This window comes from Mauremys reevesii, linkage group 12, assembly GCF_016161935.1.
Source record: "Mauremys reevesii isolate NIE-2019 linkage group 12, ASM1616193v1, whole genome shotgun sequence".
NCBI lineage: Eukaryota > Metazoa > Chordata > Testudines > Geoemydidae > Mauremys > Mauremys reevesii.
The window spans coordinates 26,707,400-26,776,988 of record NC_052634.1 but is presented as its reverse complement, the minus strand read 5'-3'; the positions used below and the strand labels follow the sequence as shown (position 1 = coordinate 26,776,988).

Genomic DNA, 69,589 nt, shown 5'->3' with positions numbered 1-69,589 from the left:
GAGACTGACAGGCCCCTGGGCAATGGGGAGAGGCCAAAGCTCCAAGTTAGCCACACTGACAGGCCAGGCAGTGTAATGAGGGAGTCACCAGGCCAGGGGGTCCCATCCTCCGTGGGAGCTGGAACTGCCTGGGCCAGAGTGGGGCGGAGCTAAGGAGAGAGCAGGAGCCCGAGAAGAGCCGGGGAGCAGAGCTGTGCAGGTGTAGTGCCAGAAACTGCTCCTTGTAGGATTTTGCTACCTGCAGTAGTTACTGAGACCTGAGGTTGTTCTTATTTGCTGACTTGTCCTAATTGGCTCAAACTTGACAGTGGTTTCTCTAGCAAAGGCCAGTCCCTGCCCCCTTGGTCCAGACGTCCTCATTCACACCAGGCTGGGGTGACCAGATGTCAAAGATGAAATATCGGGACGCGGAGGGCGGAGCCAAAAAAAAAAGCCGGCGGCTCCCCCCCACCAGGCGGCAGTGGCACAGCCCCATTTCCACCCAACTCTTGGCTCCAACCCCCGATACACCCCCAGCTCCCCCATCCCCTCGCTCCTGGGCCCAGCCTGGGCTCTGAGCTCTGCAGCCGAGCCGCGCTCCAGGTCCCTCCTGCAGCTCCCGGGCAAGGGGCGAACCAGGCAGCCGGGCCCGGGCCCTCCCGGCAGGAGCGTGTCTGCCCCACGTGTGTCTCCACCCCCCGCCCACATGGGTCCTGCCCGCTCCGCACATGGGCGGCAGGTTATATCTGTGTGCGGTGCCCGGGCTCCAGGAATATTCAGGGCTGGGTGCACTGCTCCAGCAACAGTTGGAGCTGGGTCTCTCCCCCGGCCCTGCCTGGATCGGGCCCCGGCCCCCCCACGTCTCCCCCCGCTGCCGCGACCCTGCCTGGAGCAGGTCCCAGCCCCCACTTGCCACCCCCTCGCACGTATCCCCCCCGCCGCTCCGCGTCATGTCCCTGCCTGATATAAAGCAGCGCGCCCCTCTCCCCTGCCTGCTCTGTGCTGCCAGAGAACGGCTGTCTGCTGCCCCAGGGTCCTAGTGCCTGCCTTCACTAATGGCGAGGCAGGCTGCCCTTACCCTGAGCCTCTCCAACACCCCAAACCCTCAGCCCCAGCCAGAGCCCTCATCCCTCCTGCACCATAATCCTCACCCCAGCCAGAGCCCTCATCCCCCTGCACCCTAATCCTCTGCCCCAGCCAGAGCCCTCATCGCCCCTGCACCCTAATCCTCTGCCCCAGCCAGAGCCCTCATCCCCTCCGTACCCTCAGCCCCAGCCAGAGCCCTCATCCCCCCGCACCCTAATCCTCACCCCAGCCAGAGCCCTCATCCCCTCCACACCCTAATCCTCATCCCCAGCCAGAGCCCTCATCCCCTCCACACCCTAATCCTCTGCCCCAGCCAGAGCTCTCATCCCCCCTGCACCCTAATCCTCTGCCCCAGCCAGAGCCCTCATCCCGCCTGCACCCTAATCCTCTGCCCCAGCCAGAGCCCTCATCCCCTCCGTACCCTCAGCCCCAGCCAGAGCCCTCATCCCCCTGCACCCTAATCCTCACCCCAGCCAGAGCCCTCATCCCCTCCACACCCTAATCCTCATCCCCAGCCAGAGCCCTCATCCCCCCTGCACCCTAATCCTCTGCCCCAGCCAGAGCCCTCATCCCCCCGCACCCTAATCCTCAGCCCCAGCCAGAGCCCTCATCCCCCCACACCCTAATCCTCAGCCCCAGCCAGAGCCCTCATCCCCCCTGCACCCTAATCCTCACCCCAGCCAGAGCCCTCATCCCCACCGCACCCTAATCCTCTGCCCCAGCCCGAGCCCACATCCCCTGCACCTAATCCTCTGCCCCAGCCAGAGCCCTCATCCCCTCCGTACCCTCAGCCCCAGCCAGAGCCCTCATCCCCGCACCTAATCCTCACCCCAGCCAGAGCCCTCATCCCCTCCACACCTAATCCTCATCCCCAGCCAGAGCCCTCATCCCCCCTGCACCCTAATCCTCTGCCCCAGCCAGAGCCCTCATCCCCCCTGCACCCTAATTCTCACCCCAGCCAGAGCCCTCATCCCCTCCACACCCTAATCCTCTGCCCCAGCCAGAGCCATCATCCCCCCTGCACCCTAATCCTCTGCCCCAGCCAGAGCCCTCATCCCCGCACCCTAATCCTCAGCCCCAGCCAGAGCCCTCATCCCCACACCCTAATCCTCAGCCCCAGCCAGAGCCCTCATCCCCCGGCACCCTAATCCTCAGCACCAGCCAGAGCCCTCATCCCCCCACACCCTAATCCTCTGCCCCAGCCAGAGCCCTCATCCCCTGCACCCTAATCCTCTGCCCCAGCCAGAGCCCTCATCCTCCATACCCTCAGCCCCAGCCAGAGCCCTCATCCCCTGCACCATAATCCTCACCCCAGCCAGAGCCCTCATCCCCTCCACACCCTAATCCTCAGCCCGCCAGAGCCCTCATCCCGCCTGCACCCTAATCCTCTGCCCCAGCCAGAGCCCTCATCCCCTCCGTACCCTCAGCCCCAGCCAGAGCCCTCATCCCCCTGCACCCTAATCCTCACCCCAGCCAGAGCCCTCATCCTCCACACCCTAATCCTCATCCCCAGCCAGAGCCCTCATCCCCTGCACCTAATCCTCTGCCCCAGCCAGAGCCCTCATCCCCTGCACCCTAATCCTCTGCCCCAGCCAGAGCCCTCATCCCCACACCTCAGCCCCAGCCAGAGCCCTCATCCCCTGCACCTAATCCTCTGCCCCAGCCAGAGCCCTCATCCCCCCTGCACCCTAATCCTCAGACCCAGCCAGAGCCCTCATCCCCACACCTCAGCCCCAGCCAGAGCCCTCATCCCCTGCACCTAATCCTCTGCCCCAGCCAGAGCCCTCATCCTCCGTACCCTCAGCCCCAGCCAGAGCCCTCATCCCCTGCACCCTAATCCTCACCCCAGCCAGAGCCCTCATCCTCCACACCCTAATCCTCTGCCCCAGCCAGAGCCCTCATCCCCTGCACCTAATCCTCTGCCCCAGCCAGAGCTCTCATCCCCGCACCTAATCCTCAGCCCCAGCCAGAGCCGTCATCCCCACACCCTAATCCTCTGCCCCAGCCAGAGCCCTCATCCCCCCTGCACCCCAATCCCCAGCCCCAGCCAGAGCCCTCACACCCTCCATACCCACAGCCCCAGCCAGAGCCCTCATCCCCCCGCACCCTAATCCTCACCCCAGCCAGAGCCCTCATCCCCTCCACACCCTAATCCTCATCCCCAGACAGAGCCCTCATCCCCTGCACCCTAATCCTCTGCCCCAGCCAGAGCCCTCATCCCCCCTGCACCCTAATCCTCATCCCCAGCCAGAGCCCTCATCCCCCCACACCCTAATCCTCAGCCCCAGCCGGAGCCCTCATCCCCCCACAACCTAATCCTCAGCCCCAGCCAGAGCCCTCATCCCCCTGCACCCTGATCCTCTGCCCCCGCCCTGAGCCCCCCCACAGCATGAACCCCTCATCCTCAGCCCCACAGCTCTCACCCCTGCATTCCCTCCTATCCCCAAACTCCCTCCCAGAGCATGCACCACCTCCCCCTTCCTACGCCCCCACCCCCAGACCAGAGCCTGCACCCAAACTCCGTCCCAAGGCCTGCACCCCTCCCCCCCTCCTGCACACCCACCCCCTGCCCCAGCCCGGAGCCTGCACCCAGCACCCAAAATCCCACCCAGAGCCTGCACCCCTCCCCTCTTCCTATGCCCCTACCCCAGCCCAGGACCTGCACCTCATACTTCCCCCCGAAACCCCACCCAGAGCCTTAGGGTGGGGGCAGAGTTTGGGGGGGCATGGGTTCTGGGCACCACCAAAATTTCTACAAACTTGCCACCCATGCTGCCTGGCTGATGTCAGCATCTCTCTGTGAGGTCACCACCTCCTCACCACCTTCGACCAATAGTCTGAGGTCCTGCAAAAGTCTTTGTGATGTCACTGCCACACCCCTCCCTTGCTGTGCTAATGTCCTGCCCCTGGCCAGGCACTTTGGAGGTTTGAGCTACTCCCTATGGATCACGCCATTCAAGGAGCGTTCGTTCTAGGAAGCAAGCCGGCTAGACAGGAAAACATCAGACGCTGCTCCCAATGCTACACTCAGTTTTTCAGAAATTAGTCAACTTTAGGGCCAGAAGAGACCATTAGAGCATCTAATCTGACCCCCTGCATATCACAGGCCTCCTGTATGACACAAGAGCTACTTTTGGGGCAAACACATTCCAGAAAGTCATCTAGTCTTCATTGAATGACATCAGGAGATGGTGAATCCACCACTTTCCTTGGTAACTTGTTCCTGTGGTGAATCATCCTGGCTGTTGAATATTTGTGCCTTATTTGTAATATGAATTTGTCTCTTTTCACCTTCCAGCCATTGGGTCTTGTTATGCCTTTCTCTGCTTGATTAAAGAGCCCTTTCATATCCAATATTTTCTCTCCATTAAGGCCCTTCAACACTTCAATGAAGTCACCTTTCAATCTTCTTTTGATAAGCGAAACAGATTGAGCTCATTCAATAGCTCACTAGAAGGCATTTTTCTCCAGCCCTCAGAACATTTGGTGGCTCTTTGGTCATCAGATTCCTGAACTGCAGCTGGATGTGGCTCTTGTTCTTCTGCACAGCACAGCTCCTGGAGGAGAGGGATCTGCAAATGTACATTCATATGACAGCTTTGTTTAATTGATGAAAACATAAACTAGACACTTAGAGGATTGGAACTGATTTCAGCTGATGGACAGCTTTGCTAGGTTTTTATGCATTTGGACAGCAAAATGTTGAGTTTTACATTCATATCAAGCACCCCCGTATAGTGGAGCCCCTGAACAGAATGGAGAATGGAAATGAAAATGTTTTCCTTTTTTTTGAAAAAGGAAAGAAGGTTATAAACAACACAGGGGTTTGAACTAAGGACCACTTGACCAGCAGTCAGGCACTCTACCACTGAGCTATGCCCCCATGACAGCAAGAGTATCGAATTGTGATCTCCAGGACTTTTCAGGACGGACCCTGCTTCCTCGAGCTCCTTTGCCATTACCAGACCACAGGAGGTTTTAAAAATGGGGTTTGATTAAACTTCTTAAATGTGGTAAACACCACAGCTTGCACACCCACTGATATAGCTTCTCCCACTGACATAGCTGCCACCTCTTGGGAAGTGGATTAACTACACCCCCAGGAAAACTCTCTCCCACCAGCATAGAGCAGTGGTTCTCAAGCTGTGGGTCAGGACCCCAAAGTGGGTCATAACCCTGTTTTAATGGGGTCACCAGGGCTGGCATTAGACTTGTTGGGGCCTGGGGCTGAAGCCAAATGTCTGAGCCCCACCACCCAGGGCTGAATCCCTCAAGCTCTGGTTTTGCCCTCCCCTCACTGGGGCAGGGCTCAGGCTTTGTCTCCCCTGCCTCTGCCCAGTGTGGAGGGGCTTGGTCCCTCTTTCCAGGGCCATGTAGTAAGTTTTTTTTGGCAGAAGGAGGTTGCAGTGAAAGGAAGTTTGAGAAACCCTGGCATAGAGCCTCTGAATATGTCTAGACTTGGCTCCCTGTGGCAGATCAGACACTGAAAGTACAGCCATGGAGACACCACACACCAGCCTTGCCTAGCAGGCAAGAATCAAACCTCCACAGAAAGATGCCTGTTGTTTTCTAACCCATCTCCCTAAGCCCTCAGCCACCACCACTTAACAAAGGGGCTTTTCTACACTATGGTTCTGGTCTCACTGAAGGGTCATTTCCAATTGTTTGCTCAGACCAGCATTAGGGAAAATGGTGCCCTTGGCAAAGCTTGTACTTTGGCACTTCCCCATGGCCCCTGGACGATCCCCACTCCCCCTTTACCGCTAGCTCCTGCACTCCCAGCCCTTGCACCTCCTTCACCCCTAACTCCTGCCCCCTCCTGTGCCCCCTTTGCCCTTAACTCCCTGGGCCACCAGCCATTGCCCCTCTCCTGCAGCCCCTTCACATGGCTCCAGTGCTAGGGGCCCCGCGCTTGTTCTCCCTTTCCCTGGGCTTTGGCATCACTAGCCCCTGCTTAGCGAGTAGGGTTCAGTGGTCCCCAAAATGTGGGGCATGACTCCTAGGGGGACACAGAGGCACATTCATGGGGGCACCTCAGGGCCTGAGCCAGCCCCCATGGAGGGAGCAGCGCTCAGCCCCACTCTGCCCCAGCTTGTCCCCAACCCCACCCTCAGCCTGGGCCTCTGGCTCCCAGCTCGGCCTCGACCCCCTTACCCCTGTCTGCACCCCTCTCCCCAGCAAGCAACAGCCCCACTCCCAGCCCATGTTCTCAACTGTGACTTCCGAGGGGCCACAGCCATGGCTAAGAGGTCACAGAGTGAAATGTTTGGGGACCACTGGTTTAGGGTGATGTTCTCAATCACTTCTATGAAGTCCAATAAAAGCTATTTCTCACCCACCGACCCCTCCATCAGGACGGTCTAGGTATGTTCTGCTGCCCTTCACTCATGCAGGAAGGATAATAACATTTCATTCCATTCAATCCTAAATTGATTTGTAACCCACCACCAGCCGAAACTGGTCATTTTGGGAAAGCGGCCCCATCATGCTGCATAGCTAGGCAGAGTAGGTGTGTCTGTGCAAACACGGTCTGTTCCTGAAGTCTTTCCCCCAGCTCCTCACTAGATGTGAGGGGGGGAGCTCATTCAGCCCCTGCTTCCACTTAGTATTTAAAAAGGCCTTATTGTCCCTAGCTCTGCTGGCCTTAGATTTCTCCTTCTGTCCTTTTTTTACCAGCTCAGATGAGGTGGCCGAGTGGTTAAGGTGATGGACTGCTAATCCATTGTGCTCTGCATGCATGGGTTCGAATCCCATCCTCATCGGGTGCGTTTAGTTTTCACCCCTCCTTTGTAGACAACCATCTCCCCCTTTGGAACAATGACAGATCAAACAATGTTGCTTCTTGCAAACAAAAACCTTCTCAGAAACTCAGAACTCCCTTGCTTTAAATAAAATGTCTAAATCCCAGATTTCTTTAAAAAAGAAATTCTCTGGTGCTGTATTTCTTAGTTTTTATCTCAAGAGGTAACATCCTCATCTTCTCCCCCAAACACCCTGGGACCTGGCCAAATTATTAAAATACCCTCAACCCGAGCAAGGCCAGAGCAGTGAACCAGAGCTAGTGTCTAGGCCAAGCTGTTCTGAAGGAGGCAACTCAAACATTTTCTCCCTGCTTCCCTTGGCAAGTTCTGACTGAGAAAACAAAATTCCCCAAACTGAAAATTTTCTGCTGAAAAATTAATACTAGTCTGTTTGGGGACTTTGGTTTGCAAGTATTATTGTTATTATTCTCTTCTGATTTCTGAATCAGTTCAGTCTTTGTCCTCCAGGTGTGTTTCCACCTGCTGAGTTGTGGGGGAGAGAGGCCAAGTCATGATGTCTCTTCCCCTCTTTCATAGTTTCTTCCAACTTGCTAGGAAGCTCCTTTGTTACCATGTGAGTCAAGCAGTGTCCATTGTCTCTGTGCTATCTTGGGCCTGGTCTACACTTGGACTTTAATTCGAATTTAGCAGCGTTAATTCGAATCAACCGTGCACCCGTCCACACCAGGAAGCCATTTAATTCGACCTAGAGGGCTCTTTAGTTCGAATTCGGTACTCCACCCCGACGAGGGGAGTAGCGCTAAATTCGACATGGCTATGTCGAATTAGGCTAGGTGTGGATGCAAATCGAACTTACTAGCTCCGGGAGCTATCCCACACTGCACCACTCTGTTGACGCTCTGGACAGCAGTCCGAGCTCGGATGCTCTGACCAGCCACACAGGAAAAGTCCCAGAAAATTTGAATTCCTTTTCCTGTCTGGACAGTTAGAATCTCATTTCGTGGGTGGACATCGGGGCGAGCTCAGCAGCACCGGCAGCGATGCAGAGCTCTCCAGCAGAGGAGTTCATGTAATCTCTGAATAGAAAGAGGGACCCAGCATAGACTGACCGGGAACTCTTGGATCTGATCGGTGTGTGGGGCGAGGAGTCTGTGCTTTCGGAGCTGCGCTCCAAAAAATGGAATGCAAAGACCTACGAGAAGGTCTCCAAAGCCATGAGAGACAGAGGATACAGCTGGGATGCAACGCAGCGCCGCGGGAAAATCAAGGACCCCAGACAAGGCTACCAACAAATCAAAGCGGCAAATGGACGCTACGGAGCCTGCCACCACTGCCCCACCAGTGACCATGGACTCTGACGATGGGACAGTGTCGACGGACAGTTCCTCGGCGATGTTCGCGGACGGGGAAGATGAGGAAGGGTTTGTGGAGGACGAGGCAGGCGACAGCGCTTACAATGCTGGTTTCCCCGACAGCCAGGATCTATTCATCACCGTCACGGAGATCCCCTACCAACCGTCCCCGGCCATTAACCCGGACCCTGAATCAGGGGAAGGATCACTCGGTAAGTGCTTTAACCATGTAAACTTTTATTCTTAATATAACAGGAATCTGAAGTATGTGAAAACAAGGTCTCTCTATATATGGGGCTAGAACAGAAATCCTCCTGGGAGATCTCCACGAAGCTCTCCTGGAGGTAATCTAAAAGCCTCTGCAGGAGGCTCCTGGGGAGAGCTGCCTTATTGGGTGCTCCGTGGTAGCACACTTTTCCGCACGAGGCTTTCATGAGCTACTCAGGGAGCATTGCCTCCCCGAGCCCGGCTGCATAGTCCCCTAGTTTGTGCTGGCTTTCACGCAGCATGTGCTCTCTAACTCCTTCAGTGACCGTCCTCAGGGTGATCTTGCTCGGAGACTCCTGCATCTAATTAGGGGAAGTACTGTAATGTTACGCCTGGTCCTAAGTATTTTTAAAAAATCTCCGGACAGACGGCATAGCAGAGACTCAGCACTCTGCTGCGTGACGAGCGTAACGGAAACCCAAAGAATCAAATGGACGCTCATGGAGGGAGGGGGGACTGAGGACGCAAGGTATCCCACAGTTCCTGCTGTCTCCGAAAAGCATTTGCATTCCTGGCTGAGCTCCAAATGCTTCTAGGGTCAAAAACAGTGTCCGCGGTGGGTCAGGGCATAGCTAGGCAATTTACGCACCCCCCCTCACCCCCAGAAGTGAAAGGGAAAACAATCCTCTCTTGACTCTTTTACATGTCACCGTGTCTTTACTGAATGCTGCAGATAGACGCGATGGTGCAGCTCTCAACACCAACATCCTTGCTCCCCCCATGCTATGGATGGTTGGTGGTACAATCGGATTGATATCCATGGTCATCATCAGCCTATTGGCATATGGGGCAGTGCGAAAGGACTGGTAACCATGCAGACTACCATCCGTTAGGTCAATCAAGGGTGCCTGGCCCTATTTTTTCCTGGTAGATGGTACAATATGGCTGATAACCATCATCATTATAGCAACAGGGGGCTGAGCTTCATCAGCCCCCACCCTTCATGTGTAAAGAAAAGATTAAATTGCCCCTGGACTAGCAGCAGGATGCTGGGCTCCTCTCCTCCACACTCCTTAATGTCCTATCTGGACTATCATAGCAACTGGAGGCTGCCTTCCACTCATTTCTCATTAACAAGTCACTGTGTTTTATTCCTGCATTCTTTATTACTTCATCACACAAGTGGGGGGACACTGCTATGGTAGCCCAGGAATGCTGGGGAAGAATGGAATGAACAGGTGGGGTTGTTGCAGGAGCACCCCCTGTGAATAGCATACAGCTCATAATCTATGCAGGATCTGACACAGAGCAGCTGGGCTCTCTGGTTCTCTGATACAGTGGTTCTCTAGTACACTTGCCCATATTCTAGGCAGGACTGATTCTATTTTTAGATACCAAAAAGGAGAGATTGACTCAAGGAGTCATTCCCAATTTTGGCTTTTGCACCCCTGGTTAAGAGCAGCCAGGGGCACTTATGACAGCAGCAAATGATGTAGCGCAAAAGGATTGGTAGCCATGCCCATCTTATTACCAATTTATGGTGTGGTAGATGGTACAATATGGCTGGTAACTATCTCTGCTATCATGCAAAAGCAAAAGCATGCTGCTGTGTAGCGCTGCTGGACTGCCTCTATCAGCGGCATCTGGTACACATACGGTGACAGGCACAAAAGGCAAAACAGGATCCATGGTTTCCACGCTGTGGCATCTGCCGGTGCAATCCAGGGAAAACGGGCTTGAAATGATTGTCTGTTGTAGCTTTCCCGGAGGAAGGGATGGCTGACGACACTTACCCAGAACCACCCGCGAAAATGGTTTTTGCCCCATCAGGCACTGGGATCTCAACCCAGAATTCACAGAGACAGACTAGACTGTGTTCATTGTTCGCAAACATTTATCTTGGCAAGGAATTCACTCCCTTTTTCCCATCACACAGCTTGGACTGTCTCCAGACCTGTCACAGCATCCCCCTCACAGAGGCTGGCAAAGATTAGGCGGCGAAATAAAAAGACACGGGACGAGATGTTCGCAGAACTTATGGGGTGCTCCCGAGACGACGCGGACAAGCAGAGCCAGTGGAGGGAGACCCTGTCTCTGTACCAGCGCTCACACAGCGAACGGGAGGAGAGGTGGCGTGAGGAAGACAAGCAGGCGACTCAAACGCTGCTTGGACTAATGAGGGAGCAAACGGACATGCTCCTGCGCCTTGTGCATGTTCTGCAGGACCTCCGGCAGGAGGACAGAGCCCCCCTGCAGTGTATCTGCAACCGCCCTCCCCCGCCAAAAAAGTCCCATACCCCCCTCACCCAAAATAACCAGAAGGAGGGGTGCCAGAGGCTGTGTAAACTGTCACTGCACCCCAGCAGAGTGCTCAAGTACCGACAAGCTCTCATAGCCTAAATTTTGAGAAGTCCTTTCCTTCCCGCCTCACCCAAGCCCCCATCCCAGTTTCATCCCCTAACTGTCTAGTTGATAATAAAAAATACTTTTCTGTTAATTACTGTTTCCGTCATGTTCTTTTAGAGGAGACTGTGTTTGAATGGGGGGAAGGGGGTTGGTAATGTGACAGGACAATCACCTTTACCAGGGTACAGACATGGGGGCAGGATCAGCAGCAGGTCACACACACACTGCAGTCAGTAGGCACCCTGGTCGGTATGGGAGGTGGTTTGCAGGTTCTGTGTGGGTGGGGGGGTATGTGACTTTGTAGCGGGGGAGGGGGGTTATAGATCTCATGCAACGGTCCCTGTCCTGGACCACAGAGCCATGCAGCAGAGGAATCTGTATCCGTCCTCCCCCGCCAAAAGGCCACATAGCCCCCGCACACAGAGTCCCAAAAAGGAGCGATGGCAGGCTCCGTTGAAACATCCAGTCTGGCACTGCAGACCGCTCTGGGAGCAGGAGCCTGTCATTCCTCGAGTTTACAGGCGGTCTTTACATCACTGCACACCCTACCCAGCACAGTCCGTGTCCCAGTTTCAACCCTGTAACGCAAAGTCATCAATAAAGAAACCTTTGTAAAGTTACAGTGGAACATGTATTTTATTTTTATTTTTAAACGTGTGTTGGAAGTTGGGGAAGCGGGGTGGGCGGGGTATGTAACTGCAGATGCTAGTCAACAGTCACTTGGTAAAGAAACAGGGGAAGGTTCAGCTTCTCTGTAAAGAAACTGTCACAGGTCACGCTGCTCACTGCTCGCTGGTACTTTAAGAGTTCCTTGTCGCTGTGCAAGGCGCCTGCACAGAGCTTCACGAGCCAGGGCATTAGCGGGTAGGCTGGGTCCCCGACGATCACTATAGGCATCTGCACATCCCCAAGACTTATTTTGTGGTCCGGGAAGAAACTACCTTCCTGCAGGCGTCTAAACAGACCAGAGTTCCTGAAAACACGCACGTCATGAACTTTGCCTGGCCACCCGATGTTGATGTTGGTAAAACGTCCCCCATGGTCCACCAGTGCTCGCAGCACCATTGAAAAGTAGTCCAATTTCTCAGCAGCTGACTGTGGAAGAGGTGGACGATAAGGTGCGAGGAGTTGACAACGGCCATAACTGCAGCGGGATCCGTGCTCAAAGTGCTGTGGCGCCCGCGCTGTCACTGAGCAGAAAAGTGCACTAACAGAGTGCCCGCAGGCGCTTTCAGGGAGGGAGGGAGGGAGGGAGGGCATGATTGATGGTTCAATGATGACAGTTACCCAAAACCACCCTCGACACATTTCCCCCCCAGCATGCATTGGGGGGAAATCCCAGAATTCAAATGGGCAGCGGGGAGTGCAGGAACTGTGGGATAGCTTCCCACAGTGCACCGCTTCCAAAGTCGACACTGGCTCCGTTACTGTGGACTCACACAGTCGAACTAGTGTATTTAGTGTGGATACACAACTTCGACTTCATAAGGTCGATTCCACAAATTCGAATTAAGTTGATTTGAAATAGTCTTGTAGTGTAGACATGTTCAGGAGCTCCGCTATATGGGGGTCCTTGATATGTATGTAAACACTCAACATTTCACTGTCCAAATGCATAAAAACCTAGCAAAGCTGTCCATCAGCTGAAATCAGTTCCAATCCTCTAAGTGTCAATTTATGTTTTCATCAATTAAACAAAGGTATCATATGAATGTACATTTGCAGATCCCTCTTCTCCAGGGGCTGTGCTGTGCAGATGAACAAGAACCACATCCAGCTGCAGTTCAGGAGTCTGATAACCAAAGAGCCAATAAATGTTCTGAGGGCTGGAGAAAAATGCCTTCTAGTGAGCTATTGAACGAGCTCAACCTGTTTAGCTTATCAAAAGAAGATTGAAAGGTGACTTCATTGAAGTGTTGAAGGGCCTTAATGGAGAGAAAAGATTGGGTATGAAAGGGCTCTTGAATCTAGTAGAGAAAGGCATAACAAGACCCAGTGGCTGGAAGGTGAAAAAAGACAAATTCATATTACAAATAAGACGCAAATATTCAACAGCGAGGATGATTCACCACAGGAAGAAGCTACCAAGGAAAGTGGTGGATTCATCATCTCCTGATGTCATTTAATGAAGACTAGATGCCTTTCTGGAATGTGTTTGCCCCAAAAGTAGCTATTGTGTCATACAGGAGGCCTGTGATATGCAGGGGGTCAGATTAGATGCTCTAATGGTCTCTTCTAGCCATAAAGTCAACTAATTTCTGTAAAACTGAGTGTAGCATTGGGAGCAGCGTCTGATGTTTTCCTGTCTAGCCGGCTTGCTTCCTAGAATGAACGCTCCTTGAATGGGGTGATCCACAGGGAGTAGCTAAAACCTCCAAAGTGCCTGGCCAGGGGCAGGACATTAGCACAGCAAGGGAGGGGTGTGGCAGTGACATCACAAAGGCCTTTTGCAGGACCTCAGACTGTTGGTCAAAGGTGGTGGGGAGGTGGTGACCTCACAGAGAGATGCTGACATCAGCCAGGCAGGACAGGGGCCAGGGGCCAGGGAACCCTCAGAGACCCCTGTTGTTTTGCTTCAGCAAGTCTCCTTCTCCAGGTCTCTCTTTGAGAACTGAGAGAGTATTCGGGTTCACGTACGTGAGCGCCAGGAGGTTTTCTCCTTCCCTTTTCCTGATTTTACTAGAAAACAACCATCCCTGTTTAGAAGGTAAGAGCCTCCTCAAGGTTTGAAACCTGTTCAGTCTGGTCCATCTGGTGACAGTTGAATTTTAGGCATGGAAAACACTAGCTTAAGAGGCAGAATTTTATTCCGCACCTGGGATTTTGTCCCTTAGAACCACTGGGGTCATTAGGGTTTGTCCTTTTTGTTTCACCTTTTCCTCCATCCATCCCTCCCTCCTTTCTCTTCGTCTCTTGCTTCTTTTGTCCTTTCACCTGTTCTCCTCCCAACACCAGGAGCTGTGTGTGTGTGCGTGTGTGTGTGTTGCGGGGGAGTGCTCTGCAGCTCCCACTGTGGGAGGTCCACCCAAAATGTGGGGCTGAAATAGTGCTCGGGCAGTGATCCCCATCAGTGACCTGGGCCATCCTTTGGGCTCTCTGGTGAGAACCCTTAGCCTCCCGTCCTGTCTCTACCCTGATTGGCTGAGCAGGGGGTTATTGACAGGGAGGAGACTCAGGTCCTTGCTGTTCTCTTTTAAGCCCAAGGAAATAAGTCATAACGTGTTATATGTTTGACAAATTTTGCTGCTTCGCTGCATTAATGGTCTCTGAGCAGTTCATGATTCTCTCTAACATTGCAGTTCTCCTCAAATACTTGCTGAATAATTACTGTGCACTGTTGTTGGTCTGGAGCTCATCTGAGAGCACTTTATTCAGGTCATTCAATGTGTGAAATTCAAGTTCTGATGGTTAGTTTGAAAATCAGGGCTCTTAGGTCCTATTCCCAACTCTGCCACTGGCTGGCTGTGTGACCTAAGACAAGTCAATTCTCCTTTCTCAGCCTTAACTTCTCCCTCTTTCAAGTAGGGATAATAATGATCCGCTCCTACCTACCTCACGGTGAGTGGAGGATGGGGATCCATCGGAGAGTGTCACTAAGAGTATCAGAGGGGTAGCCGTGTTAGTCTGGCTCTGTAAAAGCAGCAAAGACTCCTGTGGCACCTGGCTAAGCAAACAGAACAAACCCCAAATCCCCCCTGTGCTTTGGGAGCCAGGTTTGCTGTGAGAATCCTGTAGTTCAGATGACTTCACGCCTGGGCATTGGGATTATTTACCAGTTTCTCTGGCATTGGGGCAGTTTTGTGCTCACAGCTGTGATGGCCGAGTGGTTAAGGTGCTGGACTTGAAATCCAATTGGGTTCCCCTGTGCAGGTTTGAATCCTGCTTACAGCAAGGCCTGTGTTTTAGCCAGTCCCTCACCCGGGCAATACCTCTGTACAACTCCCTGAAACACTCTCAGTTCTCTCCCCAACCCAAGTAAATCCTGTTCTGCTCCTTTCATAGAGATCCCTGCAACACCACCTCACACTGTGTCCCTGAGGGGTCAGGCACACTCTCAGCGCCTGAAGCCTCTGCCACTCACCTGGTGCCCCATAGATCAGCCATAGCCCTGGTTCTGCTCCTCTCTCTAGAGTGCAAAAGGAGCCAAGTCAGCGACGCTACGGGGCTGCAGAACCAACAGAGAAAAAATAGGTGCTCAGTGCCCACTGGCAGCCAGCTTCCCGCCCCACTACAGGCTTTGCTGACAAGCTCCTCCTCTTCCCCTTCAGCACCTCCCACCTGCCAGTGATCAGCTGTTCAGTGGGGTGGAGGAGGCGCTGGGCAGGGAGAGGGAGGAGCAAGAGACAGGAAGAGGTGGGGGCGGGAGAGGAATGGTGCAGAGGGGACAGGGGTGGGAGCTTGTGGGAAGGGGTGGAGCAGGGGCAGGGCCTGGGGAGGAAAGGGGGGGATTTGTCACAGACCCCTCTAGGGCCGGCCCTGAAGGGACGCACTGACTATCACAGTGACACTACAACTGACCAGCATTGCGGGGGAGGCTGAGGGAGATCTGCACTCACCAGGTCTCTTCTCTCCCTCACGGTGAGCCAGACACTGCTCTCTCCTGGCTCTCACTCTAGCAGCTGGACGCCAAGGAGCCATTTCCCCACAGGAAGTGCATTGAGTGCCCCTGTGGTGCTGGGGGGATGGCACTGCTGCTGCCTGTGGGGCTGGCAGGGGGGCTGATGTCTGCACAGACTCTCAGCTGCCAGGCCGGAGGGAGCACTTGGGACCTTACCAGACTGGCTCAGTGAAGACGTGGGGGTTGACACAGCAATACAGACGCTCTCCGCCCATGCAGCCAGGCAATGAGCATTTCCCACAGCCTGGAGCAGAGGGGGAGGCGGCAGCTGCTGTTCCAGCTCCTCGGGGACAGGCCCTGTCAGCCAACAGCCACTTCTTACTCCCCACAGCTAAGGGCGCCGGGTTCCTCCGGTGGGGGTGTGGAGCAGCCGTTCGTTTTCCTGTCCTTTTCCTGTGCAACTGCTGACAAAAACATCCCAGACAGAGAAGCAACAGGCCAAAATACTACCATGTATCTGCCAAAGTATTTCAGTTGGGAGAGTGTTAGACTGAAGATCTAGAAGTCCTTGGCTCAATCCCAGGCTTTGGCAGACCCTTTCATCTCTCTTTGTGCAGGGGTGGCTTGTTTTCTGGGAGCACAGCAGTGCCTGCACCCAAGGAGAGTCCCTGAGCTTGGGCTCTGCAGTAGGAAAACATAGAATGGGCTTCTGCCCCTAGTTGGCCCACCTGACCTTTAACAAGGAGAGATGGGAGCTGCCTTTCCCAACACGGCAGGAAGAGAGTGAGAAAGGGTGACCCTCAGGAATGGTGCCTAGAGCTGCTGGGCAGTGACAGGCAGGGATTGGGGATGGAAGCTCCTCTGCGCAGCTGAGCAAGGGCAGTACCAGGGAAGGGGCATCTGTAAAAGTGACCCAGCAACACCTCTCCTCCTCTGGGCACCTAGAGCAGAGGCGTCTGGGAAGGGAAGGCTTAAAAGCCACAGAGCAACTGAGGTCAGGGCTAGAGGAGGGCAGGACCATGCCTATGTGTGGCCTTCAGACAGGCACAAAAATTCCCAGCCAGGCTGCTCCCTGCCATGCCAAACGCCCACTTTCTTTGGCAAGTCAGGAAGGGCAAAGGCGAGACTGGAAGCACCTGGGGCTCATGCCCCAGCCTTTGTGACGCCTGACCCCCCAACTCCTTCCCGGGGCTCTAGCTGAAGCCAGAGCATTGGCCGGAGCGGCCAAGAAGAGGTTCCAGACCTGAAGGGAGCAGGACGTTCAGCACAACGGTAAAACTGCAGAAACACAACCACCAAAGGATTTAAACCCTCAATCTTCTGATCCACACTCAGATGCCTTATCCATTAGGCCACATGGTAACATGACTAAAACCACTCCAAGCACTTCTTTGGAAAAGGCGACATTGTGTTTCTCAGGTCATCTGCTGAGGGGGGCTGAGACTCTCTGGGCACAAGAAGTCGAGTTCCCAGTGACACGTGAGACTTAATTCTATGGGTCTAGGTGAAGGGTTTTGACAGGAGGCTCAGGCATGGGGATTGGGGTGCAGCGGACGGACCAGCTGTCTAGGTGTGGAGATGTAGTCACATTGAGGCACAGGAGGGAGGAGGAGGAGGAATCCTGCTGACAGGCAGTGGCTGTGCAGAAAAAGAGGAGGGGTTCCTGGGACTTTTTTTGCCTCTCTTTTGCCTGCTTGCTCGCTCTTGTGCTGAACGGTGAAGATGGTCTCAACAAGCTCAGGTAGCTCAGTTGGTAGAGCATCAGGCTCTTAATCTGAGGGTCCAGGGTTCAAGCCCCTGTCTGAGCACTCAGCTTTTAAGTTGCCTTGTGTGCCAGGAGCCAAATGATTCCTGGTGCTGCCCACCAGCCACATGCAGATTCCCACAAGCTGTGGCCATTTCCTGGAAAGGTTCCTTTCCTCAGCAATCAGGAGAGAGGCCACATCCACAGGAGCAGGCCTAGAACACAGTGTCTCTGGCTGGCAGGAAGTGCTGTGGGGCCAGGTGCTGAGAAAGCCCAGAGGGGGAGCAGCAGAGATGGGGGGAAGAGAGACAGAGAAGCAATGAGGACAGAGCACAAGTGTACAGGGGGTTCAGGTCTGGCTATTGTGGGGAACTTCCCTGGTTTATACACAACCCTGGTGCAATTGGCAGGTGGAAGGATCTGAGTCCCCACCCCCTTACCCAGAGGCTGCCTGACCCCAAGGACGCTCTTTCTACTCTCCTGTGTGGCAGAGACCTCGTAACCCCAACAAGGCTGGGCCCAGGAATCCTGGGGGGTTTGATGACCCCCAATCGTGTCATGCTCACTTGAACAGGGCTACAGTGTCTCCACTCTGGGCACTTCCCTGACCCACTCCTCAGTGCATGTGCTTCAAGCAAACACTATTTATTACCCAGCAATCAATGTAAAACATAAGGAAAGATGGGAAAGGAAAACACGTCACCCTGTTCTGTGGCGCAGGGACATCACAACCAGCATCTCTGGAGGGTCAGGGCAGGTCACAGTCTCTCCCTCACATGTCCCAGGCCTCCTTCCCAGGCCCTGGCTGTGCTGCAGGGACACCACGGGCTGGACACTTGCTCTGGCAGTGGCCACATGCTCTAGGTGACAGGCCCCTTGTTCCCAGTGTCAGCCCCCATGTAGGGGATATGATCCCCCCACCCCCAAAAGTCTGGCCTGCAAGATCTCTTGACCGGTGGCATCTCCTTGCACTGGGCCTTCTGCCCAGGGTCCCCTTCCCTCTCCCACGCTGCTCACTGCACCCACCTCCAGCCCCAGTGCTGCTGCGGCTCTGCCTCCAGCTCCCTGGGCTGCTCCTCTGGCTCCGCTTGCTGCAGCTCTTCTCCCAGCACAGATCTGCTCCCTGGGCAGCTTCTACGGCTCGGCTCGTGCTGCTGCGGCTCGGCTCCCAGCACAGATCTGCTCTGGGTCTCCCTGGCTGGTGCAGCTCTGCTCCCCGGCTCTTCTCGGGCTCCTGCTCTCTCCTTAGCTCCGCCCCACTCTGGCCCAGGCAGCTCCAGCTCCCACGGAGGATGGGACCCCCTGGCCTGGTGATTCCCTCATTACACTGCCTGGCCTCTCAGTGCGGCTAACTTGGAGCTTTGGCCTCTCCCCATTGCCCCTGGGGACTGTCAGTCTCAGGGTCCTGATTTCCCATTGGCCCTTCCCCCTTCTATTGGGACTGGGAACTAGGCAACCAAACCCCCCTCTAAGTTTTAGTAAGGGGTCAACAGTCCCTTACACGAGCCAGCCCCGTGAGGGTCACCGATGCACAAACACAGCAGCATGAGCTGGTCCCATGGTGTAATGAGCAGCACTCAGGACTCTGAATCCTGCAATCTGAGTTCAAATTTCAGTGGGACCTTGTGGTGAAACCATGAAGCTCACAGTGCTCAACTTTCCTGTCTCCAGCTGTGCAAGAGCAAATCTTTCCCCTCCTGCTGGGTGACTTGCCCACTGGAGTTGGGTCGTGATGGCCAAAATTGGTTGGGGCTCTAGAACTTGTTACCCTGATGCCTGTGGTTTGACCAGGTGGTTGGGATTCTTGCTGCTTCACATGAGGCCCACAAGTTTGGCCATTTTGCTTGCAGCCACATGTTACCTCTTGTCCACCTGGCACTTGAAGGAAGGAGGGCCAGGGCCAGGCTTCATAGTCAGGGCTAGGCAGGAGGGAGGCAGAGTCCCAGGCTGGAGCCCAGCCCCTCTCCTCCTCTGGGCACCTACAGCAGAGGTGGCTGGTGCTGACAGCTCCAAGGGAAGGCTTAAAAGCTACAGAGCAACTGAGGTCAGGACCAGAGGAGGTCAGAACCATGCCTATGCATGGACAGCAGACGGCCACAAAGACACCCAGCCAGCCTGCTCCCTGGCATGACAAACCCCCAGTGAAGACGTGCTTAATCCACTTGCTGATCAGGAGGAAAATCTGTGTGAGAGGAGAACTCACTTGGCTTGGAAGGAGCGAGGAAAAAGAGTGAGTGAAAAAAATAACCAGCGAGTGAGAGAGAGAGTGAAAAGAACGTGAAAGGCAGAGAAAGAAATAAGGGAGAGAAAAAAACATTAGAAAAAGAAGGAAAGAAAGGAAGAGCATGAAAGGTAGAGGGGAAAAAAGAAAGCAAGAACATACGAGCTAGAGAAGGAAAGGAATGAAAAAGAACGAATGAACCACAAGCGCTAGTTGAAGCTGGCATAGGACAGTCAGAGAAAGGACAGACTGACCTGTTAAGTAAGGTTACACCCGATTCTCCATGTTGGGGGCACAGGCCTCCAATTTCCGTCCTGGCCCTGCTTGGGGGGTCCATCCACAGGTGCCTATTGGAACCCCCATGCTCCGAGGAGGGGACAAGCCCACCCCCCATACCCTCCCCTCGGGACACGGGCTCTCCCCAATCATGACTCCCTTCCTGCACGCTCCTGGGAAGGAGCTGGGGGGAAGGAGTGTGCTGAGCAGCACCGTGGGTGTCTCTCTCTGGGGCGAAAGAGAAGATATTTTTAGTACCAGAAGGAAAGAACAGGGGGTGGGGGCATTTGTGAAGCCGGGGCGCACACCAGAGAGAGGAACTGAACAATGCCCAGCGTGAGCCCAGTGCCAGTTGGAGCCGAGATGCCCGTACCTGGAGGACCATCTCCAGAACCTACCATGATGGTGCCGCTCTCACACTGACCTCCCCACCGAGACATCCCTGGACGAGGTGAGGTGGTGCATTGGCAAAGGGGGCGGATTGAGCAGGGTTGTGTGTGTGTGTGTGTGTGTGTGTGTGTGTGTGTGTGTCTAATTTTGGGAAGTGACGTCACAAACTGCTGGGGCTGGTTTCCTATTGATGTGACCGATTTTTGCAAAGCTTCCCCCCACCCCCATCTCCTTTTGGCACTAGGGCTTTCTGCGCTGCCATTGACAAGGCAGAATCAAGGCCCCCGTTGTGCCGGGGGCTGCACAGACACAGAGACAGTCCCTGCCCCAGCTGAGATCAGTGTCCCATTGGGCCAGGCGCTGCCCAGACACAGCGAGAGACAGGCCATGCCCCAGAGAGTTTACAGGCTCCACACCCAAAAAGTGGGAGAAGAAACAGAGGCCCAGGGTCTAACAGCAGCAGTGAAAGTAAAACCCAGGACTCCTGGCTCCTCCTGCTCTAACCACTAGACCCCACTCTGCTCCCAGAGTTGGGGACAGAACCCAGGAGACCTGGCTCCCCAAAAGGGTGGGAGTGGGGTCTAGTGGTTAGAGGACAGGAAGATGGGTGTCAGGACTCCTAGGTTCCAGTCCCAGCGCTGGGGTTAGAGTGGAGTCTCATACGTTAGCACAGGTGGGGCTGGGAGCCAGGACTCCTGGGTTTTTCCCATCCCCCCCCGAACCATCTTGCACAGCAGGAGGGGGCTGGGCAGGAAGTGATGATGGGGTGAAAACTACCAAGAAATGCAAATCCTGGAAGGAGCCTGTGCCAGGAACCGGGTGGTGCAGAAACCACGGCCCCCATCCCATCTCTAACCCCCCCTTGGCTGGCACTGGATCATGCCCCCAGTGCCCCCCCAATCCACCCCCTGTGAGCCCTGGGGGGCAGGGAATAGCCATGGTGCTGGGCCCCCCATCCAATTGAAGTATTCAGTGTTGCAGTGACCCAAGGTGTGTGCACAGAATGGGGATGGAGTGTGTGTGTGTGGGTGGATGGATGGATGGATTGATTTCTGCATGTATTTGTGTATGTGTGGTTTTCTGTAAGGGTTTTGTGTGTGTGGGGCGGGTGTTATTACAGCTGTGGGTGTTGTGTTTGTGGCTGTGCAAGTGTGTGTGTTCATGTGGCTGGATTTGTGCATGTGTTAGCAGTTGTGTTGATGTTGGCTGGATTTGTGCGGGTGTTTGCGTATATTAGCAAGCGTGTGTGTGTGCATGCTCTGCTGCCCTCTTTCGGCGCAACAACCATTTCTCTGTATGTCAGAGCCCCCATACCGTCGACCCCGGTGGTGATTTCCCCATCTTACAAGGGCTGGCTGGCCTGACCCTTCTCCCCTCTGCGGAGTGTGGCGGGGGCAGCAGCTCACCCCCTGTGGGGCAGGAGGGCCCAGCTGTGGGGCACTGGGCTCCGATGCACCTGGAGAGCAGCTCAGGTGAGGTGGGGCAGGGCATGTGGTGTCCGTTCTGCGTTGCCTGGTGCTGGGCCATTGCACAATCCCCAGCCACGCCGCACAGCGCGCCCCGAGAGAGGGCAGGGGGCCAAGCAGACGATCCAGCACGAGGGGGAGAGGATGTGTGGTTGGGGGGAGGAAAAGCCTTGGGCTGCACTGGGGGAGTGCAGAGCAGGGGTGACACCCAGAAACCTGCAGCAAAGGGATGGACAGGTGGGGTGGGTGGATAGAAGAGGCAGCGGGACTAAAATCTAAAAGGGGAGTGTGGAGTCTAGTGGTCAGAACGGGGGAGGGGGGTTGCTGGTCAGAATTCCTGGGTTCTATCTCCAGCCCTGGGAGGGGAGTGGGGTCCAGTGGTTAGGGTGTGTGTCGGGGGGAGAGCCAGGACTCCTGGGTTCTCTCCCTGGCTCTGACTCTCTCTTGTGCAATCCCTCGGCAGTTACCCAACTCGCCAGCTTGTGGGAGCGAGGGGCTGGGGCCGGGTTGTGACACGGCCCAGAGTCCCATACTGCCCCTTTGTTACCCAACCCGGGGCAGGGTGGGGGATGGCCTGGGAGACCCGCTAAGAAAGGCGCTTCTGGTGGGTCTGTGTGTGGGTCACGCTGCCCCCTGCTGGATAGAACCCTCTAGGTCAGAACCAGTCTCAGCCCGGGTCAGACCCTGGGAGCCCAGCCCCCTCTGTCGCCATGGCCATGTCTATTGGTCTCCTGGAAAGGTCCATTCTCATGGGTAGCTGTCCAGTGGCAGTGAGTTCCACAGGCCTCGGCACACGCTGTGTGGGGCAGGAGGCCCTTGTGTTGGGAGCAGTGGGAGTGAACTGTGTGCGGTTGTGCCTCTGAGCACAATTGTGAATATTCTGGTGTGTGTCTGTGATTGTGAGTGTGGCTGGGGGTGTGATTGTTTCTCTCTTTGGGGGTTGGGCTAGCATGCCCCTCTGGGTGTGTTGTGTGTGAGTGTTCTTGGGACTGAGAGTCCCTTTGTGCGTCAATGTGTGTGTGTGTGTGACTTGCTGCAGGATACAAAATCCTGCAAAGCCACCACACACACACACACACACACACACAGAGCAGGGCTCAGCCCCACCAGCAGGGGGCAGCAGGGACACACACGTCTCTCCTGGGCCAGCTTGGACAATTTCCCATCACGACCCGGCACAGTGCTGGTGCCCCCACACGGGGGTGGGCAGTGACCAGGCGGGGGGGGGGCAGATGTGCTGGATTCAGAAGGAAGCACTTTGGGAAAATCAGTCACGGCCCTTAGCATAGCTGGGACACAGACCCAGTGACCCCTGCACCACCCTGAGAGGGGAGTGGGGTCAAGTGGTCAGAGCAGGAGGGGGCTGGGCAGCAGGACCCCTGGGTTCCATTGGGGAGACTGTTTTTTCTTGTGCTTCCCTCCCTAGAGATCCCAGCCCAGCCCCCTAGTGGAGAGTGAGTAGGAGCCGGGGAAGTTGCTCTCCCACTTCAGAAACATGATTCAACCCCCCCCCCTCCAACCATGGGCTGTGACATCATGGACCTCCCCCTCCCCAAGGCAGACAATAGAAGCCCCGCCCACCAGAGAAGGGGGGGGGGGTTAGTTGCACCCACAACAATCCCACTCATGGTTAAAAAACCCCCACATCCCCACAAACCACTGCTAGGACAGGATCTGCTGCTTTCTTTTCACCACAAGCCGCTCCCCGCCAGGCACCACACCCCATTCACACGCCTTTGGTCAATATGCAGCTCAGTGGCAATCACTGCCCCGAAGTGACTCCGGTGCAGGCACCCACAGCACGAACTCCCCACACCGGATTCTGTCCACACGCAGAGAATTCTCTCCGCCGGGCTCATTCGGTTCCTCTCGCTGCTCCCCGACCTGCCGCCAGACACTGCTCATCTGCATAGCCCCGCCCATGGACACGTGACACCTTCTGTCCTTTTGGTCTCCAGTGAATGAGTCGCCTGCAGAGAGTGAACACGTCAGCGTACGTCACAACCCCAGCGCACGTCACAGCCGCTGGGTGGGGATTGTCTGTGAGCCCCGCGCTGGGGGCGGGGCTTCAGGGAGAGACCCAGCCCCATAGACAGCCTGGGGCAGGGAGATATTGGGGGACGGGATGCGGGTATGGGGGGAGAAGGGGGGAGAGAGACCCAGCCCCATAGACCTGCAGGGGCAGGGGATCTTGGGGTCAGGAGGGGAGAAGGGGGATTGGCAGAGACCCAGCCTGGGGTGCAGGAGAAATGGGGTGGGGTGGAGGGAGACATGTGGGGGTGGGGTGTATGAAATGTTGGTCCAGGGACTCTGAGTCACTCCCAGGACATGCTGTGCAGGGGGGAGCACAGGGGCAGGGAGAGAGACCCAGCCCCACAGAGCCCCAGAGGGATATGGGGGGGCAGGGGACGGGATGGATGGAGGAGACACCCATCTCCATAGACCGCCAGAGGCAGGAAATGAGGGGAGAAGGGGGGAGGGAGGGATCCAGCCCTATAGACCTGTAGGGGCAGGGAGATATAGGGGCCAGGAGGGGAGAAGGGGGGTTGGCAGAGACCCAGCCCGGGGTGCAGGGGAAATGGGGTGGTTTGGAGGGAGCTGGGGAGAAGAGACACAGGGCAGGACACATGTTGGGACAGGGAAACTGACTTACTCCGAATACATGCAGAGCAGGGCAGGGCGGAGGCAGATCATGCTGGCCCCAGGGTAATTTCGGGCGGTTCTGATTCCCCACTCAGCCGGGGGGCTCCCCTCTGGGCTGAGGAGCCCTGGGGTGGGCGGGTGCAGGGGCATAGGCGGCAGGTTCGTATAATTTTTGGTGGGGCCCAAAATGGTGGTGTCCCCCCCCCCGCTCTCACCCTGTAAGCTGATATAAAATGAAGCTACAATGCGTCAGCACTACAAGATTACAAGGGTCAATTAAAAGTGGAAAGTCAGAAGCAGCACTTGCCTGCTTTAATATACAGTATTAAATTTTGTTGCACCTGTTGTGACAAAGTGGGAATGTTCTTAATGTTTTCTCTGAATACTGTGTGGGTGCCTCAGTTTCCCCTGCAAAGTGCCAACTGACGGTGTTGGGGACAAAGAGATCAGGTGGCCTCCTTGTCCGGAAGAGACACAGAGGCCAGAGGAGGGAGTGTCAGTTTGGAGCTGGCTGGGGAAATCGGGAGAGGCCCAGAACTTGGGTCTGGGCTCCCCACCCCCCAAGATGGACCTGACTGAGGGGTCCTGTTTTCTGTACCTACAAGCTCTGTTTTAGACTGTGTTCCTGTCATCTAATAAACCTTCTGTTTTACTGTCTGGCTGCTGGCAGCCGAGGACCTGGAGAGCCCCCTGGACCTGCTGCTCTTCAGCCTCACGGTGCCCTGGCCCAGCCCCGGCAGGAGGGAAGGCGAGGATCTCCGGCTGCGGGGCTACCTGCTCAGCACCGACGAACCCAGCCGGCTGCTCACCTCCTCACACACTCCAGGAGCCCCTCGCCGCCATCGCAGCCCGGGCTTGGCTCCAGGGGACCCCGTTTCCGTCCCTCCCCAGCTCCTCACACACACTGGGTAGGGCCGCCCAGAGGATTCAGGGGGCCTGGGGCAAAGCAATTTTGGGGGCCCCTTCCATAAAAAAAAGTTGCAATACTATAGTAACATGTATTTGGAAATGTAAAAAATAACTAGTGAAAATTAATTTGTAATAATTTGAAAATACACCAAATACATTATTTTAAAACATTAAATGCTTTACTGGTCTGTCTACATTTGCAATTACATAATGGGCTGTTGCTGGGTGATGGTTGGTGCCAATGGGCTGTCACTGCCTGGAGGTGGTGCTGCTGTTGCCCAGGGCTGGGTGGGGAGCTGGGCTCTGGGGGGTGCCTGGCTCACAGGGGCTGGGCTCAGGACTGTGGGGAGATGGGGTCGGAGGTTGTCTGGCTCAGAGGGCTCGCCTCGGAGCTGGGGTCAGGGCTGTGGGGGAATGGGTACAGGGGTGTCCGGATCAGAGGGGCTGGGCTCGGAGCTGGGGTCAGGGCTGTGGGGAGAATGGGGTCCGGGGGGTGTCTGGATCAGAGGGGCTGGGCTCGGAGCTGGGGGTCAGGGCTGTGGGAGGAATGGGTACAGGGGGGTGTCCGGATCAGAGGGGCTGGGCTCGGAGCTGGGGTCAGGGCTGGGGGGAATGGGTACAGGGGGATGTCCGGATCAGATGGGCTGGGCTCAGAGCTGGGGGTCAGGGCTGTGAGGGGGATGGGGCCGGGGGTGTGCCCAAGTCCGAGGGGCTGGGCTTAGAGCTGGGGGTCAGGGCTGGGTGGGGAGGATGGGTTTGGGGGGGTGCCCACCTCAGAGTGGCTGGGCTTGGAGCTGGGGGACAGGGCTGGGTGGGGAGGATGGGTTTGGGGGGGTGCCCATCTCAGTGGGGCTGGGCTTGGAGCTGGGGGTCAGGGCTGGGCCTGGGGGGTAATGGGGTCGGGGGGTGCCTGACAACCACCTCCCTGAGACCCCCAATCCAACCCCTTCCTGGCCCCTGACCGCCCTCCCCACAGAACCTGTGCCCTCCCTGCCCCTGAGTGTCCCCGGACTCCTGCCCTTAGCTAACCCCTGGCCCCGGCTGCTTACCCCCCGCTCACTGCGCGCCTCGAGAAGCGGCCCTGCACAGCGCTGCAGCCGCATGGCTCCCGGAGGGGGCTGAGCTCTTCCCCGCTCAGAGCCGCGTGGTCAGGGGAGGAGCCGCTCGGCCCGGAGCTCCCAGCCCCGCCCCCTGACCACGCGGCTCTGAGCGGGGCGGAGCTTAGCCCCGCCCCCCCCAGCCAAGCTGCTGCTGCTGCGCTGTGTAGGACCCGGGCGCGAACAAGCGGAGGAGGAGCGGCCCGTCCTCTGCAGCCAGGCGGGGCCGCGCTACCGGTAAGGGGCCATCCCTCTCCCCCAAGCGGAGCCGGTAGCGCGGCCCTGCCCCGGCTGCAGGGGACGGGCCGCTCCTCGGCTCACAGCGGCAGGATGAGCTGGGGCCCCAGCTCTAGGCACCAGCTTGTTTTGCTGGTGCCTAGAGCCGCCCCTGCCGGGCAGGGAGGGGGGAAGCTCCAGCCGTGGCGACAGTGGTGGCGGCGGCGGGTGCGCTCCAAGCAGGGGAGAAAACATTGGCGGGGCAGAGCCCCTGCTTGGGAATATTCCTGGGGCTAAAGCCCCAGATAAGTCGGCGCCTATGGCCCCTGGAGAATGCGGGCATTGATCCCGCTGCCTCTCGCATGCGAAGCGAGCGCTCTACCACTTGAGCTAATTCCCCTACTTTGGCAAGTGCTGTCTTGATCCATTCATTTGATAACGGAGGCCACATCGTTCCCCGCGCCAGCCGGTGACTCCTTCCAAAAGGGTCAGGCAAGAAAGGGCACCCCGTAGGCCGGCTAGCTCAGCTGGTTAGAGCGTGGTGCTAATAACGCCAAGGTCATGGGTTCAAGCCCCATGCTGGCCACTCGGGGTGCAGGAGGGAGAGGGTGGGTTCTGGTCTTTTGGCTGACTGCTAGGGGTGGCAGAGGCCAAAACTAGGTGGGCCGGGAGCGGGCAAGAGCCCTGCTGGGCGCAGGCGCCGGGCAGGAGGAGGCTCCGGACACCTCCTTGGGCTCTCCTCCCTGGGCTCCTCGCTCCGCCTGCTGCCTGAAAGGAACTTGGGCCCGGGGAGGAGACGGGTGAGCCCGGCCGGCTTCCTTCCAGGCTCATAGGAGGCCAGGCTTGAGCTGCCCGCCCGCGAAGCCAAAATCGCAGGCCTGCCGGCTCACCCCCATTTCCACAGAGGGTTGACCTGATGGCCCGAATTCTTGCCGGCCGCCAGCTCCACCCAAATGGACCCAACGCCGGATCATGCTCCCCAGCCCAAGCCACAGAGGAAGGCTTAATCCTCGGCACCCCAACCTAGGGGAGAGGCTTCACACTCCGCCGGCGCAGGGTGACCTTTGGGACTTCCCTGGACACCATCCTCCCACCGCCCACAGCCAGACCCCCCAAGCCCACACTCGAGCCCACACCTCCGACAGGAAGGAGCAGGAGGACCACTCCGCCCAGGGGCACCACCACTCAAAGTCAGCTTCACTTGCTTCCTCTTCTACCCCTTTCCTCCCAAGATATGCGCGCCTCACGGGAGCCAGCCCTGGGAAGACGCAGGCACGGCACTCTGACTGGCGCAAGCCAAACGCCCACACCGAGAGTTTAGCACGGGCTCTTGAGGCACTGGCGGAACCCCATGCAGACGCACTGACGGAGCTAAGCTTTACGGCCAAGGGCCCTACCTGTGCAGAAAGCCAACTTGCTTGTGAAAAAGACGCCTCTTTCGGCTCCCCTTCCAAACTTCCAAATGCCTCCAAATGGGAAAACACACACACTGAAACACCCAAACGGTCCTAACGCTGGGGCCAGGTGAAAAAGAAAAGCAAGGAAAAGATTACTAAATGGCCACCCTGCCAGAGTCGTACAGCTCCGCAAGTGAAACCCGTGGGAGGGACATTACACAGAAAAGGGGAATGGAAAGCTGCCCAAATTGAGATGCTGTGGAAAGCTACAGCCCCATCGCTACTCCTACTCTGCACACTTCTTGCAACAGCTGATGAACGGCCAGGTGCTTTTCGCATCCAAGCCCACACCAGGGCAAGACCTTGAGAAGCTTCCCGTGGCTTGCCTGGTTCAGCTGGTCAGAGTGTGGCACTCGTGGAGGCAAGATGGTGCAGAGGAGCCCCTGGGTGGCTGTGGGCCTGGGGAGGATGGCTTTTGATTTTTCGGCCTGACCGCTACGGGCAGCCAGGCCAAAAGTCAGATGGCCAGCTCTCCCGTCCACCACGCTCATCAGGAGCCCTTAGTCGACAGGCTCGGAGTATGCGGGCAGCGTCCCCCACTACCTCTCGCATGCAAAGCGAGCGCTCTGCCGCTTGAGCTAATTCCCCGCAGCTGGCCTGACTGTCAGGCACCGGGCAAAAAAAGGCAAGGGCTCTGTGGCCTTAAGCAGAACACAGCCTGAAATGGGGGGGAGGGGGGCGCTACCCAGAGCTGGGGAAGGGGGTCCGAGTCCCAGCCACGCTCCTCGGCACAAACACCAACGCTCCATCTCTGGAGTGTGTCTGGGCTGAGAGTTAGCCCCTGAAACAAGCACCAAGCTTCAGAAGACAACGCAGGGATAGATCACTTGACGATTGCCTGCTCTGGCCATTGCCTCTGAAGCGCCTGGCATCGGTTACTGTCAGAAGACGGGATAGTGGCCTAGCTGGACCATCGGTCTCACCCAGGAGGGCCGTTCTTATCTTCACCACTTTCCTCTAACCCAAGCAAAGCCAGAAGCAGGCCCAGCTCAGCAACTCTAGCAGACTCCCTGGCCTCTGGCCCAGCATACAGCAAAACGACCCTGCCTCCGCCAGGATAGACAGCCACCGACTCCCTCTTCCAGACCAACGCAGCCCTTCCCCGCTTTGGCTGTCTCCAAGCTGTCTGCGTGCTCTGCTCTGCTCCACGGCTGCCATGCTGCCTGAGATCAGGAGGCTGCGAGGTCTCACGGTCTCAGCTGAGCTGGTATCGCGTGCCACCCCGCCCATCTCCTCATTCCCTTCATGGACCCCTGGGATGTGAGTAATTCTGTATTTGAGTGGCTCTCCCTCCCGGCCAATGAGCTTGGCGTAGACTAGCAGGGAGGGAGGAGGAAAGGGATTGTGCTCCAGTGAGAGCTCAGAAAGAAAGGTGCAGGTCCCCCACTAGAGCCCAGCACAGCAGAGCAAAGCAGAGCAGAGCAGGCTGGAGAATGTGTGTATGGGTCTGACTACTTCTCCCATGCTCTTCCATTTGAGCTAACTTCCCCCAGCTGTCGCCAGCCTCCCAGTCAGCGCAAGGGGGAGAAGGGCCGGGGAGGAAAAGCTTTGTGCTCCGCAAGGGCTGGCTTTTTGGGAGGCCAAGCGGGGAGAGGGACGGAGGCCACTGTAGGAGCTGAGCTGGCTGACTGTCCATGGCTTCTAAAAGAAGGGCAAAAGAAGGTCCCGCGGCTGCCTTGCCGCTGGAGGACGCGGGCATTGATCCCCGCTGCCTCTTGGAGTGCGGGGGAGTCCGACTCTGCACCCCTCTTCCTGGGACTCACAGTGATTTTCAGCCATCCAGTAAAACAGAAGGTTTATTGGACACAGGAACACAGGCTACAGCAGAGCTTGTGGGCAGAGCCAGGACCTCTCAATCTGGCCTTTCTGGGGGGTTCAGGGTGCTTGGATCCCAGCCTAGGATTCTCTGAACTCCCCTCCCCCAGCCCCAAATCGAAACTGACTCTCCCTCTCCAGTCGGCTCTCTCCTTTGTCTAGCTCCCCTGGCAGAGATTTTGACCACCCCTCCCCCCTGCCTAGCTCATGTTACAGGCTGAATACCTGTCCCTCACCTAATGTCCTCCCCGGCTCCCCCAACCCCCACAGACAGCCCCTACTCCAGCACATCTCTCCCCCTTTCGAGACTGAACTGAGCAGGGTCACTCTGCCCAGTGACCCGGGGAAGTTCAGGACCCCCTCTCCAGGACAGCGCGTCTGCTATCAGGTTGGCACTTCCCTTCACGTGGACCACGTCCATGTCATAGTCCTGCAGGATCAGGCTCCACCTCAGGAGCTTGGCGTTGGCTCCTTTCAGCTGGTGCAGCCAGGTCAGGGGAGAGTGGTCGGTGTACACGGTGAAGTGGTGCCCAAAGAGATATGGCTCCAGTTTCTTAAGGGCCCCACACCATGGCCAGGCATTCCTTCTCGATGGCCGCGTAGTTCTGCTCCCGGGGTAGCAACTTCTTGATCAGGTACACGATGGGGTGTCTCTCCCCTTTTTCATCCTCCTACATCAACACCACCCCCAGCCCCGTGTCTGAGGCGTCAGTGAACACCATAAAGGGCTTGTCAAAGTCTGAATTTGCCAGAACTGGGCCACTGAGCAGAGCCTCCTTCAGCGCCTGGAGAGCCTGCTGGCACTCCTCGGTCCAGACCACCTTGTCTGGCTTCCCCTTCTTGCACAGCTCAGTGATGGGGGCGGCTATGGCGCTAAAGTGGGGCACGAAACTTCGATAGTACCCCGCCATCCCAATAAAGGCCTGGACCTGCTTCTTGGTTTGGGGAGCAGGCTAGTCTCTGATCACCTCCACCTTGGCTGGTTCCGGCTTTAGGCAGCCGCTCCCCACCCGATGGCCCAGGTAAGATACTTCAGCCATCCCCACCTTGCACTTCTCAGCCTTTGCGGTTAGCCCAGCCTCTCGGAGTTGGTTCAGCACTTGTTTAACCTGGGACACGTGGTCCTCCCAGGTCTGGCTGAAGATGCAGATGTCGTCAATATATGCCACGGCAAAACTCTCCATCCCCCTCAGTTGCTGATCCAACAGACTCTGGAAGGTGGCCGGCGCTCCCTTGAGGCCGAAGGGCAGGGTCAGAAACTCATAGAGCCCCAGAGAGGTGATAAAGGCCAATTTCAGCCTGGCATCTGCATCCAGCGGCACTTGCCAGTAGCCCTTTGTAAGATCCATGGTGGTGAGATACCGAGCGCCTCCCAGCTTGTCTAGGAGCTCGTCAGGCCTGGGCATGGGGTTGGCATCAGATACAGTGATGGCATTGAGCTTTCGATAGTCCACACAGAACCGGATCGACCTATCCCTTTTGGGGACCAGGACCAGCGGCGAGGCCCAAGGGCTGGAAGATGGCTGGATCACCCCCAAAGCCAGCATGTCCCTGACCTCTCTTTCTAGGTCCTGGGCAGTTTTTCCTGTGACCCGAAAAGGGGAGCATCGTATGGGGGGGGTGACCTTTCTCCACCCGGTGGACAGTCACATTAGTGCGCCCGGGCTGGTTGGAAAACAGCTGTCGGTACAGATGCAGCACCCCTCTGATCTCAGCCTGCTGGGCCAGGGTCAGCTGATCAGAGAGGGGAATCGCCTCCAGGGGGCAGCCAGCCTTTGTCCCCGGGAATAGATCCACTAAAGGGTCATCTCCCGGCTCCTCCCAATGTCCACACACGGCCAACACCACATTCCTCCTGTCATAGTATGGCTTCATCATGGTACACCTGGCGGTGATGAGCCCGGTTCGACAGCTCCACCACATAGTTTACCTCATTTAGTTGCTTGATAACCTTGAAGGGCCCTTCCCAGGCAGCCTGGAGTTTGTTTTTCCTCACGGGGATGAGAACCATCACTTGACCCCCAGTGGCGAAGGCGCGGGCCTGCGCCCTGCGGTCGTACCAGACCTTCTGCTTCCTCTGGGCTCGGGCCAGATTCTCCCTGGCCAGGCCCATGAGCTCGGCAAGTCTTTCCCGGAAAGTCAGGACATACTCCACCACTGACTTGCCATCGGGCAGCCTTCCCCTCCCATTCGTCTCTCATCAGGTCCAGGGGCCCCCTTACCCGCCTCCCATATAACAGTTCAAAAGGCGAGAACCCGGTAGATTCCTGGGGTACCTCCCTGTATGCGAACAGCAGGTGAGGTAAGAACTTGTCCCAGTCCTGTGGGTGCTGGTTCCTAAATGTTTTTAGCATCATCTTTAGCGTCCCGTTGAACCTTTCCACCAGCCCGTTGGTCTGGGGGTGATACGCTGAGGCCCAGTTGTGCCGGACCCCACATTTCTCCCACAGGGACTGGAGCAGGGTCGACATGAAGTTGGACCCCTGGTCCGTTAAGACTTCCTTGGGGAACCCCACCCAGCTGAAAATGGTCAGCAGCGCATCTGCCACGGTGTCTGCTTCGATAGAGGACAAGGCCACCGCCTCAGGGTAGCGAGTGGCGAAATCTACCACCACCAGGATGTATTTCTTCCCTGACCGGGTCGCCTTGCTGAGAGGTCCCACTATGTCCATGGCCACCTTCTGGAAAGGTTCTTCTGTGATGGGCAAAGGCCTCAAAGCTGCTTTCCCCTTGTCCTGGGCCTTCCCCACCCGCTGGCAGGGGTCACAGGATTGGCAATACTGTCGAACATGGGTAAAGACCCCAGGCCAGTAAAAGTTCTGTAGCAGCCTCTGCCTGGTGCGCCGGATTCCCTGATGCCCTGCAAGGGGAATGTCATGGGCCAGGTATAGGAGCTTGTGGCGAAACTTCTGGGGAACCACCAGCTGCCTCCTGATCCCCCATGACTCTACTTCCCCGGGGGGAGCCCATTCTCGGTACAGGAATCCCTTCTCCCACAGGAACCTCTCCTTGCACCCTCTCCTCATGGTCTGTACCGCACTGAGGTTAGCCCGGTCCCTGAGCTTCCGCAAGGAGGGATCCTTCTGCAACTCGGCCTGGAACTCGGCAGCTGGGACAGGGATGGGGACCTGCTCTCTCTCACCAGCTAGGTCTGAGGTAGCAGCCTCTCTGGGTCGTGTCCCTGGGCGTTCCCTCCCCACCAGGTTAGGGTCCGGCACCTCGGGCAGAGTACCTTCCCCGTTGTCAGGGCGCAGTGCCCTGCGCCGACTCTGACTACGGGTCACGACCAGGGCACCCCGGGCATTGCTTGGCCAGTCCTCGAGGTCCCCCCCATTAACACTTCCATGGGCAAATGTGGGTGTACCCCCACGTCCTTGGGGCCCTCCTTGGCCCCCCCACTTCAGGTGCACCCTCACCATGGGCACCTTCAATGGGGTCCCGCTCACATCCCTCACGGTCAGGTAGGTGTCGGGCACCATCCGATCTGGGGTCACCACCTCGGGCCGGGCCAGCGTCACCTCTGCGCCCGTGTCCCAGTACCCAGTGACCTTCCTCCCATCCACCTCCAGGGGAACATGGCACTCTTTCCGGAGGGGCAGCCCCATGCCCACCCTGTAAACCAAAAACCCGGAGTCTGGAGCATCCAGCCCCCCAGAGGAGCAGACCTGGGGCCCTCCTCCCTCCTTCGCAGGTGGTACGCGGCCAGCCCCCCTTTCCTGGGAATGTTGCCTCTCCTCTGATTGGGTCTCTACCCAGTCAACCCTCTGCGGGTTGGGCCTGCTCGATCTGTCCCTGAGCTTGGGGCACTGGGCCCGTATGTGGCCTTGTTGGCCACAGAGAAAGCAGCCCATGTCTCGTGGGTCCCCTCGAGTGGGTCGGATGGACCTGACGCTGGATGTTCCCCTTTGGTGGGGGTTCTCCATAGGCCCCCGCTGGGAGGTCCCATGGTGACTTTCTCTCTGTGTTGAGGCAGGCCTGCTCCTTCGAAACTCCTCTCTGCCATCCCCTGTCCGACTGTCCATGTATTGGTCAGCCAGCTGGCCTGCGTGCTGCGGGTTCTCCGGCTTCTGGTCCATCAACCACAGCCGCAGGTCAGAGGGGCACTGCGCATACAGGTGCTCCAGTACAAATAAGTCAAGCAGGTCCTCTCTAGTTTGGGCCCCAGCTGTCCACTTGCGGGAGTATCCCTGCGCCCGGTTGACCAGTTGTAGGTATGTGACCTCCCGGGTCTTATGTTGACTCCGGAACCTCTTCCGGTACATCTCCGGGGTCAGCCCAAACTCGCGGAGCAGGGCCTCTTTGAACAGGTTGTAGTCCCCTGCCTCCGCCCCTTTCATTCGGCTGTACACCTCCATGGCGGTGGAGTCCAGTAAGGGGGTGAGAAACTGGATCCTGTCTGCAGGGTCCACCTGGTGCAGCTCGCAGGCATTCTCAAAGGCCGTCAGGAAGGTGTCTATGTCCTCCCGCTCCTTACGCCGGGCCAGGAAGATCTTATCAAAGCTCTTTGTAGGCTTGGGTCCCCCCTCACTCACCGTAGCCGGGGCCTTACTGTTGTTCAGCTGGGCCAGTTCCAGCTCATGTTTACGTTGCTTCTCCTTCTCCCTCTCCTCGTGTTCGCGTTGCTTCTCCTCCTCCCTCTCTTTGTGTTTACGCTGGTTCTCCTTCTCCTCCAGCTCACGCTGGCTTTGTCTCTCCTCATGTTCCCTCTGTTCCTTACGCTCCTCCAGCTCTCTCAGTTTTATCTCTCTCTCCAAGTCCAGCCGCATGCGCTCCACGGAGGCCGCGTCGCGGGACGATCCCCTGCGGGGGGGTGAGCTTCGCCGGGCCGACCCCCTGCTGGCCAGGGGGGTCACGGTGCCCTCAGTAGCTGGGCTCCTCCTCCTCCTCCCCCTAGGCCTAGGGGTGGGAGGTCTCAGGAAGCCCTCAGTGGCCGGCTGACCACTCCCAGCGGGGACACACACTGGTGCCTGCGCTGCATCTGCCTGGCTGCTTCCCTCAGAGACAGGGATTGGTTCATTCACACGATCTGCGTCCTCCAGCCGGGCAATCAGCTGGGCCTTGGTGAGCTTCCCACAGTGCAGCCCTCTCCGCTGGCACAGCCCCACCAGGTCGCACTTGCGCTGCTGGGCATACATCTTCCTGCTGGCCGCTCGCAGGCCGGGGTGCTCGCCGCTCCCCACGGGTTCCAGGGGGACCCCTAGTGTGCCAGTCCTTGAGGTCACCCCCTCTCTGCCAGGGTCGAGCTGCAGACTCCTCCGCCCCTGGGATCGCTTGCTGTGATCCCCCGGGGGACCCTGTTACTGCAAAGTCCTTCTCTCTGGTCACACTCTCCCGGGGGTTAATCGCCCCTTCGTTTTACTGCTCCCCAGTCACTTACTGCAGGAAGCGCCGTCCACGGGGTGCAGTAGATCCCACCGCTACCACCAGTTGTCACGGAGTGTGGGGGAGTCCGGCCCTGCACCCCTCTTCCTGGGACCCACAGTGACTCTCAGCCAGCCAGTAAAACAGAAGATTTATTGGACAACAGGAACACCGGATACAGCAGAGCTCGTGTTCAGAGCCAGGACCCCTCACTCTGGCCTCTCTGGGGGTTCAGGGTGTCTGGATTCCAGCACAGGTTCCCCTGCAAACCCACCACCCTGGTCCCAAAACCGAAGACTGACCCCACCCTCTCCACTCAGCTACTTTTCTTTTGTCCAGCTCCTAGGCCGAGGTGTCACCTCCCCTCCCCCAGGCCTAGCTCATGTTACAGTCTGCAGACCTGCGTCTCACCTAAAATCCTCCCTGCTCTCCCATCCTCCCTGCTCTCCCATCCCCCACATAGAGAGTCCCTACTCCACCACAGTGGGTTTCCGGTACAGGGTTGTGTTTATGTGACCATCTCTTATCAGCACAGTACTGTCAAGGAACTGAACCACTTGAGTGAATTGATGTAGGCCGAGGTAGATGGAGGGATGGAAATTGTTAAAATTATGGTGGAATTCCTCAAGGGCTTCTTTTCCATGAGTCCAGATGATGAAGATGTCTTCAGTGTAGTGCAAGTACAGTAGGGGCATTAGGAGATGAGAGCTAAGGAAGCGTTATTTTAAGTCAGCCATAAAAACGTTGGCATACTGTGGGGCCATGTGGGTACCCATAGCAGTGCCGCTGACTTGAAGATATATATTGTCCTCAAATGTGAAATAGTTGTGGGTGAGGACAAAGTCGCGAAGTTCAGCCACCAGGTTTGGCATGTAACTAGTTCACAAAACTGCAGGGGGGTGTTGGGAAATCACTGCTCATGCCCCTGGCCAGCCTATTTCCCTTTGCCGCTCTGAAACGTGCCCCCACGTGCAGGCCCTGAAACTGGGCCCGGGGGCGGAAGGCCAGGGAGAGGCTTTGGCTAGGGCGAGCATGTCCTTGCGAGGTAATTGTCTCTCTGGAGGTGAAAGTCATCAGTTCGGGGTGCGAAGGGAAGTGGCGGTAGAAGGAGAATGCAAGGCATGTGGTGGGCAGGCCAGGGATTTCTTTGTTCCCCCCTTGAAAAGGGAATCACCCTCCCCATCATGGAATTGAACCCTGGTCTCCCACGTGACAGGCGGGGATACGCACCACTATACTAACGAGGAAAGGGACATGGGGAAGGGCCTCAGCTCCCACAGACCAGCTACGGTTAGCGTACACCTACACCGTCGCATGGGCCCCAGCAGGCAACAGCACCCCTGGCCCTCTTCTGCTTCCCAAAGGCTTTGGCTGCAGCAACAGCCCTGGGAAAAGCCCTGGTCCTCCTCACCTGCCCTTGCCCAGCAGGACGCCTTTTCGGGCCTACTCAGCTCCTCACACAACACCCGCCTGGGACCTTGCCCTCACCTACCAGCTCAGCAGCACCTTTTTTCCTCTCAAAACCTCCTCTTGCCACCCTCCCTCTTCCACACTTCAGACTCACCTCATCACAAACTCACCCACGGCCCCTTTGGCTTCTCAAGCGCCTCTGGAGGGACGCAGCTTCCCTGGCACGCAGATCCTTCCCTTCAATGCGCACTGGACGGACATTCCCAACACAGCCCTTTCCAGGAGGGAATGCGCTGCTTTTGGACCCTGGCGCCCAGCAGGAAGTCCTGGGACTCTTTTTCTGACCGATGGACCCCACTGACTTGCCTTTACCAAGCAGAAACTGAGGACCGGCTGATGGCTCTCTTTGCAAACGGACGCCATCAGACTGAGCCACGAGGCGTGCTGCAGGATAGCCCCTCCCCACCAAAAAGCAATGCCGTGACCCGGATTTGAACCGAGGTTGCTGCGGCCACGGCGCAGAGTACTAACCACTATACGATCACGGCCAGGCGCTGGGGGCGCAGGCCAGCAGCCCAGCGGAAAATGCTCAGCTCTGCGCTCTCGGGGCGGCCACCTACCTCGCCGGCGGCCACAGGTCTTTCTCAAGTCTCCCCATTACAGTCACAGGTCAAATGCTGAGCAAAGGAAAAAAGACAGGAAGCCAATCCCATGCCTGTCCCTTTTTCTGTCTTCCTCCACCCCTGGACCAAGTCCCTCCCCGTTTGTCTGGGCCATTATCCTCATGCCCCTGGCCAGCCTATTTCCCTTTGCCGCTCTGAAACGTGCCCCCACGTGTAGGCCCCGGGGGAGGCTTTGGCTAGGGCGAGCGTGTCCTTGCGAGGTAATTGTCTCTCTGGAGGTGAAAGTCATCAGTGCGGGGTGCGAAGGGAAGTGGCCGTCGAAGGAGAATGCAAGGCATGTGGCGGGCAGGCCAGGGATTTCTTTGTCCCCCCTTCAAAACGGGGTCACCCTCCCCGTCGGGGAATCGAACCCCGGTCTCCCGCGGGGATACTCACCACTATACTAACGAGGAAAGGGGCACGGTGAGTGGCCCCAGCTCCCACAGACCAGCTATGGTCAGCGTACACCTACACCGTCGCATGGGCCCCAGCAGGCAACAACACCCCTGGCCCTCTTCTGCTTCCCAAAGGCTTTGGCCGCAGCAACAGCCATGGCCCTCCTCACCTGCCCTTGCCCAGCAGGACGCCTTTTCGGCCCTACACAGCTCCTCACACAACACCCGCCTGGGACCTTGCCCTCCCCTACCAGCTCAGCAGCACCTTTTTTCCTCTCAAAACCTCCTCTTGCCACCCTCCCCCTTCCACACTTCACACTCACCTCATCACAAACTCACCCACGGCCCCTTTGGCTTCTCAAGCGCCTCTGGAGGGACGCAGCTTCCCTGGCACGCAGATCCTTCCCTTCAACGCGCACTGGACGGGCATTCGAAACACAGCCCTTTCCAGGAGGGAATGCGCTGCTTTTGGACCCTGGCGCCCAGCAAGAAGTCCTGGGACGCTTTTTCTGACCGATGGACCCCACTGACTTGCCTTTACCAAGCAGAAACTGAGGACCGGCTGATGGCTCTCTTTGCAAACGGACGCCATCAGACTGAGCCACGAGGCATGCTGCAGGATAGCCCCTCCCCACCAAAAAGCAATGCCGTGACCCGGATTTGAACCGAGGTTGCTGCAGCCACGGCGCAGAGTACTAACCACTATACGATCACGGCCAGGCGCTGGGGGCGCAGGCCAGCAGCCCAGCGGAAAATGCTCAGCTCTGCGCTCTCGGGGCGGCCACCTACCTCGCCGGCGGCCACAGGTCTTTCTCAAGTCTCCCCATTACAGTCACAGGTCAAATGCTGAGCAAAGGAAAAAAGACAGGAAGCCAATCCCATGCCTGTCCCTTTTTCTGTCTTCCTCCACCCCTGGACCAAGTCCCTCCCCGTTTGTCTGGGCCATTATCCTCATGGCCCTGGCCAGCCTATTTCCCTTTGCCGCTCTGAAACGTGCCCCCACGTGTAGGCCCCGGGGGAGGCTTTGGCTAGGGCGAGCGTGTCCTTGCGAGGTAATTGTCTCTCTGGAGGTGAAAGTCATCAGTGCGGGGTGCGAAGGGAAGTGGCCGTCGAAGGAGAAGGCAAGGCATGTGGCGGGCAGGCCAGGGATTTCTTTGTCCCCCCTTCAAAAGGGGTCACCCTCCCCGTCGGGGAATCGAACCCCGGTCTCCCGCGTGACAGGCAGGGATACTCACCACTATACTAACGAGGAAAGGGGCACGGTGAGTGGCCCCAGCTCCCACAGACAAGCTATGGTCAGCGTACACCTACACCGTCGCATGGGCCCCAGCAGGCAACAACACCCCTGGCCCTCTTCTGCTTCCCAAAGGCTTTGGCCGCAGCAACAGCCCTGGCCCTCCTCACCTGCCCTTGCCCAGCAGGACGCCTTTTCGGGCCTACACAGCTCCTCACACAACACCCGCCTGGGACCTTGCCCTCCCCTACCAGCTCAGCAGCACCTTTTTTCCTCTCAAAACCTCCTCTTGCCACCCTCCCCCTTCCACACTTCACACTCACCTCATCACAAACTCACCCACGGCCCCTTTGGCTTCTCAAGCGCCTCTGGAGGGACGCAGCTTCCCTGGCACGCAGATCCTTCCCTTCAACGCGCACTGGACGGGCATTCGAAACACAGCCCTTTCCAGGAGGGAATGCGCTGCTTTTGGACCCTGGCGCCCAGCAAGAAGTCCTGGGACTCTTTTTCTGACCGATGGACCCCACTGACTTGCCTTTACCAAGCAGAAACTGAGGACCGGCTGATGGCTCTCTTTGCAAACGGACGCCATCAGACTGAGCCACGAGGCGTGCTGCAGGATAGCCCCTCCCCACCAAAAAGCAATGCCGTGACCCGGATTTGAAGCGAGGTTGCGGCGGCCACGGCGCAGAGTACTAACCACTATACGATCACGGCCAGGCGCTGGGGGCGCAGGGCAGCACCCCAGCGGAAAATGCTCAGCTCTGCGCTCTCGGGGCGGCCACCTACCTCGCCGGCGGCCACAGGTCTTTCTCAAGTCTCCCCATTACAGTCACAGGTCAAAAGCTGAGCAAAGGAAAAAAGACAGGAAGCCAATCCCATGCCTGTCCCTTTTTCTGTCTTCCTCCACCCCTGGACCAAGTCCCTCCCCGTTTGTCTGGCCATTGTCCTCATGGCCCTGGCCAGCCTATTTCCCTTTGCCGCTCTGAAATGTGCCCCCACGTGCAGGCCCCGGAGGAGGCTTTAGCTAGGGCGAGTGTGTCCTTGCGAGGTAACTGTCTCTCTGGAGGTGAAAGTCATCAGTGCGGGGTGCGAAGGGAAGTGGCCGTCGAAGGAGAATGCAAGGCATGTGGCGGGCAGGCCAGGGATTTCTTTGTCCCCCCTTCAAAAGGGGTCACCCTCCCCGTCGGGGAATTGAACCCTGGTCTCCCGCATGACAGGCGGAGAGACTCACCACTATACTAACCAGGAAAGGGGCACACTGAGTGGCCTTAGCTCCCACAGACCAGCTATGGTCAGCATACAGCTACACCGTCGCATGGGCCCCAGCAGGCAGCAACACCCCTGGCCCTCTTCTGCTTCCCAAAGGCTTTGGCCGCAGCAACAGCCCTGGGAAAAGCCCTGGCCCTCCTCACCTGCCCTTGCCCAGCAGGACGCCTTTTCGGGCCTACACAGCTCCTCACACAACACCCGCCTGGGACCTTGCCTGCTTAGGTAAAGATTGTAACTCTATGAAGTTAAGCTTTAGTCACTAGAAAGCTTGTTTTGTTTGTTTTACTTGTAATGATATCTGTGCCTTCTGTTCTTACTGATTATCATGTAATCCTGCCTGCCCGGCCCGGGTCCAGCGGGCCGGGACTGCGGCTCCTGCCTGCTCGGCCCGGGTCCAGCCGCGGGCGGGGCGCGGCTCCTGCCTGCCCAGCCTCGGGTCCAGCCGGGGTGGGTGCGGCTCCTGCCTGTCCGGCCCCGGGTCCGGTCCAGCCGGAGGTGGGAGCGGGCGCGGCTCCTGCCTGCCCGGGCCGGGTCCAGCTGGGGGCGGCTTCTGCCTGCCCGGGCTGGGTCCAGCTGGGGCGGCTCCTGCCTGCCCGGCCCCGGGTCCGTGTCCAGCCGGGCGGCGCGGCTCCTGCCTGCCCGGCCCCTGGGCTGGCCCGGGTCCAGGCAGGACGGTAAGGGAACAGGGAGGTGTGTTGGATAGAGGGCAGGGGAGTTGGGGGGGGGATGGATTAGTGTCGGAGCGGTCAGCGGGCAGGGAACAGGGGGATTGAACGGGGCAAGGGTCGGGGGGGAGGCAGTCAGAAAGGAGCAGGGGTTGGATGGGGCAGTGGGGGGGCAGTTAGGGGTAGGGATTCCAGGGACAGTCAGGGGACAGAGAGAAGGGGTGGTTGGATGGGGTAGGGGTCCCAGGGTGCCATCAGGAATCAGAGAAGGAGTTGGATGGGGTGGCAAGGGGCAGTCGGGACAGGGAAGGGGGTGGATAGGGCATGGGTCCTGGGGTGGTGGCTGTCAAGGAACATGGCGGGGATTGGATGGGGCAGGAGTCCCGGTGGGGGGCATGACCCCTCATGGGGTGAGGAGGAGGAGGAGGAGGGAACCAGTTGTTAGCATTTTGGCAGCTCATCACTGGTGAAAACTATCAAGAAATGCAAATCCTCGAAGGAGCCTGTGCCAGAAACCGGGTGGTGCAGAAACCACAGCCCCATCCCCACCCCCACCTCTGATCCACCCTTGGCTGGCACTGGATCATGCCCCCTGTGCCCCCAATCGGCCCCGTGAGCCCTGGGGGGCAGGGAATAGCCATGGTGGTGGGCCCCCCATCCAATTGAAGTATTCAGTGTCACAGTGACCCAAGGTGTGTGCACAGAATGGGGATGGGGTGTGTGGGTGTCAAGAGTGGGGCTGGGGGGGGCGCGGATCAACACTTTGTCATGGGCAGATCATGTTGGTCCCAGGGTAATTTTGGGGCTCTGATTCCCACTCAGCCGGGGCTCCTCTGGGCTGAGGAGACCGGGGGGGGGGGGGTGCAGGGGCTGGGTGTGTGTGTCAGGCTGGGGGAGCTGCCTGGGCAGAGGGGCTGGAACCAGGGGCGGCTCCAGGCACCAGCACACCCAGCGCGTGGTTGGGGGTGACAAGCTGCAGGGGGGGGGCTCTGCTGGTCACCGCGAGGGCAGCAGGCACCCCAGCCCCTCCCCCACGCTACCCCCCTCACCCCCCTCCCCTCCCAGAGCTGGGGAAGAACCCAGGAGTCCTGGCTCCCAGCCCTGCCCCTCCCCCGTATTTCCATATGGCTCCATCCAACAGCCCCGCCCCGAGTGGGGAGAGACGAGGCCAAGGGACACGCGAGTTCTTGTCATGAGCAGGAGAGGGGCGGGGCCGGGGCTTTCTGGGGGGCGGGGCGGGGATGACGGGTTGCGTTAGGGGGGGAGGTGTGAGGTTGACCCAGGGACCCGCCCTCACCTGGGCTGGAGAGGACGGAGGCGCCCCGGGGCAGGCTGGGAGTTGTAGTTCCTGGCTCGTCTCAGAGCGGAAGTGACGCGACGGTTGCTCAGGCAACGCGCCCCCTCCTGGTGCACTCTGGGAAGCGTAGTTCTCTCTCTCTCTCTCTCTCTCTCACAGGCGGCCTCTATTGGAGGAGGGGCCGTAGCTCGTCACTTCGCCGCGCCCCTCCCCGCTCCCTGATTGGCGGAGAGAGCGCGGGACAGAGACTCGGCGCGTGGGGGGAGGCCCCGGTTCCCTCGCCCCGAGGCTTCGCTGCCTCCCCCCCCCGGGCGCGCGCTGCGGCCGTTGGGATTCGAATCCCGCGTGGGATCCGGGCTGGGGGGGGCGCAGGGCAGAGGCAGCGCGGAGTGAAAGGGCTTCACCCCCCCTCAGCTGGGCCTGGGGGGCAGCAGCGAGGGGGGGGGGCTGAGCTGCCTGGGAGCAGCCCCACAAGTGGCAGCCTGAGGCCACGGGGCTCCTCAGCCCCCCCAACCTGTCCCTGCAGTGTCCCCCCCCCCACCTGTGACCCGCCAGCCCCGCCCCCGGCGTCCCCTCCCCCACCCTGTCCGCTCTGCCCGGCCTGTCCCTTCACTCCCCACTTCCCTGGGGGGAGGGAGAGCTCAGTGGTTTGAGCATTGGCTGCTAAACCCCAGGTTCTGAGTTCAATCCTTGAGAAGGCCCCTTAAGGATCTGGGGCAAAAATTGGTCCTGCTAGTGAAGGCAGGGGGCTGGACTCAATGACCTTTCAAGGTCCCTTCCAGCTCTAGGAGATTGGTATATCTCCAATTATCACCTTTATTGCCCCGACCTCCTCCTCCCCCTCCTCACCACTCCGACCTCCTCCTCCCCCTCAGCATCCCACCCCTAATTGCCTCCAGCCCATTTCCCCATAGCTGGGCCCCACTTTCCCATTCCCCCACCGGCCGAGTCCATCCCCAGGGTGTGAGGTTCCTCAGCTCCAATCTCTGCTGCCCCCCAACCTGCCGGGTTCCCCTTTTCAGCCACTGTAGGGTCCTCCAACCCACCCCCACCCATCCACTCTGGGCTCTCTAAATCCCACCTTCCCACAATGCACCTCGGTAACCCCGCCCTCCTCTATCCCTAATCCCCCTAGTCCGCAGTCAAGAACCAGGGCTGGGAGTGGGGCCGTTGCTTGCTGGGGAAAGGGGGTCGAGGCCGAGCTGGGAGCCAGGGGCCCAGGCTGAGGGTGGGGTTGGGGAAGAACTGGGGCAGAGTGGGGCTGAGTGGTGCTCCCTCCATAGGGGCTGGCTCAGGCCCTGAGGTGCCCCCATGCATGTTCCTCTGTGTCCCCCTAGGAGTCATGCCCCACATTTTGGGAACTCCTGAACCCTACTCGCTAAGCAGGGGCTAGTGATGCCAAAGCCCAGGGAAAGGGAGAACAAGCGCGGGGCCCCTAGCACTGGAGCCATGTGAGGGGCTGCAGGAGCGGGGCAATGGCTGGTGGCCCAGGGAGTTAAGGGCAAAGGGGGCACAGCAGGGGCAGGAGTTACGGGTGAAGGAGGTGCAAGGGCTGGGAGTGCAGGAGCTAGCGGTAAAGGGGGAGTGGGGATCGTCCAGGGGCAATGGGAAGTGCCAGTACAAGCTTTGCCCAGGGCACCATTTTCCCTAATGCTGGTCTGAGCAAACAATTGGAAATGACCCTTCAGTGAGACCAGAACCATAGTGTAGAAAAGCCCCTTTGTTAAGTGGTGGTGGCTGAGGGCTTAGGGAGATGGGTTAAACAATAACAGGCATTTTTCTGTGGAGGTTTGATTCTTGCCTGTTAGGCAAGGCTGGTGTGTGGTGTCTCCATGGCTGTACTTTCAGTGTCTGATCTGCCACAGGGAGCCAAGTCTAGACATATTCAGAGGTTCTATGCCAGGGTTTCTCAAACTTCCTTTCACTGCAACCTCCTTCTGCCAAAAAAACTCACTACATGGCCCTGGAAAGAGGGATCAAGCACCAAGCCCCTCCCCACTGAGCAGAGGCAGGGGAGACAAAGCCTGAGCTCTGCCCCAGTTAGGGGAGGGCAAATCCAGAGCTTGAGGGATTCAGACCTGGGTGGTGGGGCTCAGACTTTTGGCTTCAGCCTCAGGCACCAACAAGTCTAATGCCAGCCCTGGCAATCCCATTAAATCAGAGTCACATCCCACTTTGGGGTCCTGACTCACAGTTTGAGAACCACTGCTCTATGTTGATGGGAGAGAGTTTTCTGTGGGTGCAGTTAATCCACTTCCCAAGAGGTGGCAGTTATGTCAGTGGGAGAAGCTATATCGGTGGGTGTGCAAGCTGTGGTGTTTAGCACATTTAAGAAGTTTAATCAAACCCCATTTTTAAAACCACCTGTGGTCTGGGAATGGCAAAGGACCTCGATGAAGCAGCGTTTGTCCTTCAAAGTCCTGAAAATCACAATTCTCTATTCAGCTCATTGTGCTGGTATAGCTCAGTGGTAGAGTGGTTGATTGCAGCTCCAGTGATCCTCAGTTTAAACCCCAGTGTTCTCTTATAACCTTCTTTCCTTTTTTTTAAAAAAAGGAAAACATTTTCATTTCCATTCTCCATTCTGTTCAGGGGCTCCTCTATACGGGGGTGCTTGATATGAATGTAAACACTCAAGATTTCGCGGTCCAAATGCATAAAAACCTAGCAAAGCTGTCCATCAACTGAAATCAGTTCCAATCCTCTAAGTGTCTAGTTTATTTTTTCATCAATTAAACAAAGGTATCATATGAATGCACATTTGCAGATCCCTCTTCTCCAGGAGCTATGTTGTGCAGAAGAACAAGAACCACATACAGCTGTAGTTCAGGAGTCTGATGACAAATGTTCTGAGGGCTGGAAAAAATGCCTTCTAGTGAGCTATTGAACAAGCTCAACCTGTTTAGCTTATCAAAAGAAGATTGAAAGGTGACTTCATTGAAGTGTTGAAGGGCCTTAATGGAGAGAAAAGGTTGTGTATTAAAGGGCTCTTTAATCTAGCAGAGAAAGGAATAACAAGACCCAGTGGCTGGAAGGTGAAAAGAGACAAATTCATATTACAAATAAGACACAAATATTCAACAGCGAGGATGATTCACCACAGGAACAAGCTACCAAGGAAAGTGGTGGATTCACCATCTCCTGATGTCACTTAATGAAGACTAGATGCCTTTCTGGAATGTGTTTGCTCCAAAAGTAGCTATTGTGTCATACAGGAGGCCTGTGATATGCAGGGGGTCAGATTAGATGCTCTAATTGTCTTTTCTGGCCATAAAGTTGACTAATTTCTGAAAAGCTGAATGTAGCATTGGGAGCAGCGTCTGATGTTTTCCTGTCTAGCCAGCTTGCTTCCTAGAACGAACGCTCCTTGAGTGGGGTGATCCACAGGGAGTAGCTCAAACCTCCAAAGTGCCTGGCCAGGGGCAGGACTTTAGCACAGCAAGGGAGGGGTGTGGCAGTGACATCACAAAGGCCTTTTGCAGGACCTCAGACTATTGGTCAAAGGTGGTGGGGAGGTGGTGACCTCACAGAGAGATGCTGACATCAGCCAGGCAGGACGGGGTGAGGGGCCAGGGAAACCTCAGAGACCCCTGTGGCTTTGCTTCAGCAAGTCTCCTTCTCCAGGTCTCTCTCTGAGGACTGAGAGAGTATTCGGGTTCACGGACGTGAGCACCAGGAGGAACCTCTTTCGAGTTTTCTCCTTCCCTTTTGGTGATTTTACTAGAAAACAGCCATTCCTGTTTAGAAGGTAAGAGCCTCCTCGAGGTTTGAAACCTGTTCGGTCTGATTCATCAGGTGACAGTTGAATTCTAGGCATGGAAAACACGAGCTTAAGGAGGCAGAATTTTATTTCACACTTGGGATTATGTCCCATAGAATCACTGGGGACATTAGGGTTTGTCCTTTTTGTTTCACCTTTTCCTCCATCCCTCCCTCCCTCCTTTCTCTTCATCTCTTGCTTCTTTTGTCCTTTCACCTGTTCCCCTCCCAACAGCAGGAACGGTGTGTGTGTGTGTGTGTGTGTGTGTTTTGCTGGGGAGTGCTCTGCAGCTCCCACTGTGGGAGGTCCACCGAAAAATGTGGGGCTGAAATAGTGCTTGGGCAGTGATCCGCACCGGTGACCTGGGCCATCCTTTGGGCTCTCTGGTGAGAACCCTCAGCCTCCCATCCTCAGTCTCTACCCTGATTGGCTGAGCAGGGGGTTATTGACAGGGAGGAGATTCCGGTCCTTGTTGTTCTCTTTTAAGACCAAGGAAATAAGTCAGAACCAGTTCTATGTTTGATGAATTTTGCTGCTTCTCTGCATTAATGGTCTCTGAGCAGTTCATGATTCTCGCTAACCTTGAAGTTCTCCTCAAATACTTGCTGAATAATTACTGTGCACTGTTGTTGGTCTGGAGCTCATATGAGAGCACTTTATTCAGGTCATTCAATGTGTGAAATTCAAGATCTGATGGTTAGTTTGAAAATCAGGGCTCTTGGGTCCTGTTCCCAACTCTGCCACTGGCTGGCTGTGTGACCTGAGACTAGTCAATTCTCCTGTCTCAGCCTGAGCTTCTCCCTCTTTCAAGTAGGGATAATAATGATCCGCTCCTACCTACCTCACAGTGGGTGGAGGATGGGGATCCATTGGAGCGTGTCACTAGGAGTAGTGCATAATATGAGGTGTCCTATCATGGTTACTCCGATCACATTATGACATAATAGAATACCTGAAATAGTCTATTTGATTTGTATTTTTTTATTTTGCAATTGTTAAGAGCAGCAACTACTTAGCTCAGACTGAAGCATCTTATCTAATGTTTGTGATCTAAGTGTCTCCCCTCTGTGTGTGATGAGACAATTTAACACACTCTGACAAACAGGAGATGGTTTTGTTTGGCAACAAAATATTTTTGCAAAGAACTTTCATCTCACTTGTTTTGATTTTGAGAAACAAACTGGTTTAGTCTGAAGGGGATTTTCTGACATTGAGCAGGCGCAGTGTGTCCCATGACACCCGCCCGCTATACAGCGGCCCCTGCTGAGGGCGCCCTGGCTGCAGCTGCAGCTGGTTCTGCTGGCGCCCTGTGGTTGCCCTCGTTCGGCCAGGAACAAGCCTCAGGTGAGCTGAAAAGAATCCTGTCCAACTGAGTCTGGCAGCTGCCATCATGTAGCCAGAAGTCCCCACACCTGCTGGGGAAACAAACCAGCCACCAGAAAGTGGTCCATTGTCTCACACAGTGCCAGAGCCATGAAAAGTACCTGTGCCACTGGCAGATACTTTAAGGCTTCCGGCAGTGAGTTCTGGGGACAGTTGCTCACTTTCACTGAATGTAACTGTACGTGCAGCTCTGTGCAGTCACATTTGATAGAAGTTTGGTAATTAAATTATACAAGAAGGTCAGGTTCAGTGTCTACTACCACCACTATGTTTTGTCCCGAGAAACCTTTAAAGCCATTCTGAGGGGAAATGGGACCTTTGCCCACAGAAATGGTCTATAGGGGACGGCTCCAGGCAGCAGGCGGAGAGATGATCTCATCAAAATGATTTGACTCCTGGGTAATGTTAGCAAAATCACTAAAGGAATGTCCGGAGTTTCTATTGGCACTTAACTTGCCTGCCCCTGGCTGGCTCTGGTTGTACAAGATGGACGTGCAGTCAGGGTTCAGTTGTGTAAAAAGGAGTAATCACAGTGCAAGGGATGTTAGGCAACAGAGAACTTTGTGTGTGATGATGTCAGGTTTTAAGGACCTAAACTGACACTCATGGTTTGTAAAACTCTTGTTTTGTAGGTTTAAGATGAATTGGTTTGGTTCTGCTTTGTTGGGTTTTTATAATGCCTCTGAAAATCCATTTGAATCATTCAAAGTGGCAAAACTGCCGGACACCTTTTGCCAGACACAGGTAACTAGTGTTGTTTGGGTTTGGGATTTAGCATTTAACCCTTAAGGTACCTCACTACTCTATAAAGTCCAAGACCACAGTTATGGCTGTAGTAAGGGGCAGCCAGAACCAGAAGGATGAAGAAAGAAACATTGGTTGGACAGACGGACGGATGGACAAACCGAATAATTAAGCCTCTGTTTAAAAAAATCCACAAAAACGCTTAAAAACATTAAAAGGAAAAAAGGGGCAAAATGTTTCCCCGTTTACCAAAATACCTCAGCCTAGCTCTGCCCTTGGGGTTTGGGGGTGGGGGCACCGATAGCAGGGTTTGCCTAGGACACCAGGTGCTGCAGCTAGTCCAGGGCTGCCCCTGCCCAGAGGCCTTTATTCCTCCAGCCTGCGAGGACAGAGGGTGTCAGGAAGTTGCCCTTCAAACCCACACACAAAACCCCTTCTGAGGAAAGGCAAAATCCTGAAGAGAAAAAGTGACATCAAGAAGGACTCCAGAGACAGAGCTTTTTAAGACCTTGGGGAATAGTTGAGTATCTGACCAGGGACTTGAACCCTGGACCCTCAGATTAAAAGTCTGATGTGCTGCCAACTGAGCTAGCCAGGCTCACAGAAAGAGTAAGTCAGTTCATGCAGAGGAGAAGCTATGGAAGAAAAAGAGAGCAGGAAACAATAGAGGAAACCTGCTGGTCTCTCTCTCTCTCCCCCCAGCCCTGGCCCTGGCCTGCTCCTCCCGCCAGCGCCCTGAGGCATTTTGCCAGCACCATGCCCCAGTCAGCTCCACCCTCCCCAAATGCTGGAAGACCCAGCTCAGGAACCTGGCCGCTCTTACAGCCGCCTCTTCCGCCCTGACCAAGAGGGAGGGGGATTGAGTCTCCCTCCCTCAGGCCTGTGCCTCAGCATCCCTGGGGAAAGACCAACCCCGCCAAAGTGACTTTGGGCCAGTAGGTCAACCAAGAGGGCGCCCTCCTGTGCCTGGCTGCAGCCCAGCTGCAGAACTCCGAGTAAACCCAGGAGACAGCCCCCTTGGTTGACCTACTGGCCCAAAGTCACGTTGGCCATGTTGGTCTTTCCCCAGGAATGCTGAAGGGCGGGCCTGGGTGGGGGGGTGTGCGCAATGTCACACCCTCCTCCTGAACTTACTGCCAGAGGCTTGGACACTGTCCATGGTAGAGGCGGGACACCTAAAATCCCTGCTTGTCTCTGGTCACACCCCCTTTCAGAACCTTTAAACTGTATGATGTCCTACATGGGTGGTCTAGCAAGGTATAGGGTTCCTGGTCCCCGGCTGCCTGAAAACATGTTGGGGTGTGGTATTGCTAAGAGAGTGCAGACAGCAATATCTGTTAACGTGTAGGTGTCTTGGCATTTAGCCACCAATGGCATAAGGCAGTGTGCCTCAGTTTCCTCCCACACAGCAGCGTAGGCCTGTTATGCTTTTGCTGCTGTGCCAAGCTTCCAGCCTGTTTACAGGTATGAGATGAAAAGAAACAATTCTTGTGGGACTGTCTTGTCACCATCCCTAGCACGTATAAAAGTGTGTTTTTCCCCACAAAACAGGTATGTCCTACATCTTTAAAGCGTTTACCACTAGTATTAACTCCTTGGGCTTGATGACGTAGCAAAAGACCCCCAGATTAACAGCAAATCTACAGCGGACAGGTTTTGTTCACACAATTTAGCTTGTTTAGTGTCTATTACATTTCCCAATTCCTTTGTGTACCCTCGTAAGTGCTCTGATGCAGATTGTTCTGCCTCTTTGGAGAAGGTTTTAAATTCAGGCATGTGTTTGAGGTGTTGGCAAGGAAGGGTGCACTGCAACCATGCCTGCCCTTGGCCCAAATCACACATTCCTTCAAAGCTTGTAATGTCTTTTCCCTCACCCACGTATCTAACAAATCTCTCATTTCATTTACATAAGCCACATTACTGAATCCAGATCCTCTCTTAAGACTCCTGAATTTAACCCTGTAGGTTTCAGGTGTAATCTGAAACTGTTTTAAAACTAGTTCCTTACATTTACCATAGTTTGTAGCATCATCAATAGGCATCTCATTCAATATGTCCATAGCTCTTCCAGTCAATTTGGCTACCAATGTGACCATTTTTGACCACCAGGGATTTCACAGAGGTGCAGAGTCTCTCAAAGGTGATGAAATATTCAGCAATATCACTGGATTCATCATACTGTGGACATAGTCACTCCCATTTGTGGATTTTTGGGGAAGTGGAGCCAGCTGCTGGAGGGTTTTGTCTCTTCCACTCCATAACAGCCAGTCCATGCTTCTGGGCCTCAGTTTGGGCCTCTATTTCTCTGTCTCTTAACTCCAAGGCTCTTGTGTGAGCAGCTCCCTCCTGACTGCCTCTGCTTCCATAGCCCTTCTGTGCACAGGTGCCTCTGCTTCTTTGAGCTTCAATTGAAACTCCCGGTCCTTTGCCTTCTCTTCTGCTTCCAGTCTGGCCAGCTCTAGTTAAGTAGCTGCCTCTCTGGTAGTCATTTTCCTCCTTTCTTGTGCTGAGACACCCCCTCTGCAGTTCACTGAAACTGGGATGCACTCAGCTCAGGGGGCTTCTTAGTTAACAGAGACTTTCCCAGCGCCCAGTGTTCAGCCTTTCTGGGCAGCAACTTGCAACCTGTGCAGTTCCAGCTTCTTCTGCTCTTCACTCTTCATTAGTTTGCTTATTTTTCTTTCCCTATTTCCCTTACCCGAAAGGAGCAAACAGAAAATCATAAACCAGTAACCACTTTGTCTGTTCTCCAGCCACCACACCCAACTCACTACCAGTCTCTCAAAGCAATGAGCTGTGAGTCTGGAGGTCAGGACTGGGATAGCAGGGGCTGCAGGTCAGGAGTGAGGGGCACCGTCAGACCTGGAGGGAGCCCAGGGGCCTGCGAGTCGGGAGTGAGGGGCACCGGTAGGGCTGTGAGTCTGGAGGTCAGGACTGGGATAGCAGGGGCTGCAGGTCGGGAGTGAGGGGCACCAGCAGAGCTGTGAATCTGGAGGTCAGGACTGGGATAGCAGGTGTAGCGGGTCGGGCGTGAGGGTCACCAGCAGTGCAGTGACTGGGGAGCTCAGCGGGAGCCCAGGGGGCTGCAAGTCGGGAGTGAGGGGCACCAGCAGAGCTGTGAGTCTGGAGGTCAGGACTGGGATAGCAGGGGCTGCGGGTCGGGAGTGAGGGGCACCGGTAGATCTGAGGGAAGCCCAGGGGGCTGCAGGTCAGGAGTGAGAGGCACCAGCCACGCAGTGACTGGGGAGCAAAGTGGGGAGCCAAGGGGGCTGTGGGTCAGGAGTGAGGGGCACCGCTATAGCTGGGGGGAACCCAGGGGGCTGCGGGTCGGGAGTGAGGGGCACCAGCAGACCTGTGAGTCTGGAAGTCAGGGCTGGGATAGCAGGGGCTGCAGGTCGGGAGTGAGGAGCACCAGCCGCACAGTGACTGGGGAGCTCAGCAGGGAGCCCAGGGGGCTGCGGGTTGGGACTGAGGGGCTGGGAGTGAAAACTGTGCAGTTCAGAATGTGAATAGTGACCCCGTCTCCTTCCTGCACCTGCTCTACATTGCTCCACAGCAGCTTCTCCACCTGCAGTCACCCCAGCACTGCAGTGCAGCCGCCCAGGGTTCAGCAGGGGCCCTGGCAAGGACAGTGGGTTCAGCTAACAGCCCGGTGTGCCTGGCCGTGAGGCAGCTGTTAAAAAAGCAACACCCGCCCCCCCCCAGAAGTACAGAGACTGAATTCCCCAACTTTAACATCATGACCCCCAGTAGAAAGCCACACGTGTCAGTTGTATTTTCACAGGGAGATGCAAAAATCAAGTGACACCAATTTTCAAGTTGAGTAAATAAAGTTGAGGAGATAGTTATTAACCTCCCAAAAATACACTAAAGATCCCTCAACATAACACCTGAAGGTGAAATATGGACAGAGACAAACCTTGTCAGCAAAGGCTCATTTCCCAAACGATCCTCAAAATGTTACTAATTCCCACCCCTCCTCCACAGGAGCTCTGTGCAGTGTAACTGTTCTGCAGGCAGCTTCCCATTAAATGCTGTTGTGGGACATTCCCAGGCCTGGAAATGTACCAACGACAGAATTTGAAGAGCAAACCTGGCTCCCCGCACCAGGCGGGATTTGAGTGTTTTGTCCCTGTCACTTAGAGTTTGTCAATAGTACAGACGCCAGGGGCAGGACTCCAGGCTCTGCTTGACGGATCCTGGCACAGGGGCTGCAGGAGGGAGGGGAGCAGAAAGGATTGCAGGTTCTGACCTGTGCTCTGGAGAGGAGGTAATAATTGAAGGGGGTGTTTTTGACTATTCCCCTTCCTCAGGGTACTCAGGGCTAGAATTCTACATTCCACAGGGCCAAATAAGGGGGTGATGCCATGTGGTCAATGAAAACCAGTGCTCCAGGTGAGGTTTGAACTCACAACCCCAGCATAGCTCCTCTTAGCACTGCCCTGTAAGTACTGCACACTAACCAATTGCACCACTAGAGCACCTGTTAATTGTAATTCTGAGACCCCCCCTAGGCTGATACAGGCAAGGAGTGACCCCAAAACAGTCTCAGTGGAGGTGAGAGCCGGTAGCGACAAGTGTTGTACTCGGTGGGGTGGATCCTTCTTAATGGTTCCAGGCACCATTTGACACCTTGTGGTCCCACCAGGAGCAGAACAGGCTCCCTAAAAGCAGGGCCGCCCAGAGGATTCGAGGGCCTGCAGCAAAGCGGGGGAGCAGACATAAAAAAGGTGCCACCCGCTGTGGCGCTTGTACTCACTGGGTGGCGTCCGAGTCTTCAGTGGCAGCGGGTCCTTCACTCGCTCTGCGTCTTCGGCAGAACTGAAGGACCCGCCGCTGAAGTGTTGCCGAAGACCCGGACTGCTGCCGGGTGAGTAAAAATTAAAAAGGCGCCTCTAGCCAGGGAAGGGATTCTTGGCCAGGGCTTGTGAGGCAAATTGCCCCACTTGCCCCCCGCACTTGCCCTGCCTAAAAGTAGCAGCCACCAGAGCCCAAACAGTAGCCCCACCCCTTCCACTCGAGGCCACGCCCCTGCCCTCCCTTCTCCCCAAGGCCCCGCTCCTACGCTGCCTCTTACCTCAAGACCCCTCCTCCCGCTCACTGCTCTCCACCCCTCCCCACCCTCACTCGCCCTTACAGTCATTACAAAGTGGCAAGGCAGAGCCCTCCCATTTTTAAAAGCCCTGGGGTGTTGTTCCCCCCTGTTCAGGCACCCCTGGGGCCCTGCACTTCACACAGCTCTCCCTGATTTCAGCTGTTAGTGAGGGAGCCTCACTGCTAGCGCAGACTGGGCAGTTCCTTGCATGAGAGACACTGTCCCAAAGCAGGACTAATGCTTAGAGCTGGTTATCAGTGACTTCAGATCTGTTGGTCTGCAGCAAGACTCTCCATTGAGTCTTAACCAGCTCGGTTATTACACAGGGAAGAACAAAAGGGTCAAATGGTGCCTGGAACCCTTAAGAAGAATCCACCCCACCGAGTACAACACTTGTCGCTACCTGCTCTCAGCTGCACTGAGAATGTTTTGGGGTCACTCCTTGCCTGTATCAACCTAGGGGTCTCAGAGAATGATAATTAGCAGGTGCTCCAGTGGTGCAATTGGTTAGCGCACAGTACTTATAGGGCAGTGCTGAGAGGAGCTATGCTGGGGTTGTGAGTTCAAACCTCACCTGAAACACTGGTTTTCATTGACCACATGGCATCACCCCCTCATTTGGCCCTGTGGAATGTAGAATTATAGCCCAGGGGACACTGAGGAAGGGAAGAGTCAAAAACGCCCCCTTCACCTATTACCTGCTCTCCAGAGCACAGGTCAGAACCTGCAATCCTTTCTTCCTGCCCCCCCACCAGCCCCTGTGCCAGGATCCCTCAAGCAGAGCCTGGAGTCCTGCCCATCCTTGACCCCTGAGCCTGGAGGGAGAGGAGCAAGGAGCCATTGTTAGAGGCTTTCCCTTCCCCCACCCACTTCCCTGGCTCTTGTCACGCAGACAGCAAGCAGCAGAAGACCAGAAGTCGGTAGCGCAGACAAAGGGATGTTTACTGGGGTTAGTTTCCCAGCAAGCAGATTCCGAAGCCCTTCACACCAGTCGGGTTTATCTCTATAGACCGACAGAGTCTGTTCCCCAGTGTCCCCCTTCCCAGCTCTGACACCGCAGTTCTGAAAGTCTAGGCCTGCACAGGCAGCCTGAATATCTCTATTCTAACAGCCATCGGCCCCTGTGGGAAAATGATCTATTCAGGGTTGTCCCTAGACATTTTGGTGCCCTACACGGCACCCCTGTCCCCCAGCCCGAGCTGGCAGAACGGAGCGGGCTGGGGCCAGGTCACTCCACTTCCCGCTGCCCGGTAATTGCAGGGCAGGCCCGACCCCACACTCACGGGGCATCGGGAAGTGGAGTGATCCGGCCCCAGCCTGCTGCACTCTGCTCCCAGCCTTGGAAGTTGGGGGGGAAACGCCCCCCCCAGCACTCACCAGTGGCGCGGCTGGGAGCTAGTGGAGCAGAGCAGGCTGGGGCCAGGTCGTTCCACTTCCCACCGCCCAGTGAGTGCCGGGTGCGCCTGATCCCTCCTGCCGTCCACCGGGGTGTAGCTCAGGGGAAGGGGCGGAGTGGGGGGGGCTGGGGTGGAGCAGGGGGGGGAAGAGGGGGGTGGGGGCAGACCCGGGGTGGGGGGTGTGGGGAAGAGGTGGAGCAGGGGCAGGGCAGCTTTCCTGGCCGGCTCAGCCAGCCGGGGGATCGGGTTCCCCGCTGGAGCAGTACGCAGCTGCGCAGGGCACCGGGAAATTTGGGGCAATTTGGTGCCTCCACATCCCTTAACCAGGCAGCGTCCCTGTGGTGTGGGCTGTCTGCATAGGCCCTTTCTCAATCTTTCTCACCCTCTTGTCTCCAGTCTCCTGTGTCTCTGCTTTCTAAGCACAGACTCACTCTGGCTGTTCAGAGGAGGGGACGACCATGCCTATGCGTGGCCAGCAGACAGCGACAAAGACCCCCAGCCAGCCTGCTCCCTGCCATGCCAAACACCCACTGAAGGCCACCCACAGACCAGCATGCGGGGCGGCTGCTGATGCTCTGTGGCCAACATCAGACGATGGTAGGAAAGCAGGGCCAGCCCCCCCGGTGGGGCCTCTTACTGTTCCCACTCCAGGTGCTCACTTTGGCAGTGGGGCAGGAGATTTTACCTCGAGAGGCTTTTCCCAGCTGGCGAGAAGCAGAGAAACACCCAGGCTCCCAAGGTGCTATGTAGCAAGTACCCTCCAGCACAGGGACAGGCGCACACTTGGAAGAGGGAAACTGCTCCACACGCTAGCCCGGGCAGCCGCCCAGTTTCTTTGGCAAGTCAGGAAGGGCAACGGCGAGACTGGAAGCACCTGGGGCTCATGCCCCAGCCTTTGTGACACCCACCCCAACTCCTTCCCGGGGCTCTAGCTGAAGCCAGAGCATTGGCCTAAGTGACCAAAAAGAGGTTCCAGCCCTGAAGGGAGCAGGACGTTCAGCCAAAGGTAAAACTGCACAAGCACAAAGGGACTTGAACTCTCAACTGCCTCATTTAAAGTCAGACACCTTATCCATTAGGCCACGTGGTCACACTAGAAAAGGCTCTCCAAGTACTTCTTTAGAGAAGACAGACACTGTGTTTCTCAGACTCAGGTCAGCTACTGAGGGGGGCCGAGACTCTCTGGGCACAAGAAGTTGAGTTCCCAGCAAGATGTGAGACTTAATTCTATGGAGCCAGGTGCAGGGCTTTGGCAGGGAGGCTTAGGTATGGGGGACTGGGGTGCAGCGGATGGACCAGCTGTCTAGGTGCGGAGATTTAGTTGCAATGAGGCACAGGAGGGAGGAGGAATCCCGCTGATGGTCAGTGGCTGTGCAGAAAAAAGGGTGTTGATTCCCCCATCCTAAATGGGCTGGTTGGCTTGACTCTTCTCTCTGCTGCAGAGCATGGTGGGGACTGCAGCTCACCCCTCGTGGGGCAGGAGAGCACAGATGCAAGGTGCTGGGCTCAAATGCACCTGGAGGGCAGCTCCGGTGGGGTGGGGCAGGGCCTGTGGTTTACGTTCTGTGTTGCCTGGTGCTGGGCCATTGCACAATCCCCAGCCACGCCGCACAGCGCACCCCGAGAGGGGGCAGGGGGCCAAGCAGATGATCCAGCATGAGGGGGAGAGGATGTGTGGTTGGGGGAAAAAAGGCCTGTGGCTGCACTGGGGGAGTGCAGAGCAGGGGTGACACCCCAGAAACCTGCAGCAAAGGGATGGACAGGTGGGGTGGGTGGATAGAAATGGCAGTGAGCCTAAAAGGGGAGTGGGGGTCAGTGGTCAGAACAGGAGGGGCGGGGTGCTAGGACCTCTGGATTCTATTCCTGGCTCTGGGAGCAGAGGTGGGTCTAGAGGTGGGAGCAGGGGGACTGGGAGCATCTTCCTAATTCACAGGGTAGTTCTCTTCCCAGCTCGTGCGAGGGCGGGAAGCGCCACCAGCCCCATTTCCTGGACGGGAGAAGAGAGGCTGAGTGATGTGCCCAAGGACACTCGGGAAGTCTGTGGCAGAGCACAGCATGTTTCTCCCCCTCCCCCGCCGGGGTCTGGCCTGTTAGTGGGTGGTGCAGGGGCGGGGTCTCAGGAGAAGGAGCAGTGGGAGGGCGGGGTCTCAGGACAATGTGAGGGTGGGGTCATAGGGGCAGTGTGGGGCGGGGACTCAGGGGAAATGGGCAGTGTGGCACTGGGGACTTGGGGAAGAGGCGCTGTGAGGGCAGGGTCTCGGGCAAAGCGGAAGCATGTGGGTGGGGCCTGGGGGGAAGGGGCAATGCAGGGGCAGGGATTAGAGGGAACAGGTGCTGCAGGGGTGGGGTCTAGTGGGAATGTGAGGGCAGGGTCCCAGGTGAATGGGCGGTGCAGGCGCAGGGTCCCAGGGGGAAGGGGCGGGGTCCCAGGGGGGAAGGGGCGCTCCAGGGGCGGGGTCCCAGGGGAAGGGGTGCAGGCATGCGGTACCAGGGGGAAGGGGCGGTGCAGGGCGGGGTCTCGAGGAGAAAGGGAAGCTCAAGGGCGGGAACTCGGGGAAGGGGCCATGTGGGGTGGGTCCTTGGGGAAAGGGTGCAGGGAGGGGTGTATTGGGGGGGCAATGTGGGAGTGGGGAGTCGGGAAGGGGCAGAGTGAGGGTGGGGTGCTGGGGAAAAGGGGCAATGCGAGGGTGGTGCCTTGGAGGAAGGGACGGGGCGGGGCAGGACTTCAGGGAAAGGGGCAGGGATTAGGGGAACAGGCGATGTGAGGGGGACCTCGGGGTTAGGGGCAGCGTGAGGGCAGGACCTCGGGGTGGGAGCAGGTCTTTGGGGAAAGGGCAGAGTGAGGGGGCAGGAGCAGGGCTTTGGGGGCGGGGCGGGGCAGGACCTCAGGGAAGGGGGCAGTGGCAGGGCTTTGGGGAAAGGGGTTTGGCAGGGGCAGGGCTTTGGGGAAGGGCACAGCGGGGGGGGCAGGGCTTTGGGGGAAGGGTGGAACGAGGGGGGCGGGGGCAGGGCTTTGGGCTTTGACCTGCTCTCCAGCTGAGCCACCACTGAAAATTGAAAAACAAAACAGTAGAACCGTACAAGGCTTCAAAGCCCACCAGGCCCAACCCCCCTTCTAACACGGCAAAAAAGCCGCACTTCTCCTGACTAGGTAGGGACGTCCTATGGCCCCACAAGAAGTGGAAGGCCATCGTGTTCGGTCTCAGTAGCACTCGTGGAGCAGGGGGAAATACATGGCTGAGGAAATTCCCCACAGATGGGTCTTGAGCATGACAACCTTGTAGGTAATGACAAGGTCCACTTACGCCACCGGCTGAGCCACTCCTCACAGGCCAGCAACCATTTCTCCCAGTTTGCGTTCCCCACCTCGTCCCCAACCGAATGCTAGAAGGCCCAGCCATCAACCTGCCCACTCTTGCAGCCCTCCTCTTCCTCCCTGACTGATGGGGGGGAGTATTGAGCCTCCCTCCCTTAGGCCCTTCAGCATCCCTGGGGAAAGACAACACTGCCCAAGTGACTTTGGGCCAGTAGGTGAACCAACAGGGCTGCCTGCTAGGCCAGGCTGCAGCCCAGATTCAGGACTCACAGGAAATGGAGCTTGCATCCCTACCTACAGGACTCCAGGCATGGCCAGGCTTCTGGATCAAACATCCCCTCTTGTGCTCAAGTCACAACAGCTAGCGGGTGAAAGACAGGAATTCATGGCATTGGAGAGAGCAAGATAGAGCCTTGGAAGACCCAGCAGGGTTTGTGGCACAGGAATTGTCCTCAGATCCCACCGAGACTTCAGCTCAGATTGCAGGATTCAAAGTCCCGAGTGCTGCCCTTACACCATGGGACCAATAGGGAACCCCCAGACCTCTGCTGAGCTCTGGTGTGTATGACCCTGTGCGGGCAGCCCTGCATTTGCTCACCAAGTTGTCATGCAGCAGTTTGCTGCAGCTCCCAGAGGCCTTTCTTAATCCAGACTGTGAAAGGCCAGTGGGCATGTGAGGAAGTTTCCCCTTCAGTCCCAGGCAGTACATGGCCCTTCCTAGTGAAAGGTGAATTCCTGGGGGGAAAAAGTGATTCAAATAACATCCTGGAGAGATGCCTTCATCAGTTCTGGGGGAAATATCCAACAGGGAAAAGTTACTTTTCACCTGACCAGGGACTTGAACCCTGGACCCTCAGATTAAAAGTCTGATGCTCTGCCAACTGAGCTAGCCAGGCTCATGTTTCAAAGAAGCAAATTCCATGCAGAAGAGAAACTAATCAAGAAAATGAGAGCAGGAAACAATACAGAAAACCTGCTACTCGTGCTCTCTTAGCAGTCCTAGCCCTAGCCTGCTCCTCCATCCGGTGCCCTGAGGCCTTATTCTTTTTTTAGTTAAATAACAAATCCAGGAGAAAACACAGTTATACAAAGCAAAACAAAATCACAAACAGAAATGCCATTGGAAATACAAAAATAAAAAAGGAAAATGCAAACTACATCACTTTATCATGTCTGGGCCATTCCTGTATCGAGAGTACCCGCTAAGGTCCCTGTGTGCTTATGAGAAACCTGGAGGAACTCATACCACAGCCTGAACATGAAACTCAACTGCTCCCAAGTGCCGCAGTAAAAACCTTTCCCTGCTGTGACGTTGCACTCCATAGGATTTTATGAATATATGCTAATGAGTGTGAATATGATGTAACTGGAACATGCTTCATGCAAAAGGTCTCTTGTGCAGTATCATTACAAAGCTTATAATCTACTGTGTGTGTTCATCCTATTTGTATGACTCGATCATTCTTGTATCTGAAACTAGAAATATGAACTATAACTCTGTGGTCCTGTTGTAATGATGCAAAGTGAGGGCCATTAATAGTGGTTTGGACTCTTGATGGCTCCCATTAACCAGGACAATTGACTGGAGATGGCTCTGTCCTGCACCATCTGTGAGTCAGGCCAGGAAGAATGAAGGCTTGGGGTCTCACAGGACATGTGACCATGTTACCTGGTACAGGAATCCATCTTAAACCTGGGGCTTTTCCCAGGAGAGAGACAAAGATTCCTGCCTTGTACCAAAGCTGTATAAGGGGTGGAACAGAACAAAGGTGGCTGCAGTCATGAGACATCCCCTAGCTACCACCTGAGCTGGAACAAGGGCTATACCAGGTGAAAAGGTTGGGCCCAGACAAGTGTAACCCTTCTGCCCCTCTGAGCTGGCAGCAACAAGGGCCGGGTTCAGTATCCAGGGGTTCCGTTTCAATAACACAATGCAAAACTGGCTCAAGCCCCCACCCAGTGACCTGGGACAATTACCTACCACACCCCCCGGGCGCCTCTAGGAGGCAATACTTCCCACTGCAAGCACAGAGTCCGAGTGTAGCAAAATCCTTTTAATAAAGGAGGGAAACAATGCGGCATCACGTTGGAGAGACACCACAACCAGGACTATACACAAACCATAAGCAAAAAAACCCACCTCCAAGCACATTTGGCACTGTCCTTTCCCCCTTAGAGTCTTAAGTCCAATCACCCCAAAGTCCAACAACCCAAGAGTCTCTGTCTCTGGTCAGTGCCACCCCAGAGTTCAAAAGTTTATCTGCAGAGTTTTACCCCCCCAGCCTGGGTGGAAATGGTGGGGGCACACACAGGGTGTTAAGGGACACCTTACATGGGCCAGGGCCGACTGCCCCGCTTTTCCGTGGAGTTCTGCTGCAGCCTTCACCACGACTGGCTCCACTCCACCAGCTGTGCCGCTCCTCCAGCCAACCCGTGAACCGCATCAGCCGTCCCCGCGAACTGCGCCACACTGCTCACTGTTCCACGGGCTGCGGCAACGTGCTGCAGACTGCTCCGCTCTGCCAGCTGCTTAGCGATCGATCTTCAGGCTCCCCCACTCAATGATCTCAGCTCAGTAAGCTTAGCTCTTTTAGTGATTTCAGCTCTTAGTGGTTTCAACTTGTAGTAGAGAAGCACCAGTGCCACCTTGGCCCAGCGTGAATTCAGATCAGCAGCCTCCAAATGGACTCCTAAAGGATTCAAAATTAGCTCTGCTCTTTAACAGTGGAGAGAGGAGAATGTGCAATTGGTGTTCCAGGCCCTCAAAAGGGGCCCATATCATCAGGAACACACACCAGTTCCCAGCCTCTCTCCCTTCACTGGGTTTTGGAACCCATGTCCCTTGTCTAGCAAGTACTATTTAATGTAGGTTGAGTCATTTCTGTCATAAAGCAGTCTCATAGTTCCTCATTCACATAATTAAGGTAACAGCACTTTTTTTTCCTTCCTGCCCCAATAACAAATAAATTGGGGATGCCACAGTGTGAAAATAACCATCCCATGCTGCTGTGTGTTATGCTAAGTGGAGTGGGTTTACCAATGCAAATGCACATTCCTAAAATTCCTTTGCCCACTCCTCATAATGTACCACCAGATGTCAGGGTAGATCTCATCCTGACTCTGCTTACACAAGAAATAAGTCTAGTCTGCAAAAGAAGCTTATTGGAAGATCTCTGAGGGTGAGATTTGATCTGTATTGAGTTTTGTACTGTATTAGGCTTAGACTTGCATGTTTTTGGTTTATTTTGCTCTATGGAGAATACAAACTGCACAGAGAAGGAAAAGTTAATGCCTTGGAAAAGCCTCTGTGTGTTAGATGGGTGGGAGGGTGTCTAAAAACCACTTTCCTCTACTTTCTTTTCTCTGAATTCCTTTAGAAAATCCAAAGCAGGAAACAGAACCATTTCTTTCTCTGAGGCTTGAGCTTTGAGACTTTCAAATTATGAGACTGACATGCTGCCAACTGTGCTAAGAAGGCCCAGTGAAATGTTTAGGCTCAGTACATATAGGATCCTCCTACAGCAGTGACTGGGGCAGGGAAGGAGCCAGGGGTGTGCTGGAAAAAGCAGGGAGATCTGCTGCCCACAGACCTGTCCTGGCGGCTTTCACAGGAGCAAATAAATCAATTATCCCTGCCAGTGAATAATGTACTGGCTAATGGCAGCACAGGGGGGATGTTTCCAAGTTGTACACCCACTGCCACATGTTAAAACTCAACCTCCTTTCCCTATGCATCGGGCAAACAAGCTGGGGAAATTACATGGATAATGTACACCAGTGCTTCAGACAAGGCTTGAACTCATAACCCCAGCAGTAGCCCCCTTTATACCAACCAATTGCACCACTGCAGGTGCTTTTTAGAGCAAGCTGGGAAGCAGGCAGTTATCAGTCTCTGGGGTTCACACCTTTGCCTGGTAATTGAAAGGCTGATGCATCAAACCTAACTCAAGATGCAGCTTTTCAGTGATGAGACTCCCGGACATTTTAACAGGAAGAAAATCTCCTCGATTCTGGTTTAGTCCCATTTGACTCCTGCCCATCTTCTCCCCGCCTCCCGCCCTGCCCCACCCCTTCTCTTTCTTTCCCCACTGGGGCTGTGCAGAGAGGAGCCCCAGTCAGTCTCTGTCACAGAGAGTCTGTATCCCATCAAGGGAGGGAGGGGTCGCTCCAAAACACTGATAATGGGGAGGGGAGGGGTGTCTGTGATTAGGAGGAGAAAGGATGGAGAACTAACAGTGGGGCCCAGAGAGATTCCCAGATTGGGAGATCCTGCTACCCCCATCAGCCAGCTGTGGGAAGAACAACTTGGGATTGCTTGGGGAAGCCACCTTTAAAAACACAAGTGTAACATGCTAGTTACATTTTAATAAGACCAAAGCCTCCTCAAACCCACGGTCACAATCACTGCAATGATTTTGGCTTGATATTTTACCGGCCACAGACACAAAGTGAGTCAAATTACAGTTTCCGTTCGGAGTCAGTGCACACACAAGAATCCGGAGGCTTTTAATTCCTTAGGTTCTGCCGCCATTTCATTTCTGTCCTGTTCCAAGATTTATTGTTGTGCAAAGCAACGTTAGGCCCTTGGGAGTGTCCCCCCTGGTCCTGCCTGCTGCCCCGGTCAAGTTAAAAGAGCCGGAGGACCCCTGCCACCACCAGCACCAGCGGGCTAAGGCGGTTTCCTGCCCACCCTCGCTCCATGTGGCACGCCACTCCCGGAAGCGGCTGGCACGTCCCTGCGGCCCCTGGGGTGGGGGGTGGGGTCTCCACGTGCTGCCCCCGCCCCGAGAGCCAACTCTGAGAACTGTGGCAATGGGAGCTTCAGGGGTGGAGTCTGCGGGCAGCCATGCTCAGAGATGCCCCCTGCCCTCCCGCTTAGGGGCTGCTGCCAGAAGGGGGTGCGGGTTGCTTTCGGGAGATGCCCGAGGTAAAGGTTGCACCCCTCACCCTCTCCTGCACCCCCAACCCAGACCCCACACCTGCACCCAAACTCTCCAAGACCCTGCCCCCCACACACCCTGCTGCAGCACAATCCCTGACTGAGATCAGACCCTGCACCCAAACTCTCTCCTAGAGCCCAATCCCTCTCCCTCCCACACCCAAACTCCCAGAGCCTTACACAGCTGTGGGGTGGGCAGGACTTAGTCCCATTCTGGGAACGACCAAAAATTATACAAACCTGCCTCCCGTGTCCAGCCCAACCTTCTGCTAACGCACCTCAGCCCACACCCGTGCAGGGTTTGAAGCTTCCATTGCTTAAATTCCAGGACACTGAGGGATTTCAGCTCCCCTTTGCCCAGAGGGAACCTTCACCCAACTCCCAGCCAAGTTCTTGTCCATGGGATCACTGTAGGGGGGCTGGGTCCCTCGGTGTCTTTTCTCTCTGTGTGACAGGCCAGGGTGCAATAACTGGGGCATCTGAGCACCCAGGACCTTCTGTGGGGCTGCCATTCCCCTTCCCTTCTGTGGTCTCATCAGTCATTGACTCCAGCCTTTTTTCTATCCATCGTCAGCACCATCCCAAGCCAGCTGCACTCGCCTCAAAAAGACAAAGAGTCCTGTGGCACCTTACAGAGTAACAGACATATTGGAGCATAAGCTTTCTTGGGTGAATCCCCACTTTGTCAGATGAATGTCATGGAAATTTCCAGGGGCAGGTATAAATATGCAGGTAAGAATCAGTCTAGAGATAAGGCGGTTAGTTCAATCAGGGAGGATGAGGCCCTCTTCTAGCAGCTGAGGTGCGAACACCAAGGGAGGAGAAATTGCTTTTGTAGTTGGCTAGCCAGGCACAGAATTCCCACTCCATTCATCTGACGAAGTGGGGATTCACCCACGAAAGCTTATGCTCCTGTATGTCTGTTAGTCTGTAAGGTGCCACAGGACTCTGTCGCTTTTTACAGATCCAGACTAACACAGCTACCCCTGTGGTACTCAAAAAGACAGTGTCCCCTGGTGGGTGTAAATCACTGACCTCTCTCCTCTCTGAGCACTGACTGCCCCTCTGTTTCCTTGCCTCTCAGTCTGTGCAGATGGGACCTTTCCCTCCAGTGCTGGAGGATTCGCCCTTCTCATCTACCCTTGTCCCAAGCAGCACAGCGGGTGGGAATCTTACATGTACTGAGGTGACTTAGGAGCAGAAACCGCCCCCGACCTTCCATGCAATTGGCACTTGCCCCTCACTGAGCAGGACTGAAACTCCTGCAGGGAGACTGCTGGGCTACATCCCCTCTGGGCATGAGCAAAGTAGCAGGGTGAAAAGAAGAACCTGGAGATTGAACCCAGGACCTCACACATGGAAAGCATGTGCTCTACCGCTGCACTATATCCCCAGCTGGGCTGCTGGTTACACTCAGAGCTGTCCTATTCCCAGAGCATCCAGTGGCCTAAGAGCAGCATGGGGGACACATTCCCTCCTCTGAGGGCCAAACGTGCTGTCCTGGAGGTTGCTGGTTCTTAGGGTCACTGAGAACTGATAGAACTGCACTCATCTGGGATTTAACAAATTGTCTTCCATGGAGCAGGGCCAGATCCAGTGTTTTTGGCACCCCAAGTAGAAAAAAAAATAAAAAAGCTGCAATCAACTGCAGCTCTACCACTGCCGCTTTTGGCCTCAAGTCCTTCCCTCTGAGAGGGACCAATTGCTGCTGAAGCCTCCCCTTTCTGTTGACCACCCCACAGACCTGCTTGCTGTGCTGGTGCCTGGAGCCAGCCCTGCCATGGAGACACTGGGAAGATGGGGGGAATCAGGAAAATACCAGGGATTTGTTTATGTTGTAAGTGAAGAATAATTGAAGCAGTTTTGGTTTAAAGTCACTTTCCCCCTGACTGGGAATTGAACCCAGGCCGTAGCAGTAAAAGTGCCAAAACCTAACCACTAGACCACCAGATGATGATACTGTTCTTCTTCTCACTTATGTGACACTTTTTTAGGCTACTTTCTATCCAATTTCTGAAGCTGCTCCATTGTCCATTCCCTGAGGGGCTAAGAGTAGAAAGTGCAGGAATCCCTGTACCCATGGTCACAACCTGAGACCAACCCAAGCCACTGAAACAAACACAAATGATGCTTCCTCCAGCAGGATCACAGAGCAACACAAAGAAACCCCATCAGGAACAATCCTCCTCTGCCTTCATTTACCCCATTGCAACCCTCTCAGCAGCCGACTCTTGCGGGAAGGACACTGAGCTGATAGGAGCTCTGGCACAGAGACCAAGGGAGGGGTGTTGCACCCCCTCAGTGGGAGCTGATCACATTCTGACTCTGGAGGAGGAGGGAAAAGCGATGGCCACATGATGGGGCCAGTATGTACCACAACATGGTTCTTTTATGTGGGATGACTCTGAACATTGACTGATCTCCACTCCCTTGGATTTGAAGAGATGTTTAGTTGTGCACTTAGGAGGCTGAAGCAATTTTATGGATGGTGACACTACGATTGAAGGGTTATTTAATGTTGTAGAAATTGTTAAAAACACTTAGTTTAAACTGGAACTGCCTGTTATTAAAGGCTGGTTTCCCCACGTCAGTTCCATAAACTCTGCTAGAAACACCCTGGGTTCTCTCCTGCCTCGGTGGGAACTGGAGGGAATCATCCCCTGCTGCCCTTGGCTCCAAGCTGGTTTTTCTAGGGAGGGGACGTGGAATTGATTTGTTTGCTGTTGAGAAGGGAGCCGGACGAGTTCTCAGGGAACGAGAACTCCCAGCATCTTCCCAGCCCAGCCCAGGCTGCTGCCCTGTCCCAGCCTCTGTTCCTGGGGCCCTGCGTGTTTGACTCTAGAGCAGGCCGGGAGCAGCAGCTGAGGCAGAGGACAGCCTGGGCCGGGCAGATAAGAAGGAGTTTAGCAAGCAAAAAAGGTAAAATGGCAGGGGAGTATTACCTTGGACTTGACGGCATTTCTCCATTGGTCTGTCTGCTTTGGGGCAAGCACAATAACACGTCCTGCTGCTTTCGTTATTTCAAATGGCAGCTTAGGATTTTCATTCTCACACACGGTGCACAAAGCAGGACTCAACCTTTGCCGTAAACTAAATGAGCTGCCTACAGATTCTGGCAGCCACAATGAGCATTTGGGTGAGAGCTCAGACCTGCCCCTGTCCCAGAGGGAGACGGGTCATCTGTGTGGGGACTGGACCACTGACCTACCCGCTCCTAACTCCCAAACCTTCAGTAACTCTATTATCAGTGCCTGTGAGTGTTATTTAAACCATAAGAAAAACCACACTGGGCTAGACCAAAGGCCCATCTACCTCTGAATCTTGTCTTCTGACAGTAGCCAAAAGCAGGTGTCCCAACAACCAATCAACAAGGCACCACTGGGAGTTGAACCCAGGATCTCCTGTTTACAAAACAGATGCTTTAGCCAGCTAAGCCATGGTGCCTGTGGGTAATTAAAATACAGTGTCTGCCCACACCTGACTCCCTACCATCGCCACTAGGGCCTGACAAGCTTTGCTTGTGTTTGGATTCTGCAAAGCAGAGAAGCAGGTGACGTTTTCCTTGCAAGCTGTATGTGAGTGAATCTTTGGCCAGGTCTGCACTACAAAGTTGTTTCAGCAGAATTATATTGCTCAGGTGTGTGAAAAACACACAACGCCTCTCGGTCGGTAGCTTGTGGCTGGTGTACACACTGCAATGCCATGTCTGGTGACAAAACTGCCCTGTTTTGCTGACAAAATAAAACGACTTCGATGAGAGGCCTAGAGCTTTTGCAGCAAACTTAAAGTAACAGAGTAGACGCTGCTGTTCATTATACCACCATAAATGGCCTTCCCAGTATCCCACAATGCCCGCCGTGAACTCACCTGCCCTGCACTCCTGCTACAGAGCGATGGGCCCCTCCCCTTTCATCGCTCTTGGAAGTTCTGACAGCTGAGTCTGCTGCTCTGCTCCGGCAGCCAGGAGCAAATCACTGCTGTGGATGCTCTCTCCACCCTGCGAACACAGAGCAGGGTGGTGGGAACTTCCTTACAAAGCGGGAGGGGCATCGGCATCTGAAAGTGACACCCCATGACACCCCTTCCCTCAAGGAGGCTCTTACCGTCTAAATAGGGACGTCTGTTTTCTAGTAAAATCACTAAAAGGGAAGGAGAAAACTCAAAAGAGGTTCCTCCTGGCGCTCACATCCGTGAACCCGAATACTCTCTCAGTCCTCAAAGAGAGACCTGGAGAAGGAGACTTGCTGAAGCAAAGCCACAGGGGTCTCTGAGGTTTCCCTGGCCCCTCACACCTGTCCTGCCTGGCTGATGTCAGCATCTCTCTGTGAGGTCACCACCTCCCCACCACCTTTGACCAATAATCTGAGGTCCTGCAAAAGGCCTTTGTGATGTCACTGCCACACCCCTCCCTTGCTGTGCCAATGTCCTGTCCTGCCCTGGCCAGGCACTTTGGAGGTTTGAGCTACTCCCTGTGGATCACCCCACTCAAGAAGCGTTCGTTCTAGGAAGCAAGCCAGCTAGACAGGAAAACATCAGATGCTGCTCCCAATACTACACTCAGTTTTTTCAGAAATTAGTCGACTTTATGGCCAGAAGAGACCATTAGAGCATCTAATCTGACCCCCTGCATATCACAGGCCTCCTGTATGACACAAGAGCTACTTTTGGGGCAAACACATCCCAGAAAGGCATCTAGTCTTCATTAAATGATATCAAGAGATGGTGAATCCACCTCTTTCCTTGGTAGCTTGTTCCTGTGGTGAAACATCCTCGCTGTTGAATTTTTGTGTCTTGGTTGTAATATGAATTTTTCTCTTTTCACCTTCCAGCCATTGGGTCTTGTTATGTCTTTCTCCTGCTAAATTCAGGAGCCCTTTAATAGCCAATCTTTTCTCTCCATTAAGGCCCTTCAACACTTCAATGAAGTCACCTTTCAATCTTCTTTTGATATGCTAAACAGGTTGAGGTCTTTCAATAGCTCTCTAGAAGACATTTTTCTCCAGCCCTCAGAACATTTGGTGGCTCTTTGCTGCCCCAGCTCCAGTTTCACAACATCTTTTCAAATGAGGACACCAAAACTGGAGGCAGTATTCCAGTATCAGTCTCACTGATGGCGTGTCACCTCCTGTGACGTTATTGACATAATCTGTAACTGTATAGATCACCGTTGCAACCACTGTTCTATATTTGCAGCCAATATTATAGAAAGGTTGTCGTGTAAGGGGTCTATGGAGAGGTTCTGATTGGCTGATTATAATGATGCTATCTCTAGATGTGTATCATTTTTGTAGTTGACGTTATGAATATTGGCTCTATGCTGCCTGTATTTCAAACTTGTGCTCTGCTTCTGGGGAACACCCCAGCCATACAAGTTGGTGTCAGTTCTGCTTTAGCCTGCTTGATGGCCCTTTAAGGACCATCAGCTACACAATTGACCCATTGAGAGAAGGCAAATACCGCTGGAGGGACTTTGCTACAAACTGAAGCTCTACAAAGGACTGAATGACCCATCCCAGCTATGGATGTACTCCAGAGACTTGATTTGGACCTGCAGATTTTGCTGCGGAAGCTGTGCAGCTCTGTTCATGATGGCCAAGAGATGGCGGGGAATTGTTGCCTTCTGTAGCTTCCACGGGAGCCCAGCACAGACAATCTGGAGAAAGTGTTGAAGCTGTGAGGCTCTGTTCACGATGACCGAGAAATGGCGCGAAATGATTAGAAGAAAATGTAGATAGAAAGAGGAGAGGACATTTGAAGTGGATTCAACATACCAGAGACAGTTGGTGCACTGTGCTGCACCATATGCTGGCAACATGGCGTCTGCCGTAGCTTTCACGGAGGGAGGAGTGAGTGACGGCACACACCCAGAAACACCTGTGAGAATATTTTTGCCCCATCATGTACTGGGAGCTTAACCCACAATTCCAATGGGTGGCAGAGACTGCGGGAATTGTGGGATAGCTACCACAGTGCAATGCTCTGCCACTGATGCAGCCTTGGTACTGTGGATGCACTCCCCCGAATTCACATGCTTTAGTGGGGACACATAACATTGAATGTATGAACTCGATTCAGGAAATTCGAATAAAATAACTTTGGGGCACTTCGGCGGCGGGTCCCGGAGCGGAAGGACCCCCCCGCTGCCGAATTGCTGCCAAAGTGGAAGAATCTCCGGGTCCCACTAGAGTTTTCCGGGGCCCCCAGAGTTAGTGAAGGACCCCACTCCAGGAAGCCCAAAAAACTCTTGTGGGGGCCCCTGCTGGGCCCGAGGCAAATTGCTCCACTTACCCTCCCCCCTGGGTGGCCCTGATGGGACCTGGAGCTACTGTTATTTCAGGACTCCTGTGAGACCCTCAGCTGGTTGGTTTGCACTCTGCTCTTATTGCTTCTCTCTCAGGACTCTCTCTCCTCCCCTAGGCATTTAACCCAGCCCTTGCTGCTGCCAACGCCAACTGGCAGAACGGCCTATAAGTCCCCTGCCTGAGGGGAGGCCAATGCATGTGGTTGGCCATAAGCAATATGATATTTTCTGCCTTATTTTCTAGCCCTTTCTTAATGATCACCAAGATTCTCTTTGCTTTTTTGACCGTCGTTGCACACTGAGTTTTCAGAGAACTATCCCCAGTGACTCCAAGATCTCTCTTGAGTGGCAACAGCTATTTTTGGCCTCGACATTTTATATGTATAATTGGGATTATGTTTTCCAATGTTCATCAGTTTGCATTTATCAACAAATCTACCATTTTGTTGCCCTTTCACCCAGTTTTGTGAGCTCTTTGTGTAACTCTTTGCAGGATGCTTTGGACTTAAATTTCTGAGTAGTTTTGGATCATCTGCAAATTTAGCCACCTCGCTGTTTGCCCCTTTTTCCAGATCATTTATGAATATGTTGAATAGCACTTGTCCCAGACCCCCTGGGGGGCACCACTATTGACCTCTCTGCATTTTGAAACCTGACCATTTATTCCTACCTTGTAACTAGTTATTTATCCATGAGACAACCTTCCCTCTCATCCCATGAGAGTGTAATAGAGCAGAATAGGGCTTCCTTGGGAGGGGGAGTGAATTGAGAATA

General features: G+C 55.6%; 8 non-coding genes across 8 annotated transcripts; 4 read left to right on the top strand and 4 right to left on the bottom strand.

Annotated features, from left to right (window-relative positions):
* The first annotated feature begins 6,745 nt into the window (after positions 1 to 6,745).
* TRNAS-GCU lies at positions 6,746 to 6,827 on the top strand. Its single transcript has one exon. It is a non-coding gene; the product is annotated as a tRNA-Ser (tRNA).
* Positions 6,828 to 14,601: 7,774 nt separating this feature from the next.
* TRNAS-UGA lies at positions 14,602 to 14,683 on the top strand. The gene has a single exon. It is a non-coding gene; the product is annotated as a tRNA-Ser (tRNA).
* Positions 14,684 to 17,085: 2,402 nt separating this feature from the next.
* TRNAK-CUU lies at positions 17,086 to 17,158 on the top strand. Its single transcript has one exon. It is a non-coding gene; the product is annotated as a tRNA-Lys (tRNA).
* Positions 17,159 to 26,639: 9,481 nt separating this feature from the next.
* Positions 26,640 to 26,712, bottom strand: TRNAA-CGC. Its single transcript has one exon. It is a non-coding gene; the product is annotated as a tRNA-Ala (tRNA).
* Positions 26,713 to 26,824: 112 nt separating this feature from the next.
* TRNAI-AAU lies at positions 26,825 to 26,898 on the top strand. Its single transcript has one exon. It is a non-coding gene; the product is annotated as a tRNA-Ile (tRNA).
* An 11,694-nt stretch (positions 26,899 to 38,592) lies between these two features.
* Positions 38,593 to 38,664, bottom strand: TRNAD-GUC. The gene has a single exon. It is a non-coding gene; the product is annotated as a tRNA-Asp (tRNA).
* Positions 38,665 to 58,398: 19,734 nt separating this feature from the next.
* On the bottom strand, positions 58,399 to 58,471 carry TRNAK-UUU. Its single transcript has one exon. It is a non-coding gene; the product is annotated as a tRNA-Lys (tRNA).
* A 7,413-nt stretch (positions 58,472 to 65,884) lies between these two features.
* Positions 65,885 to 65,958, bottom strand: TRNAT-UGU. Its single transcript has one exon. It is a non-coding gene; the product is annotated as a tRNA-Thr (tRNA).
* Between the last annotated feature and the right edge of the window lie 3,631 nt (positions 65,959 to 69,589).